Source organism: Dioscorea cayenensis, chromosome 14 (assembly GCF_009730915.1).
Source record: "Dioscorea cayenensis subsp. rotundata cultivar TDr96_F1 chromosome 14, TDr96_F1_v2_PseudoChromosome.rev07_lg8_w22 25.fasta, whole genome shotgun sequence".
NCBI lineage: Eukaryota > Viridiplantae > Streptophyta > Magnoliopsida > Dioscoreales > Dioscoreaceae > Dioscorea > Dioscorea cayenensis.
In genome coordinates, this window is record NC_052484.1 from 13829823 (window position 1) to 13901487 (window position 71665).

Genomic DNA, 71665 nt, shown 5'->3' on the forward strand with positions numbered 1-71665 from the left:
TAGAACCTTAGACCAACACTTAACAACCCCAAAAAGCCAATTTCACCTCCATATTCAACATTCTAATAGGCTAAGCTATCAACCACAACATTACTATCTCTAGGAATAGCCTCCATATTCAGCAAGGTGGCTCGATGCATCAAGGATTTCATCTCCTGTATAGTTTATGAAACTTGCCAAGTGACTCGGACATCGTCCTTCCTTAGAAAATTAACCATACCAGTACAATCTGTGTACATAGAATCTAGTCATAAATTCCTTCAGCAGCATAGCTCCAACTAGACATGGCCACGGTTCAGGAACCGCCGGTTACGGTTCCTGAACCGCCGGTTCCGGTTCAAGGAAACCTTGAACCGGAACCGAACCGCCTAGGCAAGGTTCGGTTCGGTTCGGTTCCGGTTCGGTTTCGGTTCCGGTTCTGGCGATTTGGTTCAACGGTTCCGGTTTGACGGTTCATACGGTTCGGTTTTTTTTTTAACTAAATACTTCAATAATTCAAATTAATTAACACAAAAATACAAGAATTAATTTAATACTAATATAAGCCCTTTGCAATCATAGATTTAACTAAGCACTTTGCATTTAATGATAGTAGGTTAAGTTAGTAGGTATACGGTATACCCAAGGTTTCAATGTTTTATTTATTTTGTTGTTATTATTTTTAATGTTCATGTATGTTATTTGTTTTTCTTTAGGAATTATTTTTATTTTTTTTCCTTTTTCTTTTTGATTTCTAGTATACTTATATAAGTTGCATAGTTTACAAATTGAAAATCTTGGGAGTTTTATTTATATATTGGAATATATATATATATATATATATATCTTTAAATGATCAACAAAATCAGGCAAATTGATATATATACACATATATATTCATGTTTATTTTATTTTATTTATTTATATATTTTTTTAATGATTCAAATGTTTTACATGAGAGCATTTTACTCAATATATTTTCATTTATATAAAATAAATACAATTTAATATGAACTACGTTAATTTTGTAAGTTTCAAAAAGGAAGATATATAAAGTCTAGTCTTTGTTTTTTATATTAAATTATAAAAATAATATGGAAATCTACTAAAGAATTAAATATTTAAGTACTTCTCATTAATTAAATTGTTTTAATAAATCCATATTTAATTTGTAACTAATAATTTGTGGCATAATCAATTAATTATAACTTATCCTCTTGCATGAGTAACAAAGTTTCGCATGGCACAGTACATATAAGTTAGACGAATGTCACAAATCAGACCTAATCGGCTAATCAAGTATTCGAAATCAGACCTAATCAATAATCAATTTGGTTAATATCTTTAATTAATTATTTAAAATATCTTTAAACATGCAATTACTTAATTAATTACTAATTAATGATATTAACAAAATAAAAACCTAATCATAAATGACGTTATTTATATAGTATGACATTATTCATATTATATTTATATAATATAATATGAACTTTTGTTTTGAACCTTTGGTTGAACCGTATGTGGAACCGCCGGTTGAACCGCATATGGAACCGCCAGTTGAACCGCCGGTTCCACGGTTTTTAAATTTTGAAACCGGAACCGAACCTTATATGAAGGTTCCGGTTCCGGTTTTAGGACGGTTACGGTTTTTCCGCTTTTTGTTCCGGTTTTTGGCGGTTCGGTTCCGGTTCGGTTTCACGGTTTCGGTTCAAAATGGCCACGTCTAGCTCCAACCATACTTACGTTGAAGCCATTTTCTAGAACACAAAATGAAAAAGCAAATTAAAAATATTAATATATGGTTTAACAATATTAATATATTCTTAAGTACCTCAAGTTACTCAAAGATTGGCTCCATTACATACTCACATCACAAATAACCATCTTGAAGCATTGGAAATTCACACATCACCTACTAATTCTTCATTTCTTATATATAGCCCCAATGTTATATCAAGATAGTCCCTAGAAATAGAACATAAATTGAAAAACTATTGAAATGGCCCTAAATTAAGGAATCAAAACAAAATACACAAATTAGTGAGCAAAACTTAGAAAATAGATTGCTCATGATTTCTGCACTTAATAAACAAGAAAAAAAAAAAAATTTCATTTAAAGCTAATTATGATTGAATTCACAAAATATTCTTTTGCAGCTAGTTCTATAAAAAATAAAAAAACATATCAAAAATCAAGATATTGAGCAATAGGACTAGGAACTTTTTACATTGATGCTTTTAACAATATTAATGATCCAATAGCAATTACAAAATAGGATCTAAATCACTACTATCATCCTCATTACCCTGAAATTCCTCCTCATCAATGTCTTCATCAATGTCTTCCATATATGCACCTTCATTTGTCTTCTCATCTCTATTAATAGATTCAGAATCAATGACTTCTACAACAATATCTTCCTTAGTTAATGGTTCTTATCCATTAGCCTCAATCTAGACAGTCCTACCAAACATAAATTTCAATGTCTTGATCAATGTTAGTATCCACATTAAATATTTTTTTCATTTTCCTTTCCTTGCATCTTTGAAACATCATACAAATGCCCATGGAAAAATTTTCGTACCATTTTCAATCTCTTACAAACTTGGTGTCATCCAAATAAAAATTTGTTTTGTTTGAATTGCCAAAATAAAAGAGACATTCTCATACCAAAATCAATTAACCATGATGTTGTTTAAATCATGACCATCTTTATGAATTTTTCTCTTACCACCAAGGTCAAACCATCGACACATTAATATAACAACCTTACAATATTTAATGTAACCTAATTGAATAATATTAGTCAGAACATTGTAAAAGTCAATTTCATCCTCTTCATCATTCTCTACAACATCTACACTTCTGTTTTGACTTCTCAAATGGAATTCATGTTCCTTGTTGTGAACCTAACCTCATTAACAATGCAACCAGTTTTATTTTCTAAAATGTGAATCTGGACCACAAGCTAGTAGTGCGAAAAACACATCAGAAACTTGTGATTTCACATTGAGGTAATCCACAATTTAAAAGGAACATAACAATGTAAATTAGGAAAAAAAAATTCTTTATTATAGTCACTGTTTCAAAATTAATATTTACTTACATATGCTTTAAACCACAAGGGAAGTTATTCTTTTAGCCTTTCTTCATTAGAAAATGCACTTTGTAACTGAAGCTCCATATTATGTTTCCTACAATGAATGTAAAACTAATTAAACTCTACCCAAACCTAAGGTCAACGGTGACTAACCCTTACACTATGCCCCAGTAGAAAGGGATACTCTCGATGCCTCACACTGTATAGGGTTGCTTGAAGCTCTAGGGATTCTAAGTGATAAACCCTATTCCCTAATATAGATCTAACCCTTTGGTCCAGACGAAAGATCCCTAGTCATGATGAAACCCCAGTACTAAGGATTACTTAAACATTTCACTCAGTTGCTTGCGCAACTAAGCACCAGTGGAGTTTGTCTCTTAGCACTTCACTCTACCGTGACCACAAAGAACTCTTTGAATGTGGAGGTAGGATAAATCACATCGGAAGAGAAAGGGGGCATCCTACTACCTCTCGACTCACTCTCTCAACCCCCTTCAACCTAGATTTGTCTAATCCTAATGAAGTGTCACTCATTCACAAGGATTGCCAAGATAGATTCTCAACCTTAGTGTCACTCTAAGGGAAAATCAATTCAACAAGCATTCATAGCTGAAACTCAATTAAAACAACAATTAAAGAAACATAATAAGAGTCAATGAAACAAAAATCATCCTAGGCTTTATAAGTCCAAGCACCCACTAGGGGTTTAGCTCTCCATGGAAAAATACACAATCAACAATGAAATCAAAAATAAAGGCAAGCGGTCCAAAGATAAACCCACCTTGTAGTCCGTATCAATGGTCTTACAGAGCCGCCTCATCTTCTCCAAAGGTTCCCTTGTCAAACCTAGGGCACACATCGCCGAATCGATGCCGACGAAAGCTTCCCCAATAGTTCTCCTCCAAAAGAACTCGATGTTGAATGGGGTAGAACCACTCCTAAGACCAAGAAAAAGCCTCTCCAAACCTTAGTCGCGCTTTTCCCAGAAGATGGTAAAAGATAGGAAGAAGATCCCCAAATAAAACTCTCAAAACAATATTTATAGGACTGGAATCGAGCATCCACACGCCCCCACATGGCCATGTGGATTTCTAGAATCTCTTCTCCTGTGCGCTGTGAACAGTAACTGCTACAGTGTTTTGCTGTAGTAACTGCTACAATACTTCGCCGGAATGCTCCCGAATTCACTCTTTTCATCGAGGCCGCATGATTGGGCATACATCCGTGCGGTAGATCACGTCGCGTCTTCAATGAAACCACATTGACAAAGCTCTTGATAATGTTGCACAAGTCAGAACATATGAGTGTGACTACCTTTGTGCCCCTCCACTTTGTGTATTCACTTGAGTACAATCGAGGTTGGGGCACACCCACATGTCTTTGAGCATAACTTGTGTCTTCACCTTTGTTTGATCGAAGAACTTTATCAATAATCACATCCGAGATCTACTTTTGCTTTCTTTCTTTCAAACTTGTCTCCACAACCCTAAATGCACAAAAGAACACAAATACACACGAATAAGCTATAAAAATCTGATAAAAGTAATGTTCAATGTAAGAAAAGTATACTTTGTAATACTTATACACAAGTACTTATCAAGTAAATATGGTTTAGCTTCATCACAATTATTCAGAATATACCACGGAATCATTTTAAACTCATGAACTTATAAGATCTCAAATTTTGAAGCACCAAAGGGATGATCAGTTGTTGAAAAATAAATAATTCTCGATGATTCATGGTCTTCACTTCATCATAGTTGCTCTCTTCTTGATTAAATTTATTTTTAATCCCAAAGGGATGCATAGAAAAAAAATGTTAAGCATTCAATATAAATATATGAATATGCAATGCATTTTTTGGACAAGCTTTATTTCACACATATTTTGTTAGCTTAAAACCTGTCATTAAACAAATATAATATTATTACACTTAAAGTGCTATTTCAAATCTAAACATTAATTTAAAATTATAAATTTTGCTTTTCTATGGGGATACATCCATCTTTAAGTACAGGCCCTCCAAGCATGGCTTCATGTGGCCAGTGTAGGGCCAAGGACAACATCACATCAAAAAAGGCAGGTGGGAAATTTTTCTCAAGCTTGCACAGAATGATGACAATATCAGCTTCTAAATCCTCTAAATCTTTTTTTATCAATGTCTTACAGTACAATAGCCTAAAGAAGTTGCCTAATTCATCTAACGCTTGAAAGACTTCTTTCGATGCAAAATTTTGAATAGCAACTGGAAATAGTCTCTATAAAAGAACATGGCAATCATGACTCTTCAATCATGAAAGCTTACCATCATTGGCATTTTTCACATCATGAGATATTTGATGCATGGCCATTTAGAAACTTCACTAATCTTAAAAACCCACATAACTTCTTTTTCTCATACTTTGATAATGTGCAGCATGCATGAGACATCAAGTAAGAGCTATTAGATGGCTTTTCAAATGCAACTCTTTCCTTATATTCAAGTCTTCTAAATCAAACCTTACAGTTATCATATCCTTTGTCTTTCCTTTTATGTTCAACAAGGAACCAAGAGCATTCTCACATATATTTTTCATAATATGCATGACATCAATATTATGTCATAACATCAATATCTTCCAATTAGACAACTCAAACAAAATACACCTTTTAGTCCAATTCAACTCTTCTACTGTTATTTTTCTCTTCTTGTTATTCAGATTCTATCCAAATTAAATATCCTTGACAACCTATCAATGTTCAAACAAGTCTGCCCCATATAACTTCTTAGGCTTTGTCCTATTTTCTTGATTACTATAAAATAATTTGCTTCTTCACCAAGCATGTTCTTTAGGTTAAAAACAATATGATGATACAAATAATAAATCTTATTTCGTAACCTTCTATCAGTTGCAAACTTGACACCCAAAATATCCTTTTGTACTCTAACCAGATTGTTTATATAAATAATGTAACACATGTCCTAATAGAACCCAAATCCTAAGTTAATTAAAATTTAAATCATGGATATATTTAAAATTAAAATTTGAATGTCCTAATCTTGATTGATTTTGGACTCTCTTCAAAATAAATTATTCGGTTGTCTTGAACTAGAATACAAATCCTGAGGCAAATAAAAAAATAATAAAAAAAATTAATTAATGACAAAAATATCCTCAAAAGCATATCTCGAGGCATAAATGCAAATTATGAGATTGCCCTTGAGAGTACATATCTCGAGGCAATCTCAAATTTTAGGATAACCCAAATACACATCCCGAGACAATTCTAAATTTTATATGGCTTAAGAGCATATCTCGAGGCAACTTGAGAAGTGTAAATCCTGAAACACCTGAATACACATCCCGAGGCGAATAAGAGATTTAAAATTTCAAATTTGAAAAAAATAATAATAAAAATAAATAAATAAATAAATTTTTAAAAAATAATAATAACTAAATAAAAATTTTAAAATTTTTTAATCCTATCCTTAGTTGTGATCTTGTGGGGAAATAAATAAATAAATAAATTTTTTAAAAAAAAATCTTAATTCAATCCTATCCTTAGTTGTGATCTCGCGGGGAGAGGTTGGAATGATAAGGATGAGAGAGGTTTTTAAATAGAAAGAAGGACTGAAGGAAAAGGGAGGAGGAGATTTGAAAAGAAAAATTCGAAAAAAATTAAGAGAGAAAAAGAGAAAGAAGCAAGGGAAAGAGAGAAGAAAAGCAAAGAAAAAAAGAGGTCTTTTCTCCTTTTATATTTTACATAATAAATATATATACAATTGTTTCTGTCGCCGTGTTCATCATTGATGCCACCATTGTGATTGAACGGCTGAGATAATGCTGTCAATCATGCCGGATGTCGATCATCGCCGCCACCTGCTCATCGCCGTTGTTGCACTGTTTCTGTCGCCGTGTTCATCGTTGACGCCGCAGGCGTGATTGAACGGCTGAGATAATGCCATCAATCATGCTGGATGTCGATCGTCGCCGCCACCTGCTAATCGTCGTTGTTGCACTATTTCTGTCGTTGTGTTCATCGTTGATGCCGTCGATGTGATTGAACGGCTGAGATGCCTCTATCACCCGCTGATCGCTGTAGTTATACTTTTTTTGTCGCATGCCATTTGATGCTCGCTGATGTCAGACTCGTAGTTGCGATTTTCCCCTTCCCACGGAAGCCCTCACCGAAGACGAGATTCGCGCAATGCTGCCAAGGCTCGAACGGGAGGTGGACCATGAAGGTGATCGACAACCTTCGTCGATTCATCGCTTGTAGCCTCTGCACTGGATCCCGAATGACGTCATCAGCACGTCTACAAGAAGCATCATCAACAAGCATCATCAAAGATAGGACCCAAGAACACTCTGGACAATACCCAGAGAACTAAGAAAACCAAGAAGAAGATGAAGACGAAGAGGAAAAGGAAGAAGACAGTCAATGACCCTTCTGCAACGTGTCATCATCGCTCTCGAGAAAGTTGAAAGAGAGGTCATGTACGTGAGGGCTAGCTACGAGCAAGTTGGCGGCTCTTGTGACTCAGTATCACCACAGCATGATAAGTTATTCTTTATGTTCTCGGCAGAGGAGAATTTGCAGGCAACTCATAAGATCTTCAACATGATGCTGATGATAATGATGATAATGCCAACGATAATAATGATGAGGATGCTTTGATGACAATGATGATGTTAATGATGATGCTTTTGATGATAATGTTGATGATGATGATGATGTTAATGATGATGCTCTGATGATAATGCTGCTGATGATGACGATGATGCTTTGATAACAATAATGATGGTGATGGCTCTTAAAAAAAATGTGCATGCAAATTCACAGGCATAAATATAAATATATATATATATATATATATAGTAAGAAAGCATGCATATGCTTGAGATGGAAAAGAAAGAAATTTTTTTAATAAAACTGGTCAAACTCTCTCAAAAGCTACATACATATTAATGCATTGCAAGTTCACGTGCATGAGATAAAAAGATTAGTGAGAAGCATGGATCCTCACGTGGAAAAAAAAATAAAAAATATAAAAAAATCAAATAATAATAAAAAAAGGGGTTCCACACTATGAAAAAGATAGATGTGCAAATCACCAAGTGATAAAAAATTAGGAAAAACCGTGCATGCCGATCACAGGGACATCCTTTTGTTGGTGGCCAGCTTGATAATATAACCTTAAAAATGCATGCGTACATGGCAAACAAATTAAAAAAAATTGAGAAAGCATGCATAATAATAATAATAGTAATAATAATAATAATAATAAGTAGAGAAGCATGCATATGGACATGGGGATAAAAGATACATATAAAAATAAAAAAATTGATGGAAAGCATGCTATAGTCTTGGGACATGCATTAAAATAATAATAATAATAATAATAAATAAATAAATAAATAAAAATATATAATAAAAGACATGGGCCCACCATGAAGAGTATACATGGACCAAGGAGCATGTTATGTATGCATATGGGTAAAAATAAATAAAAAAAAAAAGGGGCATGCATACGTTCATAAAAAAACAGGGCATGCCTGCGTGCATGAAATTAAAAATATATAAAATAAAAAAATAATAATAAAAATAAAAAAATAGTAATAAAAGGATGAGAAAGCATGCTCATGTGCATGAGATGAAAAATAACAAAATAAAAAATAAAAAAAATGAATGAAAGATGAAAATTAGAAACATGCAGATTCACGTGCATGTTTGTGCATGTTTAAAGAAGAAAGGGCCCCACGTGTCATACACATGGTTATATATATATATACTCAAATAAATAGAACCCACTATGATAATGATAAGTGTGGATTGAAATAAATAATAATAATAATAATGATAAAAATAAAAAATAATATTAATAATAATAAATCTGGAAATGATATGCAAGCAATGGGATAGCACACTGCTAATCTCAAAGCAACGACAATGATGCTTATCTCGAGATAGTGGTTAAATTTATCTCAAGGCAGCAATGAGATATACCACGTGATGATAAGGCACAGATGGTGGTGGCATATTCATTTCAAGACAGCGACCAAAATTATAAAAAAGGGGCAGCAATGAGATATACGTCTCAAAATGGCAATGAGGCACGCGAAGCAGTGGCAAGACACAGGCAGCAGCGGCAATGATATAAAATATATGTGTGTATATATATAAGCGATGTAATAAATATGTTTATATAATAAAATAACATGTTTTATAATTCGCAAATCTTTTTCCTTTAACTTGTACTTTTGCTCTTAATCGGAGGTTCCCAAAATACTATCTGGGGTAATTAATAATAGAGGTTTGCCTCTATTAGGAATGAAAGAACCCACAAAACAAATATGACATTTGTACTTCGATGTATCTTCTGGTGTTTTCTTCACATGATGCCAAATGCGTATTTTTGATCCTACATAGATAAACCCCCATAAGCTAGAAAGTCATTTATAGTCCATATCATTGCAGCATGCAACTGAAAATATCCTTTTTGTAAGCATCATAAGTGCGAACACCAAATTCCATAAATCTTTTAACTCATTTAGTAATTGTTTAAAATAGATGTTAATATCATTTCCGGAGAGTTTCTTCCAGAATAAGTAATGATATCATCACGAATGGCACTTTCATACATTTCCATGGTGGAAGATTATACAGCATAACCACAATAGGCCACAAGCTATAGGAAAAACTCATGATTCCAAAAGGGTAAGCCATCGGTAGCTAATCAAAGACGAACATTGTGTGGGCCTTGAGAAAACCATTCATGCTCCTTATCAAAAGCTTTCCATGCATCTCCATCAACTAGATGCCTTAGTATATCAATATCAATTCATTTTTTGTTATGTCATTGCATATCCTTAGCTATCTTCTTGGATATAAACAATCTCTTTAATCTTGGTTTTAAATTAAAACAACACAAGACTTTACAAGAAACTTTCTTGTTAGTAAACTTTCACTTTGATGTGCCACACACATAATAATATTGTCTATCTTTGAGTTCACGCACAAATAAAGCACAATCAACTTTACAAGCATCAATAGGTAAATAGTTAAGCCTAAGTCCATCAAAATTCTTGTAGCCTCCTAATATGATGAAGGGATTATACTAGTCTAAACAAAGCCTCCCTCAACAATTCCAATATCATATTCACTAACTTGTTGCTCATTTGTGCATACACCTTTGCATGTAGCAATTCACAATAAGAGTAAATGTAGGCATATTTATATTCCAGTAATAATCTACATTGTGCATAATTCAATAATTTACTAAATTTTTCAGTTTATTCCTCATTTGGATTATAACTAAAACCAAAACCATAGCCAATTTCATTTTCATCTATTCTAGGAAATATGTCTTCTAATATATCATGCATCCCATCATCCATTATCATCAAGACAATAATCTTGAAACTTAATAATCAAATTCTCACCATGATAAATCCACATGCTGTAGCTCTATGACATTCCTTTCCGCAAAAAATGATCTTTAACTTCCTCTTGACTTCTCATAAATACATTCAAACAATCCCAACATGGACATCAAACTTTCAATAGTGCTCCAATATCGTCACACACAAATTTCATAAACAATGAATTTCTTGATGCTTACTTTTGAGAATATTTATTCTCCATCATCCAACTTTTATTCATATTAAATTTGTTTCTCCAATAAGTGGTACTTTTTTTATAAAGCTAAAGAACAAAAAGGCACAAGTGCAATAGCGTTAATAAGGTCATGTTTTACACTATTAATAAGTTCAAGTGCACCAATGACATTATAAATTCAATGATTCCACTTTCCCAAAAAGATAAAAGAATAAAATTATAGATACCAAAAGCAAGAAGAAATAAAATCAAAGATCCGAAGGTAAGAAAAGTGTACAATTGAGAGTCTAAATCTTCTCTATTTTTATTTGATAAACTACAATCTATCAATAACAACTAAACTAAAAGATTTATGAACTGAGTATCAAGGTTTTAGTACAACCTATATAATAAGATATAATTTCACATTTTGTTATACAATCAATGAATCACACAAACTACACAGGAAAAATGATGCTAACCATCCAACCAAGCTCATAGGAATCAAACAAACAAATCTCTTTTTCAAAAAAAGGCATGGAGGAGTCCTTTGCCTGAGAAAAGGAGCTCAATGGTGGTGTTATGGGCTTCTTCTCTGGAGAAAAGGAGCTCCAAGGCAACCTAGCAAAGTGATAGTGTTTAGGCTTAGGAGCTATTTTCTGTTGCAATTTTGCTTTTTAGTCTCTCAGATTACGCATATTCTTTAACAGGTGGAAGAAAATCTGTAATAAATTCATTAGCATTGTTAATCAAAAGCAATATCATAAATTTCAGCACAAATGTTCTCAGATAATTTTATAGCAACTTTTCTTCAGTCTCAATTTCCAACTAATAGGATTAATTTAACATTTAAATTACATAGCTCAAGCACCAATTTAGATTCTGATGCTCTTTACAAAATGAGAAGCTTATTAGAATTGAATAGGGTGACAATTAATTAAAATAGATAATAAGACATTGGTAGAATAGATCATATTTGCATTTTAGTTTGTTAAGTGGCATGGAAATAAGCATTTTTGCCTCTTAATTCTCATAAATACAGTTTGCTGAGATTGGAAGTAATTTAATCTCTAATTTTGATCAAGAAAATTAAAAATAAAGGTTGGCAATTGAGCTTCAATCAATAGGAGAGTAAGAATATTATTTATATATATCTCATTTATAGTGATTGTATCAATCACCTTTTGTTGCAACTTTTCAATGCAACAAAGATTTGTGATCATTCTTCTCATGATCCCATATTATTCAACCTTCCTATATCTTTCAATCTCTCTCTATTCTTAAGAGTGACCATTGGATACCTCATGTATAAGTCCAGTTGGATGGCCTTAACTCTGAAGATACCACATGAGAAGATCTCATTCAATTACAACAACAACATCCTCATTAAGACCTTAAGGACAAGATCCTTTTTGATGGCAGGGGTTATGTCATGTATCCTATTAAGGTGAATGCTAAGAATGCTACAATGATGAATACTGAGAATGTCTCACGGGTTGTAAGAGACCAATTGATAGAACCATCATTGAGTGGGGACCAGGATAGGAGTGAGCCTCATGGGTGCATGAGACATAGGAGTCAGAGAATCAAAAGGCCCAACAATTACTACAAAGAGTTTGTTATAATAGGCAAGCAAAGGAATAAAAGGGAAACAGAACCAAGGAATGAATGCATAGAAGAAAATAGTGAATTAGAGTAGTGAGTGCTCTAAAGTTGGTCGGAGAAGAAGAACTGAGTTCGCCAGAGGGTTGTTGAATCTTATCCAACTCCATCCACAATTCTTGCTCATTTATCTTACTGGATTTATTTCCTGTTTTTAGTTTCTTAATGTTTTTTAGAGAAGCTTTGTTGTTATCTTGATTAATGATGCATTGGGACATGTTTTCCATGAGAATCCATGCATGCTCTTGCTATGGGGTTTCTTTAGATTGTATTTGATTTCATTACAACACTTTCATCTATTCAAAGTAATATAAAGCATCAATTTGAATGCTAGCAATGATACATAATAGTAAAATATTTCAACCAAATAAAGACTTCATATCATTTGAATTGATATTTATTAAGTCTTGGTGAGCATGAAGGATTGGCTCATTTGGCATATTTTGTTCCAAGACTATTGAGGGTTGTCGTGATTGCTCATTCCTTTGATTTTGCTATATAATTTTTTTTTAATTCCAAATCTCGACCCAAGTGCCATCCTAAATAATAGTAACAAAATTTGCCATATAAATCAAATATAATTAAATAGAAAAAATATAACATTGAAAAATAAATTATTATAAATGTATGGGCCATAAGCATCTTAAAATGATACTAAAATTGAAAGAAAGAAAGAAAGAAAAGTAAATTTAAGTTTATAAAGACATCTTGTCTGATGTCCTTATTATTTTATTATAATATAAATCAAATATTAAAAATGATGACACTATGTTAAGACCAGACTAATGTTGATTTATTAATGAGAAGGGTAACAAGATTCTAACAAAATATATTAAAAAAATAAAAATAACAGAGAAAGGGAACAAATTCAATATAATAATGAGACAAAATTGTTCATATTGAATGCCACATAATTTCTAGTTTTTAACATTTTAAAAGATCTAAAAGATCCTTATTTTAAAGCAAAAGACTTGAATAACATAAAGATGATACATTATATGGCATGGCTACAAATCTTATGCAAGCAATTTTCTGGGTTAATCATTAACACACTAATTAGACAACAAAATAAATCCTTTAATCTATTATTTCATTCAAATAACTAATTCAATAAAATAATAAAATAATATCAAATCCAAATACAAAAGCTTTTAGTCTTGATTCAATAATATACTAAAGCAAACTTGATTAACAATCAAAAATCAATTTCACCTAAAGCATCTATAACAAATGCTTTTCCAAATTAAAATAATATATTTCATCCATACCTTGTCTTCTTTTTATGAAGAATCCTTGTGGTTATCCTAGGAGAAAATTTATATACTACCCCTCACTCAAATCAGAAAACAAGAAGATGAACAATGGAGAAAAAGGGTTTTTTTTTTAGTGATCTGTGAGAAGATTTGGTGAAATTTGGAGGAGGGGCTAGATGGCTCCTAATTGGTGCAAATTTTTAGAGGCCATTTTTGTGGGAGTGGAGAAAATGGCAAAACTAAATACATGAGAAGATTTGGTGAAAGTTTAAGGAGTTGAAAAGGCAAATCTTAATTGATACAAATTTTTAGGATATTAATTCTACAATAGTTTAGCCGCCATTTTTGGCAAGGGTGGAGAACATATGCACTTTAGTGGGGCTAACAAATTAATGTTTTTATATTTTCACTTTGATAGCAAAAATATATATTAATCAATCTTTTAAACAATGACAACATCTAAACTAATAAAAGCTTAGGTAGACTCACACTTTTAGTATATATTTCATGGTGATCCTTGTTAATTATTATAATTCTCTTATTATTTTTGTTTATCAACATTTTTATTTAGAGAATAATATAATGTTGGATATAAAATGCTAGTGATTGATACATGCTTATCTCAATAGACGTTGGTTTGTCTTTCTGTTTAATATGTATCTAGTGAAGAGCATAAATAAAGGTATATGTTAAACGAAAATTATTATTATTTGTGTAGAAATGAATAAATATATGCTGGTGTTGTTTCCATTATTTAATTCACATAGTGAAGGAGCTGTAACAACTAAGTATAACAAGATCAAAACAAACCAGGAACAAAGAATATAAAACTTTAGACCATCACTATTGACAACCTCCAAAAGCTAATTTCATCTTCATATTCAACATTTTAACAGGCTAAGCTATCAACCACAATATCACTAACTCTAGAAATAGCCTCCATATTTAGCACGGGGGCTTTGTTCATCAAGGATTTCATCTCCTGCATAGATTTTGAAACTCACCAAAGTGACTCGCACATCTTCCTTCCTTAGAACCTCCACCACACCAATGTAATCTTTATACATAGAATATAGTCGTAAATTCCTCCAACAACATTGATCCAACCATAGCTTGACAACGAGAAGCTTTGTAGCAAAACTAGATTCAGCAAACTCTGTGCAATAATAATTTGATTGAAATTAGTATTTATAATGAGCCATAGTCTAGCAGGAGTATCAATTCCAACCCAGGAAGCATCACAATTAATTGAAAAACATTGAATATTTTGTAATAAGGAAGGAAACTGATTGCGTCATGTGCGCAAAACTTAATGGATGCCGCAAGTGCATAGGTAGTACAAGTAATACAATATACACAAAGGTCGGGTAGTCGAATTCACAAGGAATGAGATTACTAGTAATAACTCTTTCTTTATCATCTAACCCTATTCAAATTGTCGATAAAAATGTGGTTGAGCTACAGGAAATAGGAAATCAAGGAGTACAAGAATATTGGGAGTTAGACGCAATCATAATGAAGTGGCTACTCGGGCAATGATCCCCCTAGTATTACAAACCTTAAAGTATAGGATCTAACTTATGCTTCCTAATCAAGTCAAGATGAGTCGTGGGAATCCTAAAATACACCGGTCTAGTTCTCTCGGTGACCGATGACTATTCCCCTACAATATTCTAGCGGTGATCTCTCTCTTTGCCAAAACCCCCTATGATTGCCTTACACTCTAGGGACCCCAAATGATCAACTAGACTCCCAAAATTAAGTCAAACCATCTTTCAAGATGTTTAACCTCTAGTCCTTTACAAACCCCAGCTGTGATCTCTCTCTTCATTAGGGTTCATACGACTACTCAATGCCCATAGGAGTACAAAGGTAGTTATAACCAAATTGAAGGGGAAAGGGGGCACTCCTCTACCTATAGGCTCATCCTCTCAACCCTCTCCAACCTTAGTAGGTCTAGTCTTAGTGGGTTTCTCAACTCATCACTAGTTCAACCCAAAAGCATAACTGAGCTCTCATTAATTATGATTATAAGCATAAATTAAATTAATTCAACATACAACTCTGGGATTCACATGCCCAAGTGCCCAACAAAGTGTTTAGCTCCTCATGGAGCAATGCAATTCAAGATCACAAATGATAATGAAATACATAATAAAATCAAGGAAAACTCCCTCAAAATCCAGGGTAGGAGATCCAGAGACAAGTTCTCCAAAGGGCCTTACTAGAGGTCTTCGCTTCTGAATGACGCTTCCCCAAGCTCACTGGCGGTGTGGAAGGTGATGTGCGCAATGGAGAATAATGCCGAAGTCTCTCCTTGGCCGAATGAATCTCTTCACATCCTTGGTTGCAAGCCTTTTTTTTTCCTTCCAAAAGCTCCCCTAAAGACTACGAGGAAAAAGGCTTTTAAAGTGTTCTAACGGATTTCCACATGGCCATTTGGAATTTCCACACGGCCTTGTGTCATTTTGCCTTTTTCTCATGATCAGCTATATTGTTATGCTATAGTACCCTTCTATAATGCTAACTTATAACATGTATAAACAAGAACTTTATTAAAACTCTGTTATAGAGATGGTACAACTCTAAGAATACATTATGACATGTTGAAGCCCTTTTGTAGAACACAAGATGAAAATGCAGATAAACAAGATTAATATATGGTCTAACAATATTAATATATTCTTAAGTGCCTCCAATTACCTAAATATTGGCTCAATTACATACTCACTTCACAAATAACCAAGTTGAAGCATTGGAAATTCACGCATCACCTATTAATTCTTCAATGCTTACGTATAGCTAATTATTTCTACACTTATAAACAGAAAAAACATTTTATTCTAAGCTAATTATGTTTGCTTTCGCATAATATTCATTACAGCTAGTTCCATAAAAAATAAAGAAAAGTAAGATAGCAAAAAAGCAATATATTCAGCAATAGGACCAAGACCTGTTTACTTTGATACATGCCTCTTTAAGGCAGAACCAAAGAGAATAGTCAAAGGAGAGGAGTTCAAACCCAACTCAAGGCCTAGTAGATCTATGCCTTTAACAATAATAATGTTCTAGTAGCAATTACAAAGTAGGATCTAAATCATTATCATCATCCTCATTACTCTGAAATTCCTCCTCATCGATGTCTTCATCAATATCTTCCATATAGGCACCTTCATTTGTTTTCGAATATCTATCAATAGATTCAAAATCAAAGACTTCTATAGCAATATCTTTCGCATTTAATGGTTCTTCTCCGTTATCCTCAATGTGGATAGTCCTATCACCCCCCATAAAAAAAATTTCAATATCTTGATTAATGTTAGCATCCACATCAAATATTTCTTAATTTTCCTTGTCTTGCATCTTTGGAACATCATATAAATGCCTATTACAAACTTTTTGTATCACTTTCCAATCTCTTCTTAACTTGATGTCATCCAAATAAAAACTTGCTTTGTTTGAATTGCCAAAATAAAAGGGGCATTCTCATACTTAAATTTATTAACCATCATGTTGGTTAAATAATAATCATCTTTATGAATTATTATCTAACACACCAAGATCAAACCATTAACACATTAATATCACAACCTTACAATCTTTAATATAATCTAATTGAATAATATCAGTAAGAACATCGTAAAAGTCAAATTCATTCTCTTCGTCATTCCCTTCAACAACTACACCACTGTTTTGACTTCTCAAATGGAATTCATGATCCTTGGTCTGAAACCTAACCTCATTAATAATGCAATCAGTTTACTTTTCAAGACAAGTATCTGGGCCACAAGCTAGTAGTGCAAGCAACACATCAAAAACTTCTTGTGATTTAACGATGAGTTAATCTACAATTTAAAAGAAAGGTAAAGATGTAAATTAGGGGAAAACTTTTCTATTATTATAAATCACTGTTTCAAAATCAATATTTACGTACATGTGCTTTAAACCATATGAGAAATTTTTTTCGCCTTCCTTCATCAGAAAATGCACTTCGAAGATCAAGCTCCATTTATATTTCTTGGATTGAATGGGAACCTAATTAAACTCTATTATTCTTGAATAATTTTTTTGGAAGTGGTGAAAAACTTGCAGTAAGTATGGTTTAGCTTCATCACAATTATTCAGAATATACCATTGAATCATTTTAAACTCTTGCTCTGATAAGATTTCAAATTTTGAAGCACGAAAGGGACGAGCAATTGTTGAAAATTGAATACTTCTTTATCATTCATGTTCTTCACTTCATCATAATTTTTCTATTCTCGACTAAATTTAGTCTCAATCCCAGAGAGATACATAGAACAAAATGTATGTATTCAATACAAATATAAGATTTTGCAATACATCCTTCTTTACAAGCTTTAGCTCGCACATATGCTATCAACTTAGCTAAGAACTTACCATTAAACAAATATAATATAATTATGCTTAGAGTGCTATTTCAGATTTAAAAATTAATTTAAAATTATAAATTTCACCTTTCTATGAGATACATCCATCTTTAATGTACAAGCCCTTCAAGCATGGCTTCATGTGGCAAGTGTAGGGCCAAGGGGCAACATCACATCAAAAAAGGCAGGTGGGAAAATTTTCTCAAGCTTGCATAGAATGATGACAATATCAGCTTCTAAATCCTCTAAATCTTTTACAACACAAAAGGCTAAAGAAATTGACTACCTCATCCAATGCTTTAAAGACATCTTTCACTATAAAATTTCAAATGGCCATTGGAAATAGTCTCCATAAAAGAATGTGGCAATCATGACTCTTCAATCATGAAAGCTTACCATCATTGCCATTTGCACATCGTGAGATGCTTGATGCGTATCCATCTAAAACCTTCACTAAGTTTAAAAACCCACAGAAATTCTTCTTCTCATCATTGAACAATGTGTAGCATGCATGAGGCAAGAGCTCTCTGATTGCTTTTTAAAATGCAACTCTTTCCTTATATTCAAGTCTTCTAAATTTAACATTGCAATTTTCTTATTCTTTGTTTTCCCTTCTATGTTCAACAATGTGCCAAAAGTATTCTCACAAATGTTTTTCACAATATGCATGACATCAATATTATGGCATAACATCAATATCTTCAATAAGACTACTCACACAAAATACTCCTTTTAGTCCAATTCAACTCTTCTACTGCTCTTTTTCTCTTCTTGTTATTCGAATGCTTTACAAAATTAATGTATTTAACAACCTCCTATTGTCCTGACAAGTCTGTCCTGATAGCTTCCTAGGCTTTGGCCTATTTTCTAGTTTACCATCAAACAATTTGCTTCTTCTTTAAGCATGTTCTTTAGGTAAAAAAAAGACGATGATACAAATAACAAGTCTTGTTTCTTAACCTTCTATATGGATTTTCATTATTACAATCTTGATAAGCCAGATATCATTTTGTACTCTAACCAGATAAACCCCCATAAGTTGGAAAGTCATTTACATTCCATATAATTGCAGCATGCAACTAAAAGTATTCCTTTTTGTAAAAATCATAAGTGCAAACACCAACTTCCCATAAATCTTTTAACTCATTTATTAATGGTCTCAAATTGACATCAATATTTTTCCCCGGAGAGTTTCTTGTAAGAATAAGAAATGACATCATCACAAAGGGCGCTCTCTTTCAAACATTTTCATGGTGGAAGATTATATGGCATAACCACAACATATCACATGCTATACATAAAACTCATGATCCCAAAAGGATTAAAGCCATCGGTAATAAATCCGAGCCAAACATTGCATGGGTCTTGAGAAAACCATTCAAGCTCCATATAAAGCTTTCCATGCATGCATCTCAATTATCTATATGCCTTAGTATATCATCATCAATTCATTTTTTTTGTTATTCCATTACATATCCTTAGCTATCTTCTTGGATATAAACAATCTCTACAGTCTTTTTTTTAAAGGAAAATAATGTAAGACTTTCCAAGGAATTTTCTTATAACTAAACTTTCACCTTAATGTGCCACACACTAGACAATATTTTCTATCTTCGAATTCACCCAAAAAGAAAGCACAATCAACTTGACAACCATGAATACACATATAGTTAAGCCCTAAGACCCTCAGAATTTTTGTTACCTCATAATACGATGAAGGAAATGTCCTAGTTGGAAAAGCCTCCCTTAACAATTCCATTGTCATATTCACTAACTTGTTGCTCATTTGTGTGTACAACTTTGCATGTAGCAATTTCACAATAGAAGTGAATGTAGACATATCTATATATTCCAGAAGCAATTTACATTGTGCATGATTGAATAATTTACTGAATTTTTTAGTTTCCTCCTCACTTGAATTATAACTAAAACCAACACCATTGCCAATCTCATTTTCATCCATTCTAGGAAATATATTTCCTAATATATCATGCATCCGATCATCCATTAGTCCACCATTATCATCAAGACAATTATTCCTACTACCGTTACTTGGATTTTCAAAACTTGAAACTTCATAATAAAATTTCTCACCATTATAAATCCACTTGGTGTAGCTCTATGGCATTCCTTTCAATAACAAATGATCTTTAACTACATCTTGACTTTTAATAAATACATTCAAACAATCCCAGCAAGGGCATCAAACTTTCAATTGTGCTCCCATATTGTCGCACACAAATTTCATAGACAATGAAACCTGTAATGCATATTTTTTTTAAGATATTTATTCTCCATCATCCAAATTTTATCCATATTAAATTTCTTTCTCTAGTAAGTTGTGTTTTTTTTATAAATCTAAATAACAACAAAGATGCAAGTGCAATCATATTAAAAAAGTTGTATTTTAAAGATTAAACATTCAGAGATTACATTTTATAAATTGCAAAAGCTAGAAGAAATAAAATTAAAGATGTGAAGGTAAGAAAAGTGTACATTTGAGAGTCTAAATCTTCTCTATTTTCATTTGATAAACTAAATCTATCAATAACAACTAAACTAAAATATTTATGAATAAAGTATCAAGGTTTTAGTGCAACCTATATAAGATAGAATTTCATATTTTGTTATACAATCAATAAATCACATAAGCTACATAGGTAAAATAGCGCTAACCATTCAACCAAGCTCATTGCAGTCAAACAAACAGAAAAACATGGAGAAGCTCACCTAGAGTCATTTACCAAAGAAGAGGTGCTCAATGTTGGTCTTATGGGCTTCTTCAAGGACAAAAGGAGCTCAATAGCGGCCTACCAACACTACAAGAAACTTGACTAATGTCTACGGTAAACATTTGTAGGGAAATATATTAAACTCGTAGGTAAAAATTATCATCTACGAAAAAAAATCGTAGATCCAAACGTAGAGAATACCCCGTAGGTAATAGTATTTAGCTACGATTTCCAGTTTTCGTAGCCCAAACTTGGAACCTTTCTCTACGTTATTTTCGTAGAGACATGTAAATGAAATTTGTGGCTAAATTTAAAAAATCGTGGAGATAAAAGATTATTTGCTACGAATAAAATTGTAGGCAATGGTTTCCGTAATTTTCTACGAAATTTAGTTACAAAAAATTTCGTTGAGAATAGTGGATTTGTCTTGTTCCATTATGCTTTCTCTACCATAATTTTCGTAGAGAATGGTGGCATTTGTCTACAATTTTCATTTTCGTAGTGATTTTATCTACAATTTTCATTTTCGTAGCTACAATTATTTTTGCAATCAATGTTTAACAAATTGTAGGCAATGGTTTAAATTTTCACTGCAATATTAATATAAAAATAGTGCTAATAATTCATTGTTAATATAAATATTGAATTCAAAGGTATCCAAAAGTAACATGTTCAATAGAACCATTTGGTCTACAATCATTCCAAAAACTAAGTTACCATCCAAATACAAAAGCATCAAAAGACCAAAGTATCAATGCTAACTTGTCTCTACCACCTGTATCATAAAAGAAATCCATGCAAATTTGTGTCCCACTCTTTTGTCAATACTTTTCCTGCAATAAATTATAAAATAAAATTACTATATATATATCACATATAATATTTCATAAAAAAAATTAAATTTTTATTTAAAAGTTACTCTTAGAATAAGTTTGTTATCCAAGCAAAAAGAAGTAAATACCAAAGATATCAAACCTGAGAAAATTACAACAACCATATAGTGATTAAACTTGGTGATCACCTTGTTTATCTCCACTGCACAATAAATGAAAAATATCAAATAAAAACTTTTATTAAGTTGCATCATAATGTGGTAAACATAATCATATAATACCTTTTACTATTTTCTTCATGCTCATCATATTTTGCTCCTAATATCTGCCTTAACATTTTTTCATGCTTTGTCAATTGAGCTCGATTGGTTTTATTTTCAAGAACCTCAACTTCATATTTCTTTTTCCACATATTTTTTTCTTCTTCAAGATCTTTAATGATCTTAGCATGTCCACATCTTGAAGCATTTGGCTTTGGACCATAACCTAATCCTTTAATATACCCAGATCGAGTGCCAAGAACCTCATCACAAATTTTGTCAACGTCAACATCCTGATTCTCATCTATAGCTTTCTTAAACTTTTGCTGCATTGCACACTAAATTCACAAAAAAAAAGTATACATAAACTTTCAATAATATAAATAAAAATCTATATAGATATCATAATTAACTCACGTAGTTTGCTTTTGCTTCTAAAGATGCCCATCCTTTTCCTTTCTTATAGTTAAGAAAAATTATTCGTAAGGCATTGTTTGTTAGAAAGTAGAAATTGCTTGATGCCTAGGAGTACTTAGTTTCTTCTACGAAATCAACAAAACGTAGACAATAAAATGTTTTTAACTACGAAAATAATGTCGTAGCATAAAATAACGTAGATAATACGCACATTTCTTGTAGAAAGTGACGGCATCTAGGCTTTGGGAGCTATTCACTCTTGCAATTTTGCTTTTCAGTCCCTCAAATTGTGCTTATAATTTAACAGATGGAAGAAAATCTGAAATAAATTTATTAGCAAGTGTTAGTCTAAAGAAATATCATAAATTTCAACATAAGCGTTCTCTGATAATTTTATAGTAACTTTTCTCCGGTCTCAATTTCTAGCTTATAGGGTTGACTTAACATTTAAATTACATAGCTCAAGCATCAATTTAGATTCTGGTGCTCTTTACAAAATGAGATGTTTATTATAATTGAATAGGGTCCTAACTAAATAAAACACATAATAAAACATTTAGTAGAATAGATCATATTTGCATTTTAGTTTGTTAAGTGGCATGGGAATAAGTAATTTTGTCTCTTAATTCTCAAAAATATAGTTTGCTGAGATTGAAAGAAATATAATTTCTAATTTTATCCATTCTTAACAATATAGTTTACCTCAAGTATTAGTTTAGAAGGATCGTCTCAACTTTGAAGGTGCCTCATGGGTGGATCTCGTTCAATTACAACAACAATAACCTCATTTAAGCCTTGAGGGCAAACTCCTTTTTTATGGCAATGTTAATGTCTTGTATCCTATAAAGGTAAATGCTAAGAGTGCTACATGGATGAATACTAAGGATGTCTCACCTGTTGTAAGAGACTAATTGATGGAAGCATCATTGAGTGGGGACCATGATAGGAGTGAGTCTCATTGGTGCGTGAGGCGCAGGAGTTAGAGAATCAAGAGGCCCAACTGTTTCTACAAAGAGTTTGTTATGATAGACTAGCAAAGGAATAAAAGGAAAAGAGAGCCAAAGAATGAAGGTATAAAAGAAAATAGTGAATGAGAACAGGGAGTGCTATAAAGTTGGCCGGAGGAGGAGAACTAAGTTCACTGGAGAGTTGTTGAGTCTTATACAGGTTAATTTTTGGATTGGTCACTAAACTTTGCTCATTTTTTCATTTTGGTCACTGTACTTTAATTTGTACAAAACCAATCATCCAACTTTAATTTCATTTCACCGACTAGTCACCCAGAGAATTTTGATCCCCAATTGCTAGCACGGCCACCGAAGAATCCCATTCATCCTCACGGGGCCACATCATATGTCTCAAGTGGCAAGGTGACTTAGCAAATTAATCCCAGTCAGCAAGGTGAAGCCACGTTGGCAACTTCTTCTCTAGTTTTAGGCTTAGTCCGGTGGAGAGTTAGAGCCATTCTTCTTCTTCTTCTTCTTCATTGTTTATATCGGACGACGCAATTCAATCGCCAATAAGGAAGGAGGCAAGTAACCAGTCTTTAGAGCTTTGTTGCCATTGTTCTTCATTAGCCAGGGAGAGAGACCTAGGGCATTTACGATGGGGGTGAGATGGTGAAGGAGATGCTAGCATTGGAATAATGGGTGAAGTTTGAATCTTCTTGCGATGGAGGATTCACCAGTCACTAAAGAGTTTTCATTCAATTTAAGGTTGCTAGAATGATGAAGCCCACTGAAATTTAATTTTGGGCTTTTTGTAGTTTATTTCTTGTTGGGGTTAATAATGTAAATAAGATAAACTTGGGAATGGAGTTGTAGACGATGTGATCAATTGGGAGAAATTGATTTTGTTTCTAGCTTCAATTAATTAGTTTGCCTAAATGCAAACTAATCAATTGAACAAGTGTTGGGTTTGTTTGAAGTTTATATCTTGTTTTGATTAATAATGTAACTAAGTTATACATGGGAATGGAATTGTAGAAGGTGTGTTCATTAAAAGAAGTTGAAGTTTTCTAGGTTCTGGTTTGTGGCTTCAATTAGTTAGTTTCCCTAACTGCAAACTAATTAATTGGACAAATACAGTCATTGTTTGAAGTTTATTTCCTACTGTGATTAATAATGTAATTAAGTTAAACCTGGAAATGGAGGTGTGCTTATCCAAAGAAAATGAAATTTTTTTAGTATTTTTGGTTCTGGATTCAATTAACTAGTTTCCTTGCCTGCAAACACTGACTGAACTCGCATTGAATTACACCCAAATCATACTGAATTAGAACATACTAAATACATGATCTGGTGGAATACAATAACATAGAAAACCAACTGTAAAAAACATTGAACTAATTACATTACACCAATACAAACTGTAAAAGTGTAATATTACACCAATAGATGGAACTTATTGATAAACATTGAACTGTTTGACAAATAGTAAGTAATTCACCATTCCTGGAAAAACTATAACAAGCAACTATAATAACTAGAGACACAGACACAAAAACTACTAGGAGACAGCAATTCCAGAAATTATAACAAGCAACTCCAATTACATGGAAACTACAGTTACAAAATAAAAAGTTATTAGACATGTAACCAAAAAAAGACCCAAAAAAAAAAGTCATGCAATAGAACCACAAGAGGAACTTCCCGGAAGGACCATGCCTTCCTCTTTCTTGCTAGATAACCTCCTAATTTGTTTGTTTGCCTATTATCCTTGTCTTTTTGTTGAACTTGCTGCCTGGCAATAGCTGAGAATTGATTTGTGCTGCTTGTAGGAATTGTGGAAGTACTTTTGCCTCCTATTGTAGATAATTTTTTCCTCTTGATTGAAACCTTAACTGATGCCATGTCAAGGGCATCAATTAACTGTAGCATTGTCAACATTAAACATAAAATCAACTGCATTTACAAGCAATTTTTTTATAGTTACATATGACTGAGGCTCTTCAATTACAATTGCTTCTGATGTGAGACAATCTTGTTGAACCTGTGGCTAAGAACAACCAAGACATATTACTCTGTTTTTTTATCTGATATTTTTTTTAATAAATATTACCTATGGCAGGGGCTCTTCAGGTACCTATGAGAGTGATGTGGCACACTCTTGTTCTATCCCCATGGTTAAATTATCAACCTATAACATACAACAACCCAACATTGACCCATTAATAAATTTCTACTAGATTCCTTGAGATTGACTATGAAAAAAAGATAACTAACCATCTCAAAATGTTCCTGCAAAACTTGTGAGTCAATTCCATCCATTGGGTTGTCCTGTACTCCTGCACTCTGGTGTCCATGTTGTTTCCATCTGAATTTCCATGTGAAGCCTGCTATAAACACAAGTTGAATTAATTGTACATTGTGAATTAATTTAATAACACCAATAAAGCTTGCTATTTAACTTAATTACCTGTTTTCGATGACCATGGTATCTTTTATTGTGGCCGACATTGCCACATATGTTGCACTTCATTCTAACACCTTTCCTGCTTATTTTTCCTTTAGTGAAACCCCAAATTTTCTCACCAACTTCCATTCTCCTCAGCATAGTCTTCATCCCTCATCTTCTGTTTTGTGGCTCAGGTGGAAACATGGGCCCTTAGTGGCTTTTTGGACAAGAATCTCTGCCATGTGTGGGGTTCAATGTGTGGTTGCATGTCTCTAGGTTGGTACTCACCTTGTAACAATTATCTATGTAATTTTCAGCCTGATCTTTCTTATAGTAGATCACTGAGATAGCGTGATTGCAGGGAATCCCAGTGAACTACCATTTCCTACATGAGCATGTGCCTTCATCTTTATCAACTACAAATTGGCCTTCTGGACCTAAAACTTGGCATTTGCTTCCCCCATACCAGGTTGTGTTTTAAAACCAACTTAATTATTTGTAATTCTGTAATTTTTTTAGAATCCTAAGGCAGTGGATTGTTGTACATTTTTTTCATGGCATCTCTTCTTTTTTGAATCCTAATCATCAACCTTGTTCTAATCATTTCATTCATTGTCGCTACTCTCTTAACCCTAGCTTCAAGTATTTGGCTATTGAAGCACTCACACAAATTATTGAGTAGGATGTCACATTTAAAAATTGATTTGAAGTGTGATCTACTCCAATGATTATAGGTTATGTTCTTCATGTAATTACATGCATTTGTGGGCATTCTATTGAAGGTGGCCATGTTTTTCTCAAATGCAGATAGGTAGCTTGATTTGGCACACAACCACAGCTAGTCTCTTAATGCTTTCCCTCTAAAGTTCTCCTTAAAATTAGTGTGAATGTGTCTAACACAGAACTTGTGCTCACTATAAGGGAATAACTCCTGTATAGCATGTATTAAACCCTAGATAACCAAATTAAGTTGACATACAACCACAACAATGAGCAAAGGAAAAAAAAAAGAGGAAAAAAGCAATCAAATCAGCAATTAGATATATCAAGTCAGCAAGTAAATTCTAAAGCAATTAAAAAACAGGTATTAAACCCTAGATAACCAAATTAAGTTCACATACAACCACAACTCAATTCTAAAATTACCTTCTGCCTATTAGTAATAAATGCTCAGTGATGGCTGTTATTAATCCCCAAGCCCTGTGTAAGCTATTCTAAGAACCATTTCAAATTGTTCTTGTTCTCTTTGTCTATGCATCAAACAATTCAGATTAAAAGGTAATCAGAAAAACATAAAAAAAAAAATCATCAAAGCAAAAACCTATGTTAGATATGACCTATGACCTATGGTCTATGCAACTAGATAAATGCAGTCATTTGCATCTATCCTAACTGCTATTAGCAGTTGTCCCCCATACAAGCCTTTTAAAAAACAATAATCCAATAAGAGTATCTGTCTACACCCTACCAAGAATCCTTCTCTCAAAGGAGAAAGATAAATATACATGCATTGGAACACACCCTGGTCACATTTGAACACTATGGTGGATCTAGGATGAGTTCTTATTAGTTTTAGCCTTTAATCATAAAGCCTTTCTATCTAGGTCTTCTCATCAGAATCAATAATTATGGATTAACAAAACATAATCAAATGCAAATTTGGTACAAAATTTAATTACTTACATACCTAATTTAGATAGAACCATAAGAAAAAAAAATACCTCAATGCAATGCATTTGGCTTTGTATGCCTTCAATTGGTTGATATCAATCTCTTGGTTTGTCTTTATTGCTTAGATGATACCAGCCAGTTTCCAGGCAAGATCTACTCTCAATTGCTCTAAGTATATCTTAGCTATCCAGTAGGCATTCACATGCTTGTTGTTGTGATTTCTTGCACACTTATGTTCTAATTTCCTTACCTTACTATGCACTGTACTCCCACCCTTTACCATTGGTGAGTCCGAAAGATAGAAAGGGCATCCTCTTTTGCAAAAAGCTTTGCATCTCTTTTTAGAATTGGGCTTGAAATTCATGGCATACCTGTTCTTGATACCATAATTCCTCACAACTTCCTTGAATTGATCAAAACTTCTGAATTTCATTCCAATCTTAAAATGAGGATTTTGCATGTCAACTTCTTCATGAAATTCAGAATATTTTAGTCTACCTGGGAGTAACTCATCCTCATCTGTTGATGATACTGACTTCAACTCCTCAGATCATGCATAATCTGAATGGTAACCATCCTCATTCTACCCTTCTAGGGGTTCATCATGTACAATCACCAAACTTCTATTCATTCCCTTCCATCAACTGGATCTTCTTCAGACTCATCACTAAATTTGTAACTGGAATCACACAGGTCACTTTCATCCCCACTTGCTTCCCTATGACCACCTAAAGCAATTAATCTGCCCTCTAAATCACTGTCCTCCTCATTCCCTTTTTCATTTTCACTTGTTTCATCATGTACGGCCTGATCATCTACAACCTTAATGATAGCACAGGCCTCCCTGTTAGATGTATTTACTGCCAATGCCATTGGCAGAGCATCCATGTCATAATGGATCTCCCTAAGCTCATTCTGTCCACCATTGCTACCTAGCCAACAAATGCTATTTCCTTCAACATATAAATTAAGATCCTTTGCCATAGATAACAGCTCTAATTTTGAACTTTGATCTGCACAACAAAAGTTTATGTAACCTACAAATTTTTATAAACCCCCAACACTATAGTGCATCTTAATAGTGAACAATTCTGCAGTTGGCACTGACATGAAAATGCAATGAAAATTTAACTCTATCAAGATTGTCTTTAACACGTGGAAGAGAAAACTATCTATTTAAAGAACTCTATCAATTTTGTTTTCTAATTAGACAATTTCCATCCCTAACCTTACAAATTTATTGCACCCTAAAATAAAATATCACATAACTAGAAAAAGATAAATATGATACATCACATTCTTCATTATTCCTAATAACATTACTTGAAATGAAGCTAAACAGGAGAAAAATATGCCATATAATCATAAAGATTTACTTGGAATGAAGCCTAAACTAAAGATGAATTAGAAACAACAAAGAAAAAAAAATCAGAAAGCTACATTCACAACAATCATACACATATATAAAAATATAACTATGCCATACAACAACATGAGGGGGGAAAAAGAACTTTAGTACATCAACCAAAAATGGGTAAGTACAAAAAAAATGAAACTATGGTACAAAAAAAAGAACATATAACTATGGTACATCGCATTCTCTAATCATTCCTAGATACAATACTAGGACTGAAACTCAAAAGGAAAAAAAAAAAAGAACTGATGACATTCAAATCTCATAAATATGGGTCATAAACATCAAAGAAAAAAGAAAAACAAAGAAAAATAGTTCAGCTATATTCATAACAATCACATATATATATATATAATTATAACTATGATATACAACAACATGTTATCCCAATTAAATCACTTTGAGGCACAAAGCAAAAAAAGAACTTAAGTACATCAACCAAACAAGCCTGGTACTAGTAACAATACTAGGAATGAACATCAAACAAAAAACAAACAAAGAAGAAGAAGAAGATGAATGAAATGATGTCATTCAATTCTCATAATTGGGATGAGAAAGCTAAGTGACTAAGTAAATTTTTGGGTAGGTCATTGAACTTTGCCCAATTCTCATTTTTGTCATCATACTTAAATTTAAATAAGTTCTTACCTTTTTCAACAGAAAAACAAAAAGTAAACCCAAACATCTAGTAATGGAAGTGGGGTGGGACGGGATGGGGATTGGGATCCAGTCCCCATCCTCGCTTCTCACGGGGCGGGGATTCCTCGGCCCTAAATTCCCCACAGGGGAGAAATCCCTCCCCCCGGTCACTCCCACACGAGAATCCATGCCCTGCCTAGAACATACACATCATATATAAAATAAAAAATCACACAAAATATTTCTCCTAATAAGTCATAATATAATGTATGATTAAACAACAATATTAAAGTACAAGTTAAGTAATACAAATAACATAAAGTTTAAAACTAAATTAAAATCACAACTCCATTAACAAAATATGTAATGCAAAACTAGCACAATAATTTCATGTTTCCGTCAATTTTTTCCTTCTTTCTTCAAATATTTTTTAATAAATACAATAAAAATAGATAATATATTTTTATTGGTAGGAAATCCCCACAAGACGCGGGGTGAGCACTCCCCACCCCCGCCCCCTCCCCACTAGGCGGGGAGGGATTTTCCCCTCTCCCAGCCCCGATGGGGCGGGTCCCCGTGGGGAGCGGGAACCCCGCCCCACTTCCATTCCCACAAACATCATTGTGGGGACATCATGTGAACCACTACAATTAAAAACAACTCATGTAGCATAAAAAATCATAAACAACCAATACTTTGCCATTCCAAAACTTGGAAGCATAAAACTAAGTGGTAAACCAATCCTACCAAAGGATTTACAATATATATATATATATATATGATTAACTGTGTTCATACCAAAGACTTAACAAAGATATAATTGTATTGTTAATCAATTATATATATATATATGCTTCCAAAGACTTAACAATCATATATAAGTTGTGTTCATACCAAAGATATGATTCCAATGCACAATCATACCAAATTCATGTTTGTTCACAAATGTCAGAGCCAACCACCTACAACCAACAAATATATATATATATATATAATATGTCTAATATACCCCCCTTAACAAAGTTATTTTTTTTTATTTTCTTTATTGATCAGACCTAACCAAAGCTTAAAATAACTTGCAGAGAGCTTCATTAAAGCTTACAATGGGTCCAAAAAGACAAACTAACTAAATACTCATATAATGGCAAACTTCTCAAATATGGGTCCTGCTAATTAAAGCTTATGGTGGGGTACAAAAAACACAAACAAATATTTAAATTCAGCAAACCTGCCCAAAAGGAAGGCTGCCATTACATGTTGTGCATTAAGTTGAACATCTGAGCATAAATTTTAAAATGAAAAAAGTAGACAATTGCTTAAATTAACTTGCAGAGTTTCATTGTATTAAATATAATTTACATTCTACAAACATGCAATGGGACCACAAGGAGGAAGACAACTTCTTCAACTCTTGCACAAAACAAAGTATTACTTTAAAAAAAAAAAGTACAACGCAATCGGTGAAAACCCAAAAAAAAAAGTCAAAACCCTAGCTTGAGATGTAAACCCTAGCTTCACTTAATACCATATTTGCAATGTAGAGCTCACAGACAATGCAGGAAGCAAAGCATAGGGTTAGGGTTTCCAAACATGCACTTACAATACTCTGGTGCCTACTGGTTACTTGCCTCCTTCTTTGCTGACGATTGAACTACGTTGTCCGGTTGAAACGATGAAGAAGAACAAGAAGAACAAGAAAAAGAAGAAGAACAAGAAGAACAAGAATGGCTCTAACTCTCCACTGGACTAAGCCTAAAACCAAAGAAGAAGATACCAACATGGCATCACCTTACTAACTGGGATTAATTTGCTGAGTCACTTTACCACTTGAGACATATGATGTGACCCAGTGAGGATGACTGGATTCTTCAATAGCCATGTGAGAAATTAAGAATCAGAATTCTCTAGGTAATTGACTGGTGAAATAAAATTAAAGTTAAATAATTAATTTAATATAAATTGAAATACAGTGACTAAATTGAAAAATAAACAAAGTTCAGTGATATATTCAAAAATTAACCCAGTCTTACGAAGCTCCGACCATAATTCTCGTTCCTTTATTGTTTGATTTATTTTCTGTCTTTAGTTTCACAATGTTTTCAGTGAAGCTTTGTTGTTATCTTGCTTAATGATGCATTGGGGCATGTTTTCCATGAGAATCCGTGTATGTTGTGATTGAGGGGTTTCTTTAAATTATATTTCATTTCATTAGAGCACTTTCATCATTTAGGGCATTACATGAGCAGTGATACTTTTACTATAATAAATTATTCTATCTTATCATCATTTGTCTATTACAACCAGTGGATAATGCTTGGAGTTGCATTTGTTACATCGTGATTTCATCATCAACCACTTCCATCGTGATCCCCTGACAATCCATGGATATACTTGAAAGCCTACAAGCATGGCAAGTGTTGTTTTTTTATTAGGCTATGTATTTAGGAAGTACTCTAGCTAGGTTTTGTATTACTAACACAAAAAACAGTTTTTCTCATCATGCAGGTAGGCTCATCAAAAATATCTTCAACCGTTATATTGCTTTATATTTTAAATTATAGATCTTTTAAAAATATAATTTTTTGCTTTTCCCGTGGATTAACAAAATATCACCTTGATATTAGTAGGGGTGGCAGAAATTTGGATCCAGATAAAACCATGTTCGAACAATTGCTAATATAAATAAAAAAATTTGTATACCGATTTTAAATTCGGACAAACTTAACATGTTCAAATCAGGTTTATTTTAAAATTGGTTTGTTCGGATGTCCAAATTTATCAAAATTATATAAGTTACTTTTAAGTTCACTTAAATATTAAATTATACAAAAGTAATTTAATTCACATTAAATGCAAAAAAAAAAATAATAATAATAACATCAACAATCCAAAACTAAACTCAAATCATACAAAAATCTTAAGTCTTAATAGGAAAAGCAATATATATTTGAAGTTTTAAGAAAATTGAGTTGAAAACAAATGCGTTTAAGATTGTAGGCTTTTAAAATTTTAGAGGGTAAAAGGGCCTGGTTGTCTGAATTTTCATGTCTTGATCAGGCCCAGATTTAAACCCGGACAACCAAGTCATGCCCAGACCCAGCCCGCATTTGTAAAACTTATATTCAAACCTTTTTTATTCCGGGTCAGATAAAATCGGGTAAACGGTGCGGACAAACTATTGCCACCCCTAAATATTAGACTTTCATCCAAAAAAAATTTTATATATAGAATTAGCCACGCCATTCACCTTCACAGAGGGGTGATCTTTTAGTCTTTCACTGGGGAAAAAAACAAAAGAAAGTTACTATCCTTTTATTTATCTTTATTAATTTTTTAATAAATAATTAATATAATAAAAAAAATACAACTTCATTTTAGCATTTGTTTTTATCAAAAAGTGGCCAAATCGTGAATAGGATCTGAACTCGATCTTTTGACTCAGGGAGAAAAAAATACTAATTTTTTTAAGAGCGGTATCTTGCTCTATATATATATATATATATATTCTCATCATATATATTTTTTTTCATTATGTTAAATATCATGGACGTCATATAATAGATTTTAATCAAGCATTGCCATTTTAGTCCATGAAAATATAAGATCTCCCATGGTTGTAAAAATTTCATCAACATGTAGCTTTTTTTATGTGATCTCATATTTTACGTCTATGATTGCTATAAATAAATTTAATTAAAATTTAATTATATTAAAATATTATTAATATCAATACAAATAAATTATTAATTTTAAAATAATTTAAATTATAAGTTATTTGTACGACATTTTGCATTTTGCATGGGAGTAAAATGTCATAGTGCACCCATTAGAGTAGTAACTTTAAAAACTTATTTAACTTATATTTTTCCAAATTTTCAAAATTTAAATCTTTTATATTTTTTTAATTTTAAAAAACAGCTCACAAAAAACTTTCTCAAATATACCATGTTATTCCTTCCCATTTCCGGGACAAAAGAAATTGAATAATTATAATATCATAAAATATTTAAATACCAAAAAAAAATTAAAAAAAATTTATAAATCTGATAGTCAAGACACATTTAACAAGTTATTTTCTCAATTCAATGGTTCTATCATGTCTGTATAAAAAGATGGAGTGATTTGACAACCTCCAACTCAAAATGATTCTATGGATTCGGTTATGTGTTAATTACAACGAAACCAAGATGTGGATCATCATTAATAATTGGATAACCTCAATTTGATAACTTTTATAATAAAAGACAGCAATCTTTTAGAATAATTGCCAATTATCCCAATATTATATAATAAATAAATAATAAAATTTATAAATTCATGGCTAAAAATAAATTACGTCTTGGTTTTGTGATAGTTAATATGGAACCGAATCCACTTAATTATTTTTTCTATATATATATATATGGAATCCATAAAAAGAAAGTTGTCAAACTTTCCTTTGTTTATTTCTGAATTTTCTACTTACTTCCAAAATATTTATTTTTAAAAACAAATCATTATTTTGTCCTATTTCACAATTTTGCCCATAATGAGTTTTTGTATATTTTTCAATCTTTTTCCAGTATGTTTTTTTATACCCATACTTAAACCAGTGCTTCAACCAGCCCCTTGATGGTATGGCATAATTTTATTCCTACAAATTTGTGCTGCGTATTACTAATTTTTTTTATTTTTATAATCTTTATTATTATCACCGCTGCACTAACATTAAGTATTTCTTTTTTTTCCTCATTCAAATCTCTCCCAAGTAACTTGTCCATATATTTTTTTTTAAAAAAAAAACTCTATTATTCATTTTCATGTATTTTTACTTAACTAAGTATTGTCTTAATAATAAATATTTAGAAACAAAGATAATAAAAGAAAAAAAAAACTTCCATTCGCAAGTTTTGGCCTTCTCTCAACTCTTTTTAGTTTTTTCATTCAAACCTTTAAGGGCAAAATTGTCAAACTATAAATACAGAAAATATATATATATATATGAACATAAAAAATAAAAATAAAAATAAAAATATCAAAGTCAGCAACATAAAAGATGGCGTGGCATGGCATGGCATGGCATCATTCTAGACATTGTATAAGACACAGAGATGTAGAGAGATGGAAAAGTGAAATGAAGAGAGAGAAAATGATATGGCTATTACTGTTAGGCTTGTTCTTGGTATGCGCCGGTATGAGCCTTGTCTTCTCCGTCTATCTTTGTCTTCTTTGGTTAGCCACAATTCGGAACCCACCGCCGAGCGCGCCGGTGACCGAGGCCGGCGCAGCCAAGGCAGGGATGAGGGGGATCTCGGCGGTGGAACTGGAGGAGTTGGCGGAGGCGAAGGACGGTGGGGGACTTGTAGGTGGGTCGGAGTGTGCGGTGTGTCTGGAAGACATTGAGGCCGGGCAACGCGCGCGGGTGCTGCGGAGTTGTCGACACTCGTTTCATGTTGGTTGTGCTGATGCTTGGCTCTTGGCTCACCCTCATTGCCCTCTTTGTAGAACTACTTTAATCCCTCCTCCTCCACCTTCTTCATAGTTTTTTAATGTTTTTGTAGGGGAAATAATTGTGATATATTATGTGTTGATATTTGTTTTGTTTATGAATTAATGTTGGATTTTGCAGTTTTTTTTTTTTTCTTTTCTTTTATAGCATATTGAATTAGAATTTATGATTTGTTAGAGAAGGGTAAAATCGTCCAGAACTTTTTCCCCTAAAAATTTTATTGAATAAATTTATCAACTGGCCTGTGCGATGAATCTTGTATTGTTTAAAAGATGCTCTGGGATCCAGGGTAACCAGGGTAACAAAGATAAATAAAAAATTGATTAAATTTTTTTAAAAAAAATTTTGGTTTATATGTTTATGTGATCTGATGGCTAATATGCTTCATGGGTTTAGGATGGTGTAAGGCTTATAGGAGTCAATGTTTATTTATTGGGATTTTGAAAGGCAATTAATCACTTGATGTGCAGTTGAGTCATGTTGAATGAAAGAAACTGGGGATTTTTTTTGGCTTTTAAAAGGGGAGTTATCTGGACGGTTCTCTGCTGTCCAGGTAGAGATTTTTCCTTTTTCTTCTATTTTTTCCCGCCTATTTTTTAGTGGTCTTATTACAAGTAATAAAGTTCAAGCATTGATGACAAAGGGCTGTTACAATTGAATTAGAGGGCACATTGGTTTTGGTAACCTAACCTCTGAGCTCATTGTTTATGTCAGTAGATGCCAACCTTTAACTCCCTCACGCTTTGTAAACAGTCACAGCATGCTTTTCATAACCATAAGACTTTGACAAAATTAGTTAGGGTTTGATAGCAATGCTAAAAACTTGGCCAGGTCTTGAGGGGAAAAACAGAATGCGAAATTGCATAAATAAATAAATAAATCATTTTCTCCACTTTTCACATTTTCTGTGTGGGCGTACACAAACTAAATCAATAAATCAATCAAACACAAAAGACTGAAGGTTTAATTATTATTATATATGTCCTTATAATTATGTATTTTCTGCACTTTTAGTTTTGTAATATTTTTAAGTACAATTAAGTTCTCATATTTAATCGAGTTGGGTCATTCTAGTCCGCAGTGTAGATGGGCAAGTGTAAATTACAAAGACTTAATTGTACCTAAAAATATTACTGTAGACTAAAATGATCCAATTTGACCAAATATGATGACTTAATTGTACCTAAAAATATTAGAAGGACTAAAAAAACAGAAAGTACACAATTATAGGGACTTGTAAGGCAATTAAACCAAGACTAAAATAATATTAGAGCACCTGTTCCACAGATATTTATATATATATATTATCTCAAGAAATTATGAGCAATTATAAATATTCAGAGATGAAAAGTAAAATATATATATATATATATATATATGCAAGGATATGAAAACATAGGACAAATATTTGTTGGTAAACTGTCTCCTGAATAACACACTAAAACATGTCAATAACATCGCAAATCAAATACTACCATGACATAATTTCCACTGAATGTAACCACTATCAAGTTAATGAAAATGAGATTGTTACAATTCAACTTTCAATAATAAAATCAAAGAGTAAAAAGCACAATATTATCATGGAGTGGCCATTGCGATGGAGTATTTTTTATCAGGCGATCTATTTGGATAACAAGAGATGGACTTTAACAGAAGTACTGACCTGTGCATGGTGAAGCTTTCCCAAAGACAATTAATGAGTTGATTGCCTAATTTACTTAACTTTCTTTTCTTTCTTCACTGCCGGCTTTTGGTACAGTAGTATCTGACTCACGATCGTTCCATTCGTCAGGACGCCAAGTACAGAACCCAAAGTCACTTTCATAGGAGTCAAGAGAAACGATGTCGCATGTTTGAGGGATGCATGATTAAATTAGAAGAGTTAGCTTGCATGAGCATATGCAAGTAGCAAGTATTGTTCCATAGCTATGTGCTTATCACTCTGTATGTAGAAAAGATTCAATGCGTCTAACATATGAGAGCTCAGAACTTTAAGAACATAATCACTAATATGAAACATAAATGCACTGTATAAGTTCTTGACAAACAAGCAGAAAGAAGCTAGATCTGAAATGATGTTAACAAACAAAATATTAAAGTGCATGATAAAATCCTCTGTAACATTAGTTATGACCACAGTCTAAATATTAAGAAGATGGCATACCTAACCTACTCAAAATAGGACCCAGACTTTATCATCAATTCATTAGAGGATTTTAATGCCAAATATTATGAACCAAAATTTATACTAATCATGACAATTGCAAATTCTAAACCTCCAGTGTCTGCCTGCCTTTAAGAAAGGTACCTTCATACTGGACAAAATCCCAAATAATCACAATTAACAGAATCTCATACCCACAGTTATCACGATTCAAAATTAGTATCAGGGTTAATTATATTAGCTTCAATTTCATGAGCAAAGCCTATCTGAACTTAAAAAAGCACATAATTTTCAAGAGACAGACGAATATATGGAACACTTGAAAAAATAAAAAAGGCGGAGAAAGAGGGCCAAATTTCGGTTATTGGGGGTAGAATCAAACCCCAATGCAACCACACAAAGAGAGAGAGAGAGAGAGAGATATCTATATAACCATGAAAAAGTTAGTCAGTCAATATCAGGGACTAGAAAATTGTAGATGTAACCAAACATTACCACACAATGGCAAGCAAGAATATTTTATTTGAAAATTCCAATAGGGATGAAAAGCACAGTATTTTAAAAAGCAGTGATCCATGTTGGATTTTCTATCTTAAAAATGCCTTTCTAAGGAACTTAAGTTTTAAATCCTTTGGTCATTACCTTGATCAATCTAATGCCACATCATCAAAAAGCAATGTCAATTGTCCAAAAATTGAGGATTAGCCCTATGCTAACACAATATGCAATTTGACAGTTAAAGTAATTGAAGACACCATGACACCTAAAATCTATCCAAAAGAAGCATAATACAGAAAGTCTGCTGCATTATTTGATCACAAATATGATTAAACTTCAACAGAAATAAGAGAAAATTTTTCAAAACATAACCAATAAAGGAAAGAATGGAATTTCATTGTCAAGATTGATAGCATGCTTGAATTTAAAAGAACTAATGCCACCATGCACACCCATACCGGGGGAAACACACACAAAGGATACCACTCAAGGGAGCCTGTTCTTGGATGCTAGTAAATACTCTCACTGCAAAAGAGAGAAACGAGATTGGTAGAAATAAGCAACTTTATGAACTAAAATCATTCAAACATAAGAAAATTTACTGCTCATGATTAGACTCAGGTCATTTATTAAGAAAATGTGTGTGTGTGTGTGTTTTCCTTGAAGCTGGTCATACAAATCAGAAGACACTATAAGTGCAAGTTACTGACCCATTGAACCAGCAAAGTTCATCAAGCATGTCAAGAAGCTAAGCTCTCCTGTGCTTTTGTTCTGCAGTAAGAAACAATGTTGTCAAACTAATGACATTAGAACTTGATAACTTTCTAGAGTATTTTCAACAATGTAACCAAATTTCAAAATTCAAAGCATATAGAACAAAAATAATTGAAAGGCAAAGTTTATTGCTGAAAAACAACACACATGAAAGGAGGGAATAGACCATCAAAATTGATATAAATAATCATGTTGAAAGTACTTAAACAAACTAAAGTTTCGTCTATTTAGATCTGAAATGTATAGATAAATAGTTCAAACACGAACTGCCCTTGCATGTGTTTCTGTCCAAAAGTTACTTCAATCACAGAAATGCAGATAAATTTATTTTATCAAAATTTTGTTCATATAAAACTTTACAAGTGCAATTATGCCTGGGCCTGAAAATCTGATTTCTAATGGATACCAATATTTGCAAATCCAATATTAGAATTTGCAGCATCTATCTTTAATTTTGGCTGTATCAAGTTAACAACAAAGAGGAGAAAACAATATGAAGTGCAACAAAATCAACATTGTCAAGGGCGCAAGGTGCACCCTAGGCGTTGGGATCCTTATATTGCCCGTGGTGCGACGTGCAAAAAAAGCATTCGCCCAAGTGAAGTAAGGCGCATGCACACACAATGTATATATATGTATATATATATATAATAAGATTCAACATTAATATAAGATGATAATGATCTTAATTACATCTCAAGATTGTTTTAAGACTAATGACTTTGAAGTTTGACTCGTTCTTCCTAAATTCTATTCTAAATATAACTAATTAAAAATCATTATCAGATTCAAATTTATCTTCAAAGTGAAGGAAGATTAACCAGCAAACTTCTTTTCATACTTAACAACTAGCTAGGTTATAAAATTACTTAGAAAATAGTAATGGACTCTGTTTGTAAGAGAATTACTACTTTTTAAGTCATTTATGAAGTTTTAATTAAAGTTTTAAATTTTAAAGCACAATAAATTAACTTTAAAAAAATGAAAAACCCAACAACTCTTCAATGAGGTGAACCTCAAACAAAGGCGCACAAAAGTCCAAAAGGCTTGAGCCTCATTAAAGGTGCCTAGCTTGAACAGTATAGAGGCGCATACCCATTTTGCGCTGTGCCTTAGTACCTAGGTGTCTTAAAAAATAAAAATAAAAATAAAAATAAATTAAAAAAAAATATATTCAAAAAATTTGTTCTTAATATTTGAGTGAGCTGTGAGCTGCCCAATTCACAGACAAGCAAAATAAGAAGATCTGTTCAAATTTTTACGCCCTAAGACTACTCTCTTCTGTTATACACAAAAACTTATATAAAATAGTCATAAGTAAGTTGATACACATAAAAAAACGTAAAAGTAATTCCAATGAGATGAATTCTTTTCTTTCCACCTATTTTTTTTAAGTGCAAGTTCAAGTGATATAGCTGGCTTCCATTTTGTAGACTATTATGCCAAAATCTGACGCTAGATGCAATTGAATGACTAAATTATTGTGAATAGAAACCATCTCTCATTAGATGAAAAGGAAATATGAAAATGACTTACTTTGTAGTTTTCCCATATTTGGGGAACCCTTGCAAAGAAAAATATTGCATGTTGAGATGCCTGCAACAAACATCCAAGGATTAGAGCAATTTTGAATATTTTGTAGAAAAGGACAATCAGTCTAGAGAAAATTTTGAATAATTTGTAGAAAAGAACAATCAGTCTCCGAAATAGCTTATAGTGTTTAACACAGCAGAAACGGGACAAATGATTAGAGGCAGAAAGTAGGAACCACTTACATAAAGTGCTTCAAAAAGAATGGGGTCTATTTGACCAGCTAAAATTGTAGGTGCTACAGCACAATATCTAACAGACAGTTATTCAAGGAAAAACCACCAGATATAATCAGTTTAGCAGCCATATAAATACTAGGAAAAATATCACAAAAATGTTAAGGATACAGTAAGGCCCGGATCCATATTGTGATCCCAATTGGCTGAGAATAATAATACATAATGGCAACAAGAATTATAGCTGCAAAGAGCATAAACAATATAAACTTGTTAAACTCAACATTATACAAGGACTATCAGAATAATAAGAGCATACTGCAATTATATGCAAGAATTCTGAGTGCATACACAAAGGCATTCATCAAACCATGTTTGATCAGTTATAAAATATACCTTGGATTAGAAGAAAAGCAAGTTCCCCATAAGCAGAAAATGGGAGACCTTTATGCAGGCAATAAGACAAAGCAATCGTATAACCAACAACTTCAAGCTCAAATGCCATAAGGCTAAGACCCCTGATGCTGCTGTGCTTCAGAATTTTAAGTATCTGAACCAGAATAAAAATTTTAAACAGTGATGGACTGCATTATGATTGATATCATAGACAACAGAACACAATATAAACAACAAAGACATACATTGATGGAAAAGAAATATTTTTTTAGGTTTTAATTCTATGCACAAGATGTCCTTGCTTAGTAAGAGAAACCCAACATATTAATCTCATGAGAAAATCATACATCCAAAACTAAAACACAGATAAATGCATGAATCTAAATTTCCATAGGTAACAAAAGTGAGATATTTTCATGAGATGTAAGCTTCAATAACGAATCATGCTTTTATACAAAAAGTAATTAACCTGTTTCTAATGAATAAGACACAACATCTGAACACATTTAAATGGAAATTAATTTAGAAAACATAAATAAGCAAATTACTTATGATGGCACAAAAAAACATGTTATATTAATAATAATGGTGTGCTTGGCTGTGGTTGGAATGAATTGAGATAAATTGGAATAGAAGTTTGGAATTTAAATTTATCCATGTGGTTCAGCTTGGTTAACGCTAACAAAAACAAAAACCTTTCAGTTGAAGTTTGAACTATGGAAACAGATCATGTAATGACTCTTACCCTAATTAGTTTCCTCTTTATAAATTAAAATTGATATTACTTTCAACCATTTCCAATATAATCTTTGAGTTCTTCCATAGTTATTAAAAACATGCTTGAAGTCCGCCTCAGACTCCAACTTAAACGCTTCGGAGCCTCAAAGGCACAGGACATTAAAAAGGTGCCCCAAGGCACGTGCCCGGCCTAGAGGCTCGAGGCGATTTGAGGCACGCCTTAGTAAAGTGTAGTCTTTTTTTTTTTTTTAAAGTTTTTAAGAGCTTGATAAATTTAAGCCATTAGACAATCTACAAATTAAATCTCAACCCTTAAATACAAAAGTTTTTTTTTTTATTTTTTCAGCATTTAAGAGTTGGATACATATGGCCGTTAAATAATCATCAAATTAAATCTCGACCCTTTTAAACAAAATATTTTTTTAATTTATTTTTATTTCTTAAGAACTAGATAAATATAAGACATTAGATAATATCAAATTAAATCTTAATATTCACTTCAAGTGTTAGGTCAAGTGCAAAAAAGGTCTTTTGATAAAAGAAAAAGAAAGCTTATTGATTCTCCTAGACTTGGCCATGAGGAGTCTAAATTTGAAGGAGAAGAATACCAAGATAAGGAGGATGAATATGAGAATGAGTGGGAGAATAATAATGAAGAAAATGATGAAGCTATTGAACTTGATAGCATTTAGGATTTTCTAGCATAATAGTATTTCTTAATAGTAGTAGAGTAGTAGTAAATCCGAATCATAATAGTATTTCTTAATAATAGTAAAGTATGGTAGTGTAATGTTTTTTTGCTACATCACTAATGTGCTATTTCGCTCTATATACGTTTTATCCAAGTTTGAACTTTAAACTTTGACTTTTCTTATTTTATGTAACTTTAGTATTTATTATGAATTTTATGATTTTTTAACTTCTTTTAAATTTTTTTGCGTCTTGCTTTGCAAAAGTGTGCACCTAGGCAATTTGACCCCTTAGCACCTTGAAACTCCTTGCACTTTTAAGAACTATGAGCTCCTCTGGTTTTACAACGGTTCTAGCTTATTTTGCAAAGTTAATTTAGGTATCCCATTCAATTGAATGACACATGATCCAATGAAGAACAATACTAGACTACCAGGCAATATTTAATAGATCTAAACTAGTAAAAGGATAGTTAGACTGTGGATTGGAAATTTGGTACAAACTGTTTAATCAGAGGCTAATCAGCAATCACTATAACATGAAAGTTTGACTGAAGGGTATATGATATTGCTTCTATATTTATCTTACTCTGAAAGACTCTTATGTATGCCATGTTTGATAGCATACAAGTGATGTGGGATAAAACTACCAAATTACTCATTTATCGTGTCCACTTTCCTCTTTTTCTTATGTAATTTAAATGACTTTCTATATAAATCCACAAAAACAAACAAAACCAATGAATGAATAATATCACCTTAAAGGGACATAAAGGAATGACACCGAAAGTCAGATTGCCAACAGTTTCCATGATGGCAAATATCTTCAATCAAGATAGCGAAAACTTGGAACTTTACCATGCCACATTTGTAGATCCACCCCACTTTGACTTCACCCTTATACTTAGACTACATGTTTCTTGCACCCATAACGTGAAGTTGGTGATGACATCGAAACAATATTAATAATTCTTAGATGTCAACTAGAAAAATTACCTATCAATTGTCAAAGTAAACTAGGACCTTTGCAAATAAAACACATATTAACTTGGCACTTTAACATGCCACATTTGCCGACTTAACCCACTCTGATTCCACTCTTATGCTTAGACCTCATGTTTCTTGCACCCTCATCAAGGAGGTGATCATGGCATTCAAATCAATATCAATTCTAAGATGGCAACTGGAAAATGTACCTAGATCTCTTAAAAGAAGACAGATATAACTTGCAGTGTTAGCATCTCAATTTTTGTATGTCCACCCCCTCCTATTTCGACTACTATTAGCCTATATTTTCTTAGACCGTTAAACTAAGAGTAGATCGTAGATCAACAAAGCAATAGGACTTCTTATACGACAGCTGGCAAGCATACCTGTCATACTATAAAAAGCTAATATCTCTGCAAATAAGACAGATTTAACTTGCCATTAAACATGCCAAATTTTGTACAGCCATTCAACTGATTTTCACCACTACTCTTAGCTTCTTGCACCCTTAGAGTTGATCAAAGGACCAAAATAAATTCTTATATGCAAACTGGCAAACATACCTATAATATACCTATTAATTGGTATAGAAAGCTAAGATCTCTTTGAATAAGACAGATATAAGTAGGTGCTTCACATGACAAACTTTGTAAATCCACCACACTGAGCTATATAACTATACTCAGCCTATAATTTTCTTGTACAAACTCAGCACTGGTCAAGGCCGTAGACCCATAGAAATTCTTAGATGCCAACTGGCAAACATACCTATCAATTATTATAGAAGGCTATGATTTTCTATCATTTTAATAATTCTGTATAAGATGTTGAAAAAAAAAGTAGGCACAAACCTGCAATATCCTAATCTAATGTACAAATAGGATTTTCAACTCTTAAAGCATAGAGCCAGGGAATTTTCCTTAACGAGTTTCTTTTCATTCAACTAATACTAGAACACATATGCCACCTCACCTAGGATGACAAAAGTTCTAAATGGGATCTCCTCTTAACAATTTTTAACAATGTTATCATACCATATAAGTGAACTACATGACATATACCAATAAATGTAAAATTTACATCAAAATTAATAAGTCAAAACATATACTTTTGCATACTGATAACAGCCTTCTGTCAAAACACTTTCAGGGAGAACCTCCTCCACCATATTCATCAGATCACAATCAACCAAAAAAAGGAAGCTCATTTGACATCCACATTAACATCAGGTCATAGTCTTCAACAAATTCCGTTCCACATGCCTCTATTAGTCCGATTACCAAGAATTTCAACTTGAAGTAACGATTCTATAACTTCATTTTAAAGATGTTCAACTTATTTATTAACATCATCAATTCACAAGAAAAAAAAAAAACCCCTAGATTCATCGCTAATGGATCACAAAAATCAAAGCATCAAAACCAAAGAATCAAAAGAAACAGAATAAAAAGGCAAGATCAAGGAGAATTCATACCTGGGGGAGCTTAACAGTGGTGGAGGCAGCGACGATGCAGTAGCCAAGGATCTTGGAGATGAGAGGCAGCAAACACTGCTTTTCCGGGAACTGGCCGGCGGTGAGCGATCCCATCACGCAAGTCAGATTCAACCCCAGGATCTCCATCTCCATCTTCCCTTACCTTGCCGATAAGGGCTCGATTCGAGCCTCGTGGATGACCTAAACTTTGGATGCCGTGCCGGAAGAGCTCGACAGGCGGCTTGCCTTTGGTCTCAGTAGAGACCACGAGGGAGAAGATGGAGATCTAGGGCTTGGGAGTGGACTGGCGGGCTCGGCGCTCGGAAAGCAAGAAAAAGGAGAAGGGGGAAGAGGAAGAGGAATGTGTGTACTTAAATAAATAAATAAATAAATAAATATTTGTAAGTTATTTAAAAGTCAATGGGTAAATTAGTTTTGGTAGAGGTAAAAATAAATAATGTAAATAATTATAAATAATAAAAGAAAGGAAAGAAAGAAAAATGTGATATATATATATATAGGAATAATGTATAATAGATAAAATAAAAATAAATAATAAATGTATTTAATAATTGAGAAAAATATATAGATATGTAGAAAAAAAGTAAAATGTAACAAAATTCAATCTTTCTTGCTGACAATAAAAATGAATAAATAATAAATTATAAGGTGGTTCTTTTTGTCTTTTTCAATGTGAGACAAAGATATACATCCTCACAAGTAATGCTAACTAGAATGAAAGCATTGGGGATTAATGCTTTACGGATGAAGTAATTAATGCCATAGTGGGATCCTTTAACATCTGTGTCATAACAAAAAAAACAAAATCAAGAATGGGAATTTAGGGGTTGTGTTGGTTAGCTGCAAGTGAAATTACATATAAAAGACTGTTTGGTAACCTCCAAATAGATGTAGGTAGATGTACAAAATGTTTTATATGTAAAACTATATTTGGTTGCTTGTAAAATTATTTTACATGTAAAATATTTTACTAAGAGCCTTGTTTTGCAGGATGCTCACTTACAGCTTCTCAATACTTCATCATTCCAAACATTTCCATTGCTTTCCAAAGAATATAAGCTTATAGAAACCGAAGGGATCTCAAAGCTCTAAAGAGCCGACAGAGAATGCCGCCACTACAGCAAAGGTTCAACGAGAAACAGTGTTTGAAAAAGAGGCCCTACCTAACAACCGTCTCACGTAACCTCCCTTTCTTCTACAACCCTAGTTTTTCCGTAGCCGCTTCAAGCTCCGCTTCGGTAACCATCGTAGTAGGAACCACCAACGGTGGAGTCAATGCGCCACTGCCAACGTTGTTGCTACTTTCGTCTTCATCGTCCAAATCGGGATCGGGATTGGGGTCGGGATCAGGTCGGCTAGGGCTAGCATTGTCGTCACAGGTGGGGAGGAGTTGGTGTTGGGGGTTGTTGAGGAGGAGGGATTGGGCTTCGTCGTACTCTCGAGTGGTGGTGTGGAGAAAAGAGAAGAGGTGCTACGCTGATGATGCTGATGTAGTGCCCCAATTAAACTTTTTAAAAAAAATAATTAAAAAATAATTATTAATTATTGAGAAATAATTATTAATTATTGAGATAGAAAATTTAATTAGTTTTAAAAAATAAATTTAATGAAATTAAATTTTTAGAATTTCATTAGATTGAGTCATTGAGATAAACTGATGTTGACGGTGTGTCCCAATTAAAAAAATAATTAAACTTTTTAGAAATTCATTAGATTGAAATAAATTAGTTTAAAAATGAAATAAATTAGTTTAAATCAACTAATTTTTTTAATCAACTAATTAGTTTAAAAAATGAATTTAATGAAATTAATTATTTTAGTTTAAATTATTTTTTATGAATAATAATAATAATAATAATAATAATAATAATAATAATAGTAGTAGTAGTAGGGGGTAATATCACACATTCACTTATATGGTAACCATATCTTTTAACTTACATTAAACCAAACAAATAAAAAGTAAATGTAGCATTTCTAATTACAGCAAACCAAACAAAAATGATGTAAATTAAAATGCAGCATTTTCACTTACACTGTAATTCCACTTACATATAATTTCATTTACAGGCAACCAAACAACCCCTAAGTGAAGTTACAATATAAGTGAAAATATCGTATTTTAATTTACAACATAGCTGTTTGGTTTGTTGTAACTTGTAATGTTGTATTTGTGTTTTGGCTGTTCGGTTTGATGTAAACAAAGGGGTATAATTACCATGTAAGTAAAATGGTAAGATTACCCTTTTTACATATTGTTAACACTAGTTATTTAATATTATTTATAAAATCTTTTAATTATATACTATGTTTCAATTTTATTCCTAAAAATTACTAATTACTTTAACTCTCATTATTTAAGGTTAATGCTAATTTAAAAATTTTATCCATATTCAAAAAATAAAAATAAAGGAATTTAGCATAAAACAACAACACTCCTACAAAGATCAGTAACATCCTTCAAAAGCACACACATAGAATCAAAAACAAAAATTTGATCTTCTCAAAGAGCACTCGCTAAGCACCCATCAAACTTCGAAATAAGAAATTCACAACAATATTGCTCAACATGCATTTCATCAAACACCTCGAGTGTATTAACATTCAACAACCATCAACATAGAATCAAGAAACAACAACTGCTAGCGAATGTGAAATCATGCAATCAAAAATAAATATTTGGATTATTTTCAAACAGGCATTCCATCAAACATTTCAAGTGCATTACCATTAACACAAAAATCCACCGGAGAAGAAGAAATAACACTTGAAATTCCCAGACGTAATCCAGCAAAATTAAGAAAAAACTTAAAACATTGCACAACATTATATAACCATTTCCATATTAAACCAAAAAAACCTCTTATCAGGTTTGGATTCAGAGGCGGTGGAGAGGCCGATGAGGAGATTAGCGAAGGTGCCGATGATGTACTTGTGAGCTTGGCGCAGCCCGCGAGGCTTAAGCAGAGGGCAGCGACCATCTTTTCCATGGATCGGCGGAAGTCGGCGTAAGGGTCGGGGGAAGAAAGTGGGGACGGCGAGGCCGGAAGAGCCAAGGGGATGGTGGCGGAGTCGACAATGGCGGTGGCAAGGTCAAGTTGGGTTTCGGATTCAAAGATAGAGGTGTGGAGGGTGGGAGTGGTGATTATAAGGGTTATGTTTTACAGTATTTCCACTTACATCTAATTCAACTATAAGTGGAAATACTGTAAAACATGCCTCTCATGTAAAACTTGTCACATGTGAAACTATTTTCACAGCAAACCAAACACTCACTTACATGTAAAATGACTTACATCACAGCTACTTACAGCTAACCAAATAGCCCCTTAGTGACATGTGGAAAAAAGAGAATGTTTGGTAAAAGAAAGAAGAAGGAGATATTGTCTAACAAACATCATAGAAAATAAATTGATGAAGGATGATTCAGGTTATATTAGCCTTGATAAAACTATAGAGCTAAAAGAGATTGAAGCACATGTGTCCATGACGAAATCTCTAGATGAAGCTGCTTCAATTAATGAAGATGTGTTTGTAAAAATGGAAATAGGTTACTTGATGCAAAAGCTGATGCACTAGCAATGCAAGCTAAGAAATACCAAATTGAGAAGTAGAGAGTACATAAAATCAAAGAAAAACACAAGGTATTGGAAGCAGAGAAAAATTGATGTGAAGCCAAGACCAAGGAAGAAAAAAAGGCATCTATAAAGCAAAGGAGCAAGAGTATGATTTTCAAAGCAAATTCCATGCCAATCCTTTACCATGAGGGTTCTATATTGGAGATGATGTGTTATTGAGTATTTAAGGAGATGCACCTAGTCAGCAGAGTACCACATTAGAATTATGGAGATAGTCTGCTAATTTTATATTTCCAATATAGGTAACAACAATTTAATGACCTATAGGTAAAATGATTAGATAAGACTTATTTAGTGGAGTAAGGATTGAAAAGAATTTGGCATAATGGCACATATGGCCACTAGTGTCATGGGGTTGATCTGCCCTGATCCACATCGCGCGGTCCTTACACTCAGTAAGTCAGCCTCACTCGATAAAGGCTAAGACTCGGCTAAGGCAAGAAGAAAGAAGAAAAAAGGAGACACCTATATGAAGAGAGAAAAAAACTAACTCTCTAAATAAGAAGGTTTTACAGCCACACCTTGGGCCATACCGCCCATATCATGTCTTATCGACCATGTCTTGTGCCCATGCTCGTCAGTTCGCGCCATGCCCACCACGTCCCGTGCCATTCCGGGTCATGTCATGTGTTCATACACCATAAGAATAAAATGTGGAAATCAAAAAATAAAATGAAACTCTATAAAATTATAATTTTCAAAACTTATTTTTTATTTCTACGATTTATTATTAATATTTTAATAAGATATTAAATCTATGTGATTTTTTTCACATTGATTTTCTTCATGATATATTCAATAACTTCACAAGATGAGAATCATGAGATGAAAAAATAAGTTAATATGTTAGAGATAATGAACATTCAAACAACACAATTTATAAAGCACAACAAAATCTCTATATTGCTACAATAAACATCATTATAGAACAACTAACAAACATTATAAATATCATGACTTAAAAACATCAGAACTTATAAATGCTTACAAAACAACAAACAAACAACCAACAACTCCATATAGGTAACTATAAATCTCCATATTACTACATATGAAATTTCACAACATACAACACATCAAACTTACCTATAAATACATATTAAACTAGTTATGAACCTCCTCACATAAGTACTCCATATAAAACCCATAATACTCCACATTCTACATATATTACTCACACAAAATAAAAAATGAGAACTCTCATCACAAATAAGTCACCACTATATATAAAGAGTATAGTCATCCTCCATCGCCAAGATGAAGTCATTTCGCCTGAAATTAATAAAAGAAAACAGGAACATTAATACAAAAGGAAAGATATAAAATGTAAGCAATGAACAACTATGAAAAATGAAAATAAAAAATTTCTTACCATCACATCCTAGGTGCCAGTTGACTGAGACAAATAATTTTCTTACCCAAGCCTTGCAAAATTCCTCACGCATTCCAAAGAACATTCGAGCACGTGTGCATTAGCCATCAAGTGTTCATACACCATAAGAGCTTATTCTATAAAATATCCATAATGTATCAATTTCATGCACTCATCTTGAATTTCTATTGCAAATCTCATTGATTAACTGAAACTGACCGACGCAAATGAATTTCTACTAGTGGTGTCATTTTCATCTAGTAACCTAGACAAATATTTTTTCCTTATTTCTAATTTTTCACGGGATGGTTCTCTACAAATTCTATGTATTTTGTTTTGTGCCAATAATAGTCTGCATAGGCCATTGCTAACACTGTTATTTGCATAAAGTACAGTTCGTCATCTTCTTCAAAATAATCCATCTATTGTAATATTTGAAATAAAATAAGTAAACTTCATATTTTAAAATAAATATACACACATTATAATCTTTGCAATGGAAAAGAAATTGGATGTAGCATACAAAAGTAAAGGTGGTATGATCATAGAAAATTCATTAATAACTCTCTTTTACTATTAGAAAGTTTAACTTGTCATATCATGCTCTACTTATATCTGCTAATGCAAAGATGAAATACGGAACATTATATGCATGCAAACATGGATAATGTGCAGTAATAGTGATGTTAGATTGTTACTCCTAATTTTGAAATCATGCAATAATTATCTATTTATATAAGCCATAGTACTATTGTTGTTGGGTAAATAATCTTTAATTGTCATGATATGCTTAATAAAATCTATTTTTGATGGATATACAAGGGTTAGATAGAATCTATTGTTACAAATGCATCAAACATATAATTAGAACCAAATTACCAAAATACATAAGTGAAAAACAATATCATAATATACTACAAGCTTACTAATAAAACTAAAGTAGAAGCTGATAAGTTAGACATTTTCATGTCAAGATTGCAACAATGGCAAGATGCATGCACACAAACATAATTACTTGGACAATTCACAACCCCATTAATTTAAGCTAGAAGATAGAACTACAAGATCAATGTTTCAACACTACTAAGCGATCCTTTTTCATCCAGGAAAGGTGGTAAATTTGAGTGGTTTTCATAGCAAAGCACATAGGAAAGGGTCAAATTTAATGCAAATAAATAAATAAATTAGAACTTAGAAGGATGACCCATGAACTTACCAGTTGATAGGTACACATATGCTAAGGAATCAAACTTCTAGATGCTTTATTACATATTTAGAAAAAAAAATTAGAGATCTCATAGAAGTTCATGGCAGTAATTCATATAGAAGGGAAAGATCTTTTCATTTTATTTAATGAATGATCAATACAATTCTCCCACATACCTAAAAATATCAAATATTGCAAACAACATCAGAAAAAATTGAAAATTAGAGAAAAAGATATAAGGTCAAAATAAAATGGAAAATAATTGCCAAATTCACAGAGATTATTAATGGAAGAAAACAACCTAAAAAAAGAAAATATTAACAAAATTGACAATAAAGAGGGGAAAAAAAGAAAGCAACCCCTAAATGGGAGAAAAGGAAATACTTTGTAGCTGATCACAGGCAAAACAAATTGATGACAAGAGAATGGCTAGATCTGCTGGGATATTGGCAAGAAAACCACCTGATTTTTAAATAAACTAGTTGGATTGAGGAAAAAAACAAGATCTTCAATCCCAACCCTTCTCGATTGTTCCTAAGAAGAACAATACCAAAGTTGGGAGATCATCGGATTTAGGAAAGAGAAAGCACGGATACCGTGAATGCTCACCTTTCGTACTTTTTCAACTGGACCCTTGAATCCCTCACGTGATAGTCACATGAGGGATTTTGGTTTCAGGATTTTGTTTTACGGCCATTTTGGCCTTAAAACATAATCCACCACTCATGGGATTTAGAAATCCCGTTGAAAAACAAATTCTATGAAACAAACTATAGATCTTTAAAGTCAAAGGATTTGGACATACATGGAAAACCAAATCCTGCAAAATAAACACACCTATAAGTGTTTTACATATAGGCTAAGAGACTCTTTTATAGTCCATCCCAAACATAAGGGATGACTAGGATAACTCCATCCAAGGGCTCACAAAAAGTCAATGCTCATGTCACAACAAACACAGACACAACCATGCCATCTACAATAACACTATAGATGCCACTGTTCATCTATCCTTATCTCCTCACCACAATATAGCTCTGGCTGCTTGTGCTTCAATCTAACTAGGCACTGACCTATTACGCCTATACACGCATCTATCCCAGCCATGCGCAAGCCCGCCTAGTCTGTCATCCAATCGTCCTCTGTCATGCGTGCCACCCCCACTCACTTGGTCAAGTGCCCACAGCCACGCACCGGTGTGCATCACTCAGTCCGCATGGTTGTGCTCCCGCGCGCTGCCTACCTGTTTGGCTCGATTCGGTTACCCCAACTAGGTGGGGCACCCACTTGTGCCTAAGTCATCCAACTGATCTCAATCATTTTAGCATAAAATCAAGATCATAACCGAGCGAACGGGTGAAATCCCTTACATACCACATGCTATTTTGTACAAATATAGATTACGAGATCTTTTAAGCAAAGGCAAATAATGATAATGAAAGTGGTTTCAGATTCCATATTTCAGTCCAAATTCCAACCATGGCCTTTCTCCCTAGGCCTTGCTTGGGATGAGGTTTTTGGGGGTTTTGTAAGGTAAGGTTGTCGACCAAGCCATGTTTGGATCCAAGGTAAAATGAAGTGTAAATGGAGGGTTGAAAAACCTCCATTTAATCCCATTTCTCAACCCTCCAAATCGAAGAGTTAACAAGGTTTTGATTTTTATGGACTAAAATGACCTCATGCTGAAACTGAAAAAATGAAACAGAACAGATAGTGGCGGACAATGATAAGAAAATGGGAAGCCCTTATGGATCATAGCGGCATCCAAAGAAAAGGGGATTATCGTTTTGGTTCTTCAATTCAATAATGAGGAAAAGAGGTATGATGTTTGTTTTCTCCTTTGTTTTTTGTTGATCCTTTTATGGTTTTCTCTGATTTGTATGTGTGTGTTTTTTCCATGGATTGCTCCGTTCTTTGGTTCGATTGGATTCATTGTGCTTTTTTTTATATATATTTTATTATAACTTCATACTGGGATGCTAGCATTTGCAGAAATTTGTGGTTTGTGGAAATTTGTAGAAATTTATTTTTACAGGTTGTTTGATGTCCGTTAGATTATTTTGTTAATTATTATCATTTGTCCTTCTATAAATTTGAAAAGAAAACCTATTTCTCTCTTAGATATGGATTCTTATGTTTTTAGATCTCAAATTTATTTGAATTATGAATTTTTTTTTTATGTAGTCGACTAGGAAACGGCTTTTTACTTAGACTGAACAAGGAGATGCATTAGTATTTATGGTACATTAGTATTTCTTATTAGTGTGAGTGTTGTTATGATGTTTTGAGCTTACACAATAGGTTGCAGTTCAAACTCACTAATGGACCATAGATATTATGCAATTTTGTGAGAAAATACTTGAAACATTTTTCAAAACTTTGCTTGCGCTTGGCAAGACTTAAATTTTTTGTGTTTCATGGTCACACTGCACATTTGTTGCTACATTATGTGGAAACTTGCCATATTCCCGTATAACCCTGAAGAAAGAAAAAGTAGTTTACTTTTTAATTATCAAACACTATAATCTTATTCTTATCACAAAGTACAATTTGTATTAGGTTAAACACAGTCATTACTTAAATGCATCTGAATTCTTTCTCTATGATTATGGTGCATAAGTTTTGTTGCTCTAGCGTGGATATGGCATTGCGAATTAGATGTTAAGTTAGTATTACATCATTTGATTTTAGTTGATTGTAATATGTTGATTAATAAAATAAATGGTTTGTTGTAGGTCTTATCATATGCCATTGGATTTATGAATTTGAGAATCATATTTCGGATGTTGTTATTTCTTGATAATTGCTATTATCTTGATTCCTTTTACTTTTTTTTTTGGCAAATATTGATAATGAGTTTTTTTTAGATGGCCAACCAAAAAATTTGTTGGACAATCCTTTCATAAAACTGCAACAATTGCACTATTTAGCATCATATCAACTTATTATTATAGTGATTAGTTGGATTGCGAGGTGCAAGAAGAAACATAAATATATTAACAATCAAATTACCTGTGAATTACGCCAAGTAGACCAAGCAAGAGATGAACTAATGTGACATTTGCTTTCAAGTGATCTTTGCCATAACATGATAAGAATGAGTCCTAGAAATTTTCTAGGATTATGTGAAATATTAGTTAGAGAGGAAGGTCTTAGACCAACTTTACAAGTGTCCGTCGAGGAATAAGTTGCAAAAACTCTTTATTTATTAGGGCATAATGTCTCTCATCGTGACCTATCTTTCATCTTCCGGTGTTCTCGTGAAATAATCTCCCATCATTTTCATAATGTATTGCAAGCTATAGTAGAGTTAGAAGAAAAATACCAAGTGCAACCAAATGGCTTACAAATCCCTTCAGAAATATTTAGCATCAGTAGATTCTATCCATATTTTAAGGTAATCGAATCTCCAATGAATTTTAATCTTTTTACAATTATGTAGACGATGTGAATAAAGTATTAAATTTATCCCAGGATTATGTTGGTGTGATTGATTGAACACATATTCGTGTAAAAGTTTCCAATGGCGACACCCCTAGGTATCGTGGAAGGAAGGAATACCCAACACAAAATGTGTTGCTTGCATGTATATTCAATTTAAAATTCACTTATGTGTTACCTGGGTGGGAGGGCACAGCATATGATTTGACAATCATGAAAAATACGTTAACTAGAGCTTGCCCACTAAAAATTCCTGAAGGTAATTGTTGATAAGATCCAATATTTTATTAAATGTCATATATACACAAGCAATGTAATAACATAGTTCATTTAATGTTTAGGAAAATATTATCTTGTTGATGCTTCATTCATGTTAAGAAGTGGGCTTATTTCACCATATAGAGGAGAGTGATATTACTTGAAGGAATATTCAAGGAACCTACCACGAAATCCACGTGAATTATTTAATCTTCGCCATGCATCTCTATGAAATTCTATCGAACAAGCATTTGATGTCCTCAAGAAACATTTTTCTATAGTAGGGAGCTCAACAGAGCCACATTATGGTTTGAAAACACAGAAAGAAATTATTTTTTCATGTTGTATTTTACACAATTATTTAATGGGTGTAGACCCTGATGATACATTAATTGCTTAAGTTGATAATGAACTTAGTTATGAAATACAAGATGAACATAATGACATCAGGGAAAACAATGAAGAAACAATTGCAGGAGAAATTATTAGGGATGATATAACATCTGAAATGTGGGTTAATTACATAGAGTAAGTTATTGGTGTGTTATTAAATGGATTCTATTGTTTTTGTATTGTATAACATTTTTTTTAAATGTTATGTACTTGCATGCACGTGATGTAATGTATTGTTAAATGCATTCTCTTGTCTTCTAGTTGATATATTTTACTTTTTAAAATGGAATCTCTTGTTTGTTTAAATTCAAGATTCGATATTGTTAAATGGTATATTTTATTTCATTGTGTGCCTTCTTGCAATTTTTTTAATTACATATGTACATGGACTTTTAATATGTCAATGCTATTAATAATTATATGCTCTTATTGATGTAGTTAAAATATGTCAAAGAGGAAATCAAGTTCAAATATTCACAATGGAAGTAGCACGTGTACATGGACTTTTAATATGGATGATGCTTTGATTGATGCATGCTTGCATCAACAAACAATGAGAAATAGAGTTGATGGAACATTCACTACACACGCATTAGAGAACATAGTTTAAGGACTGAAATGTAAATTATGGACAAGCCAATAGACAAAGATAGGACTCAAAGTCACATGAAAAATTTAAAGCGAGCATTTATAAGGTGTATGACGTTTTCAAGAATGGAATGAGTGGATTCACATGGAATCCAACTATAGAAATGTGGAACAGTGAGCCTAAAGTATGGCAACATTTAATTGAGGTAATTTTTTTTTAATAATGATTATTTCTATGCACATTTTGATACAGCATTGTTTTACATATAGACCAAACCAAAAGATGTTGAAAGGATGAACAAAAGGGTCATAAATTATGGGAAACTTATTCAACTTTATGGGTAAGACAAGGCAACTGAGCAACAAGCTGAAAGTACGTTAGAAATGAGGTGATGAATGCGAAATGAAACGAATACATCAGGAAACACAATAAATAAAATTGATTTATTAGTTTCACAGAACACTCTGAACTTATAAAATTTGGGTGAATATGAAAATATAGGTGTGCATGAGAATAAAGGGGAAGATGAAGCATCACCAATGGCTACAAATCAACAATCTTAATTTCAAGCTCCAAGTTCATCTAGGTCCAAGAAGAGCAAAGGATGTGTTAAAAATGATGATAACTTTGAGAAGTTGTCTACAACAATTGAGACGGTAGCTGATGCTATTCTTTAATCAACCAATATGTTTATTCAAGCATCTACCACCAATCCTACGAAGGATTACAATGTGTAGGGCATGCTTAAAGATTTAGGGATCTCACACCCTATTCTAAGAAAAGCTTACATGTTTCTCATTAAAGATTCTAAGTTATTGGAAGGTTTAATTAGATGTCCACCCGAGGAACGCAAGTCTTTATTGTTGAGTTGGTTGGGTTATGGTGATGATCCGCACGAGTGATGTGAAAGGTTAACATCCTCTTTATTACAAACATCGAATAATTTGGGGTATATTTATGTAAGGTTATGCATGATTTGGTTATTTTTGCAGGTTAAGCAAAAGATTGAAGGCATGTGTTTTGGCTTGGCATTTGCATCCTATAAGGTTTGGAGTTTTTTTGTTTTTTTTAAGGATAAATAAATCCTATAAACATGGTTTTCTTGCACATAGGGAACTAAACATGGTGTTGAAGCTATACAAGACTACCCAAAAGCAACAAGCAGTTTAATTTTTTCAAGGTTTTGGGACTTGTTGATGATGTTTGACCTTGGAATTTGTAATGAGGAATTTAGATTGTACTCATCAACTATTTTATTTGAACAATCATGAGTTTGCTAGAATTTTCATCTTCTTTTTATGGTTTTGATATCTGAAAAACTTGGTTTTTTTTGCTGGTCTTGTTCATGCTTTGCCATCAAATGTAGAATTTTGGCATTGATCAATGTGAGAATGAGAAGTTTGAATTGAACTATCAGGTGGTTTATATGAATAATCAAACGCTCACTGGGTTTTTTTCTTATATGGTGCTTGAAATTTTGAAAAAATGATTTTTTTTACTGCTCTTCTTCATGTTTTGCCGGAATATGTACAATTCTAGCATGAATTGTGTTGGGAATGTGAAGTTTGAATGGATTGTGTTGGTCATTGTGATAGTATAATTTGAATAATGGAAGTTTGATGGGGTAGTCCAAACAATTGAGAGTGTTGAAATTGTGAGGATTTATATAATTATTTTGTTTGAAAGATATGGTATGAAATGTGTGTGCAATCTGGTCAGGTTGCAAATTATTAGCCTATGATCTTGTTACAGATTACTTTCATAATTCTGGAACCTGTCATATGACTATAGTTTCTATGATTTCAAGCTAAATCTTTTTATTAAATGTATTTATCCCTCAACATTAAAGTTTCTCTTCATTTACACTACAATAACAAACTTGGATGAAAAGCAATAAAGAACAAAAATTGGCATACATACTTCAAGGGTATTTTAGTAATATTAGCGTAAAACCTTATCTTCTATTACCTTCAATCCAAATAATAGGAGGTTTGATATCTTTCATTTACCTTACCTTAGCCCCCAAACAAGATATAATTTAAAATTTCCATCTCTCTTACTTTACCCTACTCTACTCTCCTTTATGAACCCCTCCTTCACCTCATCCAAGCAAAGTCTGAACATCTAACAAAGTTAGCACTTGACATTAACATTTAGAGCTAAACATTCTAAACATTAAATATGAGTCATTTTTATAATAAAAATATAGGTAATAAACTACAAACTACCCATGCAAGAAATGTTTCAAATGAATGAATTTATACCAACTTCAAAAATGACTGGAATTGAACTAACAAGGCAATTGATCAATCCTTGAGGTAATATCCCTCATATCATACGGAAAGTTCAGAAATATATCCCTCGTATCAAAGATTGCAGTGTCATAATAGTTTATAATTCATTATAAAGCTTTCTAAGTCATCAAATTTATTTCAAGTAGAGCAAACAAATGACATAACAAAAGCTATCAATTTTTCTCGTTTATTTCTTCTAGGGAATCCAATTACACAAAAAATCTTCTAAATTAAAAAAAGAATTAATGAGAAACTAGACCAATTGCTCATTGAAATAACGTAATCTAATCAAATGAGAATTAAAACATGATAAAGAACTCAAAGAATGATACCTTACAAACATATCCATAGGCATTCTCTTTCTCGGAATACTCCAACATGATGAGCCGATCCCCATACGTCAAAACCCTTATTTTGTGACGGAAACATTAGAACATGGGTGAAATCCGCTGATTGGCGATTGGTTTCTGCTTCCGATCGAGAGTCGACGAGATGAATATAGTGAGCTCGGAGGAGAAGATGGGGATGGGGTTTGGCAGGGCTTTGTTCTGGTGATTGAATCTTTTATACTACTACCTTTAACGGGTCTTGGATCCGGGTTGAGGCGTTCAACCAACTCGGTTCATGCGTTGATAGAAACTAAAAACTACAAACTAGAAAGCTCTCAAATAGATTCGGGTATGTGGGTTTTAAACCCATTAAGAATAGATATAATCATCGGCCCCCTCATTTGATATGGAAACTAGAAAGCTCTCAAATGGTGTCATTTAAAAATGAAGGCCCTAATGTTCTTTTAATTATGTTTTGATAAATAGGCAATAAGAGCCCCTATTTAAGAGAAATCAAGGATGTGCATAGACACAGAATTAATACATTAACTCATCTACGCCCTCATCTTGTGACAGTTTTAGGGTTTAATTTTAAATCCTCACTAAGACAAACACCATATGCAAGAGATCTGATATTTAAAGCTATTGATGTTGAAAGTCATTGATAATTATATTTTTTTTACATAATTACTAATAAAAGAAAAAAAATTCCAATTAATTTAGGAAGAAGTGATACATCTTTTCAAGAAAAAATAAAACAAATCTAAAAATAATATAACATCAACAAATTAAACAAAGAAATGTGTGTTCTTGTCCTTGTCCTTAAAAAGACAACAATAAAAACAATAATAATGGTAATAAAAGTAGTAGCAGTAATAATAATAGCAATAATAAAATTGAAATTTTCTATTAACCCATACCAACCCAACCTGTGAAATTTCTCTACTCAACAATTGATTAGTTAACTGCAATAACCATCAATCCAGATAAAGTTGAGTTAAAAGTCATGTCAACATTGGCATGGTAAGCGTATTTTCTACCACAAGTTTAGATTGGTATAAAGACCCAAAAATAACAAATCCCTCAACTTCATTCTTTGTCACAACAGAAAATTCATTAGAATTTTCAAGGACAAACACTTTCGTGAGCAAAACATCATATAAGTATTTCAAATACTTCCGACCAAACACATAACACAACATAACACATGATTGCAACTGACAGGACAAGCTCTTATTTCAATTTCACATTGAAGCATCAAATGACAAGAGAAAGGCCTCATTCACATCATCATATAATTCAAGAAAAGGAAACCACAAGCTAATAAGATCATTCAAATACTAATCAGATAGCTAATATCTTGAGTCCCTTTAGTCTATTTTCAAAATCCTATGAATAAATTTCAGGCACATTGCAATGTGAGGGACCACTTTTATCATTTATGGTATATCCATATAATGCAATAATTCCAATTTACCACCAGAACTATTAAACAACACGCAGACGTCCAGAAAAACATTATGAAGCCACACAAACAGTACACTTATCAGAAAAAAGATGCACTCCCAAATGACTTCCACAGATCCCAAACATTTAGCAGAAAGAAGTTTAACACAACAGCATAAATAATGTCTGAAACTGAAACTAATCACTGTCAAAATTTTAATTCAAGCATTATACATCAATAAAACTGAAATCAGCAGAAAAAATAAACTAATTGCTATTGTTTTTAGGCCGACGTCATGAAATGCCACCTGATTTTCTGTTTAGAGATATAGAACAGGAGGCAAGAAAGAAAGATACAGAATAGGAGGCAAGGAGGATATTTTCAGAGCCACAACCACTTCATTTTGCAATGTCAAATGTAGGTACCTGCCATTTAGAAGAGTAACAAGATACAAAAAGGTCCCACCATGTTCTCTAATACAAGACTAGTTTTTCCTTGCTATCCAAAATCCATTTTAGTTAGCTGAGTGGTCCCTATGTTTAAATACACTGGCCTTGCCTTGCCCACAGAATTTCAAAGCTATGCTTCTATATTGCAAGCTTATTCTAATTCTACCAACCTTACATTGTGAACTGTCTCTGCATAAGAAAAGGTGCCACCTCCAGACAAGTTTCATAGCTCAGGCACATCAATTTCGAAATTATGTCCATTATAGTCCTCCTAACTGATCAAAGTAGAGCTGCTCTCAAAAAGCACATTGTTGTTTTCTATTTACTTTGCACAATTAGATTAAACAGCTATGTTGTATGTGGTTAAGAAAAATCCTTTCAATCTCAATTAGTGTTTGCTGTGGTCTTGTAATGACTATCATGAACAGACAAAGGAATCAAAGGCAAAAACAGAATGAATCAGAGATTTTCATGATGTCAAATTTCTAACTTTGGTTAATCAAACAATAGAGTGATCATACAGATGCAAAACAGAAAGAGAAATACCATTAATTTGGTATTTGTACCTCCAATAGTCTTAATATGATTAGCATAAATCTAAGGAAAGAATCATCAACAAAACCTTAAGAAAAAGGATGAATCAGAGATGGCATCATGTTACGGCCAAATCAAACAGTAGAATGATAATGCAGGTGCAAGAGTTAAAGAGAAATATCAGTAATTTTAATCAAATCCAGAATCAGTGCCCTGAAAGACAACACATAGTTTGCAGTTTACATCCTCAAATTTATTGATGTAGTCATCTGGTTGACTAACTTGAATTTTAATAAATACACTTGAAAGGCAAAGAGCAAGGTTGGTAGCAAGACGTGTTTCAAATAAGCAGCTTCAAGGTGGTATCAGGAGCAACAGATCAACAGAAACACAATAAAGATGATATCCACATAATAACAACAGAAATACTCTCCAAATGTTGTACTGCAAGGGATTTATTAAACCGAACTTGGTAATTCAAGTGTCATCTAAAATGCAAATTAGTGAATTACTACGAGATGGGCTTCCACTTCTATCTATGAAACAATTTATTAAAATATAAATCCTAGTACATGTAGAAAATTATGAAGAATCACAGAGGGAAGAACTTAGCCAAAAATAAAACAAAATAAAATGAAATTGAAAAACAGAAGAAATCATCTTACAGAGGTCATTACTTTAATTTCTCAAAATAGTATTTTGGCCGAGAATTCATGAAATACACAACATCTTGAAAATAGAAACAACACCATGGAGCAAGTCCACATGAACACTGATTTGCATAGAAGACAAATTCACATTGCTTTATTTATTAAAGTGTAAAAGTCTCATCAAGGATACAAACAAGCTGAGAATTTTTATTATTGAACAACTAGAATAAAAAGAACAATATATGAAAGAACTCTGGCATGTCAAGATGTTAGAACTCTGTTTAGCCTTATATGAAGCAAAAAGGTGATATATCATTCTCCCCAACAAGTTTTATGGTGTCCATATCCAATATCCACCCCCCAAGCAGGGCAAAAGGAGTAGCATGTATAAAAGAAAATCAACTGAAACTATGTACATCTAAGTCTCTACATAGTAAAGGGACAGTGAACCTAGATATCCCTCCTGCACAAGGGGCAAGAACCATGCCTGATGAGCCAGCTATCAATGCACAACAAATGGAACATATGCTCGCAATGCGGCAAGCTCCTCACCGTCTCTCCGATCTGAAGATCCTGAGAAGCCATGACAAACACATAATCAGAAACAATCAACAAAATAAACAAAGCACAAGCTCCCTTGATTTCTGAGAAAAGTGTGAACCTGAAGACAAACCGAGCAGCATATTTTCTCTCCCGAATCATCAACATTGTTCTCTGCAGTAACACTGACCTTCGGAATCTTATCAACTGAGTCCTTTGACATGCCTTTAGTGCCACCTGTCTCGAAGAGATCAATAGCCTCAGCGAAGGGCAAGTCTACAGCATTCATCTGCACAAAAAAACAACAATAACATTAGAACTCATTGAGTTGGCAAACAAATTTTCAAGGTGAGAGAGAAGCTGATCGATTGATCACCTGACTCTGCACAGCACTCTGCACTGCAGGTCCAACCTTCTCTCTGACAAGCCTTCCACTCAGAAGACTAGTGATAATATCAATCTTCAACACAAAAACAAAAAATAAAAAGCCGAAATTTTTCACCATTAAAAACCAACCAAAAGACAATAAAATCACACCAAAAGACAAACTTTTCAAGAAAAAACATAATACCACATAGAGAATGCTCCAAATCCCGGATTCATTAGAATGCCAGAGCGCAAGAGAGGACTCAACAACCTCAATAGAGAAGACAGCGCCAGAGATGGCACCAATCCCAGCACCACGAAACAAGCCACTCTCAGTAGCAAGCCCAATGAGCGCGCCGGTCACAGCGCCAACAAAAGACCCAACTGCGAAGAAAACCCACAAATCAGACATGAAAAACAAAGAATCACAATAAAGATCTGAGCTTTTAGAGATGAAAATAAACCTAAAGCGAAGACACAGGTGACGACGGCACAAAGAAATCTTCCGAGCAAGCGAGACACCGTTGAGCGAACTCCTCCTCTTGTTCTAGCTCTGATGGAGCGAGGAGGTGGAGGAGAAGCAGAAAAACGCGGCGGTGATGAGGTTGAAGGACTGAAATCGAAGAAATCCATGGATGAGGATGGATTGGAAGAGGAGAAGTTGAGAAGAAGAAAGGGCAAGATGAGGGTTTTAGGTTGGAGCTTTTTTTGGGAAATATATAGAGAGAGAGAGAGAGAGAGAGAGAAAGGAAAGATGCTTAGCGGTTAAGAGAGAGAGAACAAGAGAGAAAGAGAGAAAGAGAAAGATGATGAAGGAAAAAGAGGAAGATCATTCAACCGTACAATAAATGAAAAGACAAACGTATGAGATGTAGACACATAAAATCTTCCTCCAATTTATTTTCTATTTTTTTTTTAATAAAATTATAAATTAGAGTTTTTTTTTAAATATTATTTACTATGCATAAAATTATTTTTCAATTTTATATATATAGACAAAATACATACAGTGAATATTCATTGACCTATTAGTACAAGATCATGTTATTTACGTCTTTACTAATAATATAAATTTGAACTCAGCTCATGTAAAATAAAAATACAGGTGCATTGAGACATAAAATAGATAGTAACTTTATATTTATACATGACTCTAATACGACTTGTCCATAACTTGCGAATTAGTTTAGAGGACATGATTCATACAAAAACCAATTTGTCAAATAACATAAACATCATCTAAGTAAGTCCCTAGATTTGAAATCTAGGGACGTTTTAAATCTAAGTCGTTGGATCATCATCCGATGGTTGATTGATTATATAAACACTGTACACCTTTTTTTACTGTTCATGATCACTGTACAACACTGTAGAACGCGGTTTCTACTGTTTATAATGATAAGAGCAGTCAGATTTTCATCCGATGGTTACTATAGACATTCCTAGATTTGAAATCTAGGGACGTCCCTAGATGATAGGTTCTCATGTTAGTATATATAACTATTATAGTTAATTATAAATTATTTTCACTTAATTATTAATTTATTTTATTAATTTTTTATTTAAGAAAGAATTATTTGCATACCTTTATAAAAGTGGATAATTTGGTAATATGCATGCGAATCATATTTGCTACTGTATAAATCTTATAAAAATATAGGGTGATTTTATTTATTTTTTTCTTCTTTTTGTTTTTTCCCCCAAAAATGAATAAAACAAAAAAGAAAAAAAGTATTCAAAGAAATAATAATGGTTTGTAAAGATGTATAAGTCAATACAGTGTTTAAAGGGTATTCTAGCACTTTCAATTTTTTTTCATATTTTTTTTATTTTTTATTTTTTATTTTTTTGTCCAAGGGTGTGAAAGCAGAGATATCTTGGCATTGTATGAAAAGGACTTTCCATTTAAAATTACAGAAAAAATACCTTTGTAAATTATCTTCTTCCATATTATATTTATATATATATATTAGAAAAACAATGTTTTATATCATGGGTTATTGCACTTAATTATGAACTTTTGTTTCTAAAAAAAACCCCAAAATTAGAATTTTTATTAAAAAAAAAAAAAAAAAAAAAAAAATAAATTAATGAGCCTCAGTTTTCAGATTTGAAACTATTAATGTAATACTTTGGAAATCTTATAAATTTTCTTCCAATTGAAAGCATTATACAAAAAGACTATTAAACACAAATATGAATTTTCAGAGTTTCTTCTATGGCATATAATATGAAAAATAATTGAGATTATTTCGCATGCATATACAAAGGTAATGGGTTAAAACTTCAACTCATGTAAAGTTAGAACACAAATATATTGAGATATTAACTTTACATCTGTTCATAACCTCTAATATGGTTTATCTACTTTGTCAATATATATATTATTAATGATATATTATTAGTGGTGCCATTATTTAATTGTAAACTAAGCATATGAAGGTTGAATTTATCATGCATATGTACATATATATATATATATATACATGTATATTATGTATATATATATATATATGTGCATATGCATGATAAATTCAATATATATAATTATTTTTTTTATTCAATATATTCTTTCTTGGCTGCCGTTTCTTGAACGTGCAGAACGATAACAAGGGAAGCTTCTTTTCTTGGATGAGTATTGACTTGTTCTTGTCATGCTTGATTTTTGGATTTAGTCCCTAAACTTAACAATCTTGTTTGATTTAGTCCTTCAACTGAATGCTTTTTAATTATTATTTTAATCCCTCAACTAAACAACTTTTGTTCGTTTTAGTTCTTCTATCAATTATTATAGCTGATAACATACAGTAGACGCTTGCATCCATAAAAAAAATAGATTTTTTATTTAACAATTTTAAATTATTGATTTAGAAAATAAAAAATATTGATATAAATGCATCATTTATGTCAGTTATATAAAAACTATATTGAAACATTATTTTTTTTTTGTCTATATTAGCTTAATTAGACATGTAATTCTTTGGTAGATGGTTAGGTAACGATGATGATTGATGGAGGGAAATAAAAATGAAAATAAATAGTTTTATGGTTGAGGAACATAATGAAATAAAAATTTTTGATAGTTTTTTTTTTTGACAATTATTGTAACTAATAACATTCGATAGACACTGGCATTGTATCTATAAAACAAATCAATTTTTATTTATCTATTTTTAGAATATTAATTTAGAAAATAAAAAAATTGATACAAACGTATTATTTATGTCAACACTTTAAAAAAAAATACATTGAATAATTTCCTTGTTTATGTTAGCTTAAAATGAAATGCCACCCTTTTATGTAGTTAGGTAATGATGATGATTGATGGAGCAATGAAAATGAATACAAATAAGAATAACTAGTTTTATACTTGAGGAACATAAGCAAATAAAAACTCTTGATATGCTAGCAATTTTAAACTATTATTATAACCGTTGTTTCAATATTTTTCCATTGGATATTTAGTTTTAAATTTAATTTTAGTCAAATTCTTTTATGGTGTATATATATATATACAACAACAAGAATATATATGTATACATGTATGTATAAATAATTAAACTTCATTGTATATATACACAAGAATATCACATTTTCATGGATATAAATCCAAGGAGAAACTTTCAGAGGGTATGCATGTAATTTCAGTTTTTTTTGGAAACACATACCTAAAGTTAATTATATGTGAGTCAAATATTCAAATTTGTACCAAAACATTTTGAATTAAAATGAATTGTCATCGTACTTTATTATCAATATGAGTGTTTCTATTCTTATTTTCAAAATTGTAAGTCTCAACAAATTTTGAATGAATTGATAAGACTTATTAGCCTAATGATAATATTGATTAAAGCTGTATGCATTATCAAAGTCAACTTTAGCTAGATTATTATTTAATATAATTTTTGGGAAAAAAGTTTAGAATTTTGCTTGGTATATGTATATAAATAATATTGAGATTTTAATAGATATGCATGTAAAATACCCTTTTAAATAAATAATTTTAATCGTACACGGTTTTGAGTATTAATATGAACATACCCCACATATGGACAACATTATTAATAAGGATGGCTTTGTTTAATTAATGTACCATTATTGAAAGATCAATGTTTATGGTTGTGGTTAGCTTATTTGATATTATATTTTATAATTTTATTTTATTTTATTTTATTTTATTTTATCAATCACCCAACATTCACTAGGGAAATTGATATGAAATGAAGGCATGATAGATGTGGTAATTCTCTAATATAGTTGAAAATTAATATCACTTTCAATAATTTCAATGTTTATTTCATATAAAATGAAAAAAAAATCATGAAACAAGGGAAGTTAGGGCTCCACTTCAATGAATAAAATTATGAGAGTTAGTTTAGTTTAAAATTAAAGAAGTGCTAAGGGGGGAGGCCACTTTTCACATTTCAAAGCAAATAAACATCTAAATTTGGGGGTAAATCATTAAAATGGACCAATTTTTTCATTATTTTATCTCAAATAAACGCATTCCATATGTCATGGAAGAAAGTTGAACCCTTAACTTTCACCATGGAAGACAATGACACTGCTATCCGGATATTGTGTCAGTGGTATATTCGCATTATTATATAAAAATTAAATATGATATATATAACAATATTTATCCATCTATTCGCTTGTATATCATTTTTATTGTTGTTTGTTTTATGAAATTAATTTTATAAATAATATTTAAGATTAATAAAATGAGTATTTTAAAAGTAAATTGTATAAATCATTCGAAATTAATTTAATTATATTAAATCTAATAAAAAACTAATGACTTAATAACACTAATTAATAATATACATACATACATACATATATATATATATATATCCAACTACAGATCAAGTCAATTTTTTTTTTAAAAAAATGACTTCTCATTGTTTAAAAAAAAAAGAAAATAAAGAAAAAAATTTAACGATGAAGTTCTAAACATGAAAAGAATTAAATTGGAGTACTTTGTCTCTAGAATCAAATGCAATTTCAACTTCTTTGGTTCACTCACCATGGATCCCCATGAAATGACAACACTCACCCCAGAGCTAGCAAATGTATTTTTAATCCAAGCTTCCTCCAAAGTCACCTATAATGAATAATCCACCCTGGTAATTACCTATATGTCACTAAATTTTCTTATTTGCTTATGGTTTACTTTTATCTAACTCAACTTTTACCACTAATGGAATTTGCCATTATGATCGCATATTGTACATTTATAACTTTTGGGTAATTTTTGGGGTGGCGTTTGATTGAGAGTAATATTAAGCTACCTTCAAATGTGCATCAAGTAATATTAGTTAAAGACATTTTGCTATAATAATAATTGGTAATGTAAGATTCCATCTAACTAAACATGGTAATGTTACATTTTAATCACATTATTACTTTGTCAATCAACCAAAAATTGTGTTATTCCTAATAATATGATTTAGGAATCACATTCCGGTTAACTCTATTATGAGCAGTAATATAAAATTTTATAAAACTAAACAAGCCTTTATTGTTTTGTTTAACAAAGTTGTGGCTTATTTATTTTTCTGATATATAATTATTTTTATTAAGTATATAAATAAATATAATTTTTACATTATATGTTAGTAATTACTTTATAAAAATACACAAATAAATTTTCCAATGAAATAAAGAAAAAAAATAATAAACCAAGTGGGTCCTTACTATCGAAACTCAATTGTCAAAATGACATTTATTAACGCGTAGGACGCACGGAAATGTTTAGTTAAAAATTGGTAATTGGAATTTTTATTTATTTATTTATTTATTTATTATTATTATTATTAAGATTCAAAGAAGATGGCATGGTCTTTTTCATTGGATTAACATTAATTTGATTTTTTTTTTCTTCTAAACGCGTTAATTTTTTGTTTGTTTGTGTAATAAATGAGTTGATTTGAGTTATTTCATTAATTGTGTTTGATCAAATGTCTTGATTTTTCTTGCTTGTTTAAAGATTCATTTATTGTTTGACATAATTTATGGTTTATTCTGTTCTTCTTGTATTAACTTCTCAAGACTTAAATTTTAATTAAATTTTTTATTCAAAATAATAAGGTAAATTATTTCTTGTCTTCTGACAATAGGTGCTTTTTATGAGTTTATGCAATTTATTATTAGAGAAAATTTTAAATAGATATTAAGATTAATTTTTTTTTATTTTAGGTATCCAATTTTTAAATTTTTATTTTTATTTTTATTTTTTATTGTTAACTTGGTGTGTTTTTGTTGGTTTTTTTCAAAGATGGGATGATAAGGAAAATTTTTTTATTAAGATGAGCAAACTTTGATTTAATTAATACTAATTAAATTTAAATATTTAAGTATTAAAATTTCATATTTTTAATAATATATCAATACTTTTAAAAAAATTACTAAATATATCTATTTATATAATTAATTAATTAAACCTCATTATCAAAGCATAGTGTTTTTTAAGATGCTGGCATGACATAAGATACACTTCATATTAAATAATAATATAATACGCGCATCATATATATTTATTGAAAACAATTGTGGACCTATAAATTTGTTATGTTTCTTTTTTTTTTTTTTAATCTTCACGTTATTATTTACACGAAAAAAATTTCCCCACAATTTGTCTTGCTGCAATAATTTTAATTACAAGTTAAAATTAAATTATACTAACAAACCATTGCTAGTGAATTATTACTTGAATGGTGAATAGGTAGATTTAAAATCAAATTTTTGGATCAATAATATTATTATAATACTATGCGAATATTATATAATACTATAAAAATACTTTGACATGAGAGATTTATTAGTTTAGTTTGCTTCATGAAATTTTTTTGAATGTGCAAGTCGTAGAACTTTAATTACCATGTTAATAAATTTTTAAGTAATTAGTAAACTATCGTAACTTATATACTATTGTATTTATTTGCTTTTTTTGACAATTTTTCTTGTGGATGGTGCTTCTAGTTAATATTAAAAAAAAAATTGTACTATACTCAAGTAAAACAAATGAACCAAAGTGTACTGAACTCAAACTTTAGAATATATAATAATAGAAAAATAAAAACCAAATAACAAGTTGATAAGTTGTAAGGCCTACAAACTCCATAATAGAAAATGATGAATAAAAAAAAATAAAAAACGGAATAACAAGTTGTCAAGTTGCAAGGACTACAATTTGGGTTAGTACAACCAATATTAAGTGAAGAGGTGGTTTCAAGTGGCTATGTTATAAGAAAAGCTCTAAATCAATCTTCAACCATTTATAGAAAGTGGAAAGAAATAAATCATCTTTGATGACTCTCTGAAGGATTTGGTGAGAGCCTCTTCAAAGAGGCTATATTCAATTGTTATTTTCCATTGTCGTATACTAGTTCTTATTTGGTATTGTTAGCATGCAATTAAAACTATTGTTTTTTATTTTATTTTTATTTTTTAATATAATATCAAATTAATTACATAAATATTGACACTAAAAATATAAATAAATTGTGTTTCAAAAATCTTGTTCATTTCAAAAGGATAGAAATAAATTTTTATTTTACTATTTGTTGAGATGCCTTGATTTTTTTAATTATTTTTTTTTTAATTTTTAATTTTTTTTATCTACTGTATATTCTGATTTAACCTAAAATTTTAGAAGAGCTTCACCCAAAAGAAGAAAAAAATTAGAGATCTATGGTAAGAGTAGAAGGTTTATTAGCCTGAGCCCGAAGTCTCCTATACAGACAAAACCAATTTTTTATGCGATCTAAACATATTTTTTGGGAGATTATATTATATATTTTAATTATGGGAGTTTTGGTTGTTTTTCCATTAGTTTTTCTTTGAAAGAATATAAAAAAAAATTTCTCTCCTTGTCGTGGCAACCGAACCACATAAATTTTTATGTATTCTTGTTTTTTTTTCTTGTTTTGATCTTCTAATTGTTCCACAATATTATTGAAATTTAAGAAAAATAAATAAATGCATGAAAAATTTGATCACCATCAAGGGAGACACTTCTCTCTCTTATATGGTGCAACTTCAATGAAATCGCTTGTAAATCAGGCTTCCACATCATTAATGGTTCCCATTTTTGACAAGTTCGCCCTCTGTTTTTTCACCATTTTAATTTGCATTCTTAATTATTACTCGTTCAAAATATATTAATGTATTCCCATTATTATTATTTTTTAATAATTTTTATTTATTTTGAAAAAATAAAAAACAAATATGATTACAGTTATTTATGAAAATCCAAAAACAAGACCAATTATATATAAATGGAGATTGAAAATTTAACTCTCTTCCAATGCATGGTTAAGAATAAGAATAACAAACTAAAGATATGAGTGCCGTGATTTGTCAAAATTGTCATATATATATATATATATTGTAATATACATTGACAATGCTTGCAATATACTAATGCAATTTCTGGCATTTGTTTGCACCTACTAAATTCTGCTTAATTTAGCATTGTATTCCTCTTAAATTATTATTTTTATATTTATTTTGGTAAAAAAATAAATTGATTATAATCATTTATTGAAATCTAAGAACATGAGGAATATATAGAGATAAAAAAAAATCAATTGCTGACGGGGGTATATTTTTTCAGTTTGATGGCATAACTCTAAAAAACGTTAATTACAAATTGAATTCTACGTTTAAAAGTAGCTCCAATTAATCTCAAGTAAACCTTGTAGGTTTTTTTTTGAAATTTTTAATTTGTATTACCAATGCTCATAATATATTATTGCAATTTTTGACACAGATTTAAACATAATAAGTTCAACCAACAATTTTTTAGTCTATTGGCACTAGGTCTTTTGTGTAGGATGTTCGTATTCTGTTGAAGAGGAGGGTTCGAACCTCTGCTTAATCAGAGTGAGGGCGCATGTGTATTGAGGTAATAATCCAAATCTATACATATTTCTGACACACAATTTGCCTATATTTTGTCCCAAAAAAAAAAAAACATGACAAGTTCAACTAAGTATTAGCATTTTATTCTTCTTTAATTACTATTTATTTATTTATAAAAACCAAAAATAAAGACAAAAATTTTTCAATGGATGATACTCTTATAAAACTAACGATATCTTGATTTATTGGCACTAGGTCCTCTATGTAAAATCTTCATATCCTTATTAAAAAAGTTAGTTCAAATTTCAACTCACCCAAAGAGAAGACACAGATAGCCAATGACCTTCGGGTCTATTGGTACACGGGTCGCCGATAGAGCTCTCACCGAGTGGTAAGAGTTTGATTCTCGGCTGAGGGTACAAAAAAAAATAAAAAAAGAGAAGACACAGATACATTGAAGTATTAACTAGCTTTACATCTATGCACTTCTCTGATGTGGCTTGCTAATTTTCACAATTAAAACACTCTTTTCAAAAGTGGAGGTTGCATGAACTGTCTCTCAGGGTTGAAATACTTGGAAGTGCACTTAAATGGCTCTGTGAAGTGTTTGGTGAGCTTTTGAAATGCTTTGGTTTGTGCATTCATTGTGTTAGGACTATTGCAGTTGGGTATCAGACCATCTTCTCATCTTCTTCAAAAATTAAACTCAAATCTGATCAGATCCATATGAATGGGTCCCAATTTATGATACTCAATTTAATTGATTCTCATTGTGTTTACTCACACCATATATTTATGAATAAAAGGCCCATGTATGGATATTTTTTGGTCTCCATTTGGCTATTACTCACTGACATCATTATATTTTTCAAGTTTTCTCAATTAAGTATTTATTTTAGCTGAATGAGAAGTACAAAAATATAACTCTCATTTGGTGACTCGGGTCTGCGAGTTTAAATAAATA

The 71665-nt window shown here is 31.9% G+C and overlaps 4 protein-coding genes across 4 annotated transcripts; 1 reads left to right on the forward strand and 3 right to left on the reverse strand.

The window, feature by feature from the left end:
• Positions 1 to 21642: 21642 nt before the first annotated feature.
• LOC120275053 lies at positions 21643 to 22251 on the reverse strand. The gene is made up of 3 exons (XM_039281536.1): positions 22209 to 22251; positions 21813 to 22129; positions 21643 to 21733 (listed from the first exon to the last, which is right to left on the reverse strand). Exons 2-3 carry the CDS (start codon positions 22121 to 22123, stop codon positions 21703 to 21705), a joined length of 342 nt encoding a protein of 113 aa, XP_039137470.1. The 5' UTR covers positions 22124 to 22129; positions 22209 to 22251; the 3' UTR covers positions 21643 to 21702.
• A 12104-nt stretch (positions 22252 to 34355) lies between these two features.
• Positions 34356 to 34858, forward strand: LOC120276274 (E3 ubiquitin-protein ligase ATL23-like). The gene has a single exon (XM_039282998.1). It carries the CDS (start codon positions 34364 to 34366, stop codon positions 34847 to 34849), a length of 486 nt encoding a protein of 161 aa, XP_039138932.1. The 5' UTR covers positions 34356 to 34363; the 3' UTR covers positions 34850 to 34858.
• A 1346-nt stretch (positions 34859 to 36204) lies between these two features.
• On the reverse strand, positions 36205 to 44661 carry LOC120276360 (mannose-P-dolichol utilization defect 1 protein homolog 2). The gene is made up of 8 exons (XM_039283085.1): positions 44306 to 44661; positions 40418 to 40571; positions 40193 to 40265; positions 40031 to 40097; positions 39792 to 39851; positions 38192 to 38252; positions 37965 to 38006; positions 36205 to 36637 (listed from the first exon to the last, which is right to left on the reverse strand). The coding sequence occupies exons 1-8, from the start codon at positions 44456 to 44458 to the stop codon at positions 36534 to 36536; spliced, it is 714 nt and encodes a 237-aa protein (XP_039139019.1). The 5' UTR covers positions 44459 to 44661; the 3' UTR covers positions 36205 to 36533.
• Positions 44662 to 61194: 16533 nt separating this feature from the next.
• Positions 61195 to 62599, reverse strand: LOC120275215 (NEP1-interacting protein 1-like). The gene is made up of 5 exons (XM_039281738.1): positions 62298 to 62599; positions 62039 to 62217; positions 61844 to 61927; positions 61589 to 61756; positions 61195 to 61500 (listed from the first exon to the last, which is right to left on the reverse strand). Exons 1-5 carry the CDS (start codon positions 62464 to 62466, stop codon positions 61378 to 61380), a joined length of 723 nt encoding a protein of 240 aa, XP_039137672.1. The 5' UTR covers positions 62467 to 62599; the 3' UTR covers positions 61195 to 61377.
• Between the last annotated feature and the right edge of the window lie 9066 nt (positions 62600 to 71665).

What these genes read in the sequence shown, in the direction of transcription:
- LOC120276274 (XM_039282998.1), top strand. Translation starts at nt 34,364, where the DNA reads ATGGCGTGGCATGGCATGGCATGGCATCATTCTAGACATTGTATAAGA.
- LOC120275215 (XM_039281738.1), bottom strand. Translation starts at nt 62,466, where the DNA reads ATGGATTTCTTCGATTTCAGTCCTTCAACCTCATCACCGCCGCGTTTT. An exon ending in AGAGTGCTGTGCAGAGTCAG is followed by an intron (nt 61,757 to 61,843) that starts GTGATCAATCGA and finishes TTTTTTGTGCAG; the next exon opens with ATGAATGCTGTAGACTTGCC. An exon ending in GCTGCTCGGTTTGTCTTCAG is followed by an intron (nt 61,501 to 61,588) that starts GTTCACACTTTT and finishes ATGGCTTCTCAG; the next exon opens with GATCTTCAGATCGGAGAGAC.
- LOC120275053 (XM_039281536.1), bottom strand. Translation starts at nt 22,123, where the DNA reads ATGCAGCAAAAGTTTAAGAAAGCTATAGATGAGAATCAGGATGTTGAC. An exon ending in CATGAAGAAAATAGTAAAAG is followed by an intron (nt 21,734 to 21,812) that starts GTATTATATGAT and finishes TTTATTGTGCAG; the next exon opens with TGGAGATAAACAAGGTGATC.
- LOC120276360 (XM_039283085.1), bottom strand. Translation starts at nt 44,458, where the DNA reads ATGGAGATGGAGATCCTGGGGTTGAATCTGACTTGCGTGATGGGATCG. An exon ending in CCACTGTTAAGCTCCCCCAG is followed by an intron (nt 40,572 to 44,305) that starts GTATGAATTCTC and finishes ATTCTGGTTCAG; the next exon opens with ATACTTAAAATTCTGAAGCA. An exon ending in TTCTTTTTGAAGCACTTTAT is followed by an intron (nt 39,852 to 40,030) that starts GTAAGTGGTTCC and finishes TGTTTGTTGCAG; the next exon opens with GCATCTCAACATGCAATATT.